Below are 71428 nucleotides of genomic sequence, written 5' to 3' on the forward strand. Positions count from 1 at the left end.
CTGAGAATAGGGCAGTGAAAAGACAGATATGCTCCCTGGCATCACAAAGCTTATAAGAAAAGCATTTTAAAATTACATATTTAATTGTAATTGTGGTTAGTGCTACAAAGGAAAATTTTTGAGTACTATGAAAATTAACATGTATTGAATGCCTATTATGGGTTAAATGCTTTACATTTTACCCATAGTAAAGTTTTGAGAATTCTTGCTCTAGAAAGCGTTTTCTAAGCTTTCTAAGCTCACTTCATGAAAGTGAATTTTGGAAGGCATTCAAAAAATCCCTTGACACTCTCCAAATAGAATAAAAGGTTACACTATAATTAACTCAGCATTATTTGGGCAACCAACAGGCTATTAGACATGTTGAAAATAAAATGTCATGATTAGCTTGTCCAAATTGTATAAGTCATGCCCGATTTCCATACATATTGATCCTGCCAGATACACTTTAAGAATCAGCTTTCAGGTAAAGGTCAAAACATTAATTTTTTAAAAAGGGTCATTCATGCTACAGAGTGTCTCATCTAGGAAAATGATTAATCCACTGACTCAGGGTATATAAAGACTCATGACAGATATCACACAAATGAACCATAACATCCTATGAACTTCTACTGGGTAAAAGAAATCTTTAAATTTATCTCAAATGACTAGTATATGATATATAATGTTCTTGGTTCCCTGTTCCCATTCCAGGACTCCTAACCCCCCAAAAAACACATCTGAACAGAAAGGAAGTATCAACAAGATAATGTAAAATAGTTCAATGCATCTATAAAATAGAATAAAAGGCTCAGTGGCTCATGCCTGTAATCCCAACATTTTAAGAGGCCAAGATGGGAGGATCACTTGAGCCCAGGAGATCAAGATCAGCCTGGGTAACAGAGTGAGGCCCCCGTCCCTAAAAAAAATAAAAATAGGAGGGGTGTGTTGGCTCACATCTGTAATCTCAACACTTTGGGAAGCCAAGGCAGGAAGACTGCTTGAGGCCAGAAGTTCACAACCAGCCCAGGCAACATAGCAAGACCTTATCTCTAAATAAATAAATAAATAAGGCCTGGCAGGGTGGCTCACGCCTGTAATCCATAACTTTGGGAGGCTGAGGCAGGCAGATCACTTGAGGTCAGGAGTTTGAGACCAGCCTGGCCAATATGGTGAAACCCTATCTCTACTAAAAACGCAAAAATTAGTCGGGCATGGTGGCAGGCGCTTGTAATTCCCAGCTACTCGGGAGTCTGAGGCACAAGAACCGCTTGAACCCCGGAGGCAGAGATTGCAGTGAGCCAAGATTGTGCCACTACACTCCAGCATGGGCGACAGAGCAAGAAGACTCCGTCTCATAAATAAAAATAAATAAATAACACAGAATAAGTAAATAAAATAGAATAAAAACCCACAACCTCTTTCCCTTCAATGCCACAACCTTAGAGCATGAACCTGGAGTGCAAATTTAAAGAGTGAAAGGCTCTTGCATAGAAGCTTTAGTTCAAGTGATTTCTTCTCATAAAAAGTGATGATCACATAAACAATGGACAAAAAAGAAAATAACCCTTACTTTTTTTTTTTTTTTTTGAAACTGTCTCACTCTGTCCCCCAGGGTGGAGTGCAGTGGCATGATCTCAACTCACTGCAACCTCCGCCTCCCCGGTTCAAGCAATTCTCTTGCCTCAGTCTCCCAAGTAGCTGGGATTACAGACCCCCACCACCACACCCGGCTGATTTTTTTGTATTTTTAGTAGAGATGGGGTTTCACCATCTTGGTAGATTGGTCTCGAACTGCTGACCTCAGGTGATCCACCCACCTTGACCTCCCAAAGTGCTGGGATTACAGGCATGAGCCACCGTGCCCATCCTAAGCTTTACTCTTTTTTTTGAGATGAGGTCTGGCTCTGTCGCCCAGGCTGGAGTGCAGTGGTGCAACTACAGCTCACTGCAACCTTCACCTCCCAAGCTCAAGCAATTCTCTCCCACCTCAAGTTTCCAGAGTAGCTGGGACTATCGGTACACAGCGCCACACCCGGTTATTTTTTGTATTTTTTGTAGAGACAGGGTTTTGCCATTTTACCTAGGCTGGTCTCGAACCTCTGAGCTCAAGCAATCCTCCCAAAGTGCTGGAATTACAGGTGTGAGCCACCACACCTGGCCAATCCTTACTTTTAATTTCTAAATTTCTCTTGCTCTACATTTCAAAGGAAAGACAATATATACACATATATATGGCAAACTCAAAAAGACTACTTTAAATATATCCATCATATAACTAAGTACAAAATACAAAGCCAGGGCCAGGCATAGTGGCTCATGCCTGTAATCCCAACACTTTGAGAGTTCAAGGCGGGAGAACTGCTTGAGGCCAGGGATTCAGGGTTACAGTAAGCTACGATCGTGCCACTGCGATCCAGCCTGTGTATCAGAATGAGACCCTGTCTCAAAGACACACACACACACACACAAACTAAAGTCAAAGTTTCAACCATGATAACACCACTCTAACACCAAAATTCAACACAGTGCATTCTAAAGTATTAGGAAAGGACAACTTTCCAAGTTCCTGTAAATTTTGTGGTAGAGAAAATATGTACAAATTAACCACAATCAAGAGACCCTGGCATCACTTACCCCATTTACAATTTAAAAGATACTGAAACACTGACAAAAAATAAATTCTAAAAATGTGGATAGTAGGCCTTTATTTGGTAATTTTTTTCTTTCTGAGACAGAGTCTCACTCTGTCGCCCAGGCTGGAGTGCAGTGGCACAAACACAGCTTACTGCAGCCTCGATCTCCCGGGCTCATGCACTACAAGTGCATGTCACCATACTGAGCTACTTTTTTTATTTCTGTATGTCTTGTCATGTTGCCCAGGCTGGTCTTGAACTCCTGGGCTCAAGTGATCCTCCCACCTTGTCCTCCCAAAGTGCTGGGATTACAGGTGTAAGCCATAATGCCTGGCCCTTATTTGGCAAGTATTAATTGAGCAACTTAAGATGTGAAGTTACTATTATAGTTTTCGATCTCAGGAATGGCAAGCAGATACATATAAGGAATACCGCACAGAATATTTTCTGAGCTATAACATCTTGATTACTACTACAAAGAATTCTTACTATAACTGACATTTTCACTAACTACGCAAAAGACACTGAACACGAAAAGACATTTACTAGAGGCAAAGTTAGGAACTTCATATACATCATGGTAGGAAGCCAGAATTATTTAATTCAAAAACAGATCTGGATTCAAATCCTGGCCAGGCACAGTGGCTCATGCCTGTAATCTCAATAGTTTAGGAGGTCAAAGCGTGAGGGCAAGAGTTCAAGATCAGCCTGGGGAACACCATGAGACCCCGCCTGCACAAAAAAATTTAGCCGGGCACGATGGCACACGCCTATAGTCCTAGTTATGCAGGAGAACTGCTTCAGCAGTTTGAGGTTACAGGAGTTTGAGGTTACAGTGAGCTATGATCCCGCCACTACACTCATGTCTGGAAGACAAAGCAAGACTCTGTTTTAAAAAAACAAAAAAGCAAAACCACAACAAAAATCCTGTTATCTCCCTAAATTAGTTCCTCTAGAAGCTTCTCTTTGCTCATCTGCAAAATGCTGCTACTACCACTTATTTCAGAGTTCGTATGAGGATTAATAAGGTAGCACAATGTCTACCATAAAGTAGATGCCCCTATTAATTCCCTCTTTACATTTCTTCATAATCCTTATAACGACCTCATGTTGTAAGAATTATCAACTCTAGTTTACAGATGAAGAAGCTGAATCACAAGAAGGTTAAGGAGTAAGCCTACAGTTACATACCTGGTAACTGTCAGTACCCAGATCTGTTGTGCCCTAAAACTTGACATGGACATGTTACCTCACTGGTTATTTTACTCTGTCATATTATGAAGTTCAGAAACTTTGTTTGAATTATCCCCATTATGCTTTAAATTTTAATACAAGAACAATGATTTTCAAAAACCAGAATCACCCATAATTTCCACTCATAATTTTAGAGGACAAAGACCTGTAAATAGCCTACCTATCTAGAAATTCAGTAACAAACAGAGGACACACTCCAGATCTCAAAATGAACTAGCCAAATTACTCATTACAAGCTCTCATTTACACAGAGAATGATTTCTAAATGCATATCAATAAGAATGAGTGGGGACCAAATGAACCAGACATACTACAGAAGTAAAAACATGGAAGTAAAAAAAAAAAGACATTTTCACAACGCTCTTTCTTCCAAGGATTCTACAGAGCTTCTATTACTGCTATATGAGCCGGCCTTAAATACTGTGTGAGGAACTGGCCTGGGCTCAGGCCCTGGACTGTTGCGGAACTCAAATTATTTAATTTCACAGTGCCTCCTCCCACTAAACAATGAGAGGACTTGAGTCATGAACCACAGAACTGAAGGCAACTTGAGCAATTAGTTCCACCCAATGCACCCTGACAGGTCACCCAATTTCTGCTTTAACACCTGCAGTGACATAGAGTTTAATTATCTTCTCTCCTCATACATGTGATATGGATTTAGTATTTTTAAGAATCTTGGCCAGGCACGGTGGCTCACACCTGCAATCCCAACACTTCGGGAGGCCAAGGCAGGAGGATTGCTGTGGCCAGGAATTTGAGACTAGTCTAGGCAACATAGCAAGACTCTCTTCTCTTCTCTACAAAAAAAAGTTTTAAAACTAGCCAAGCAGAGGCTGGGTGCGGTGGCTCACATGTGTAATCCCAGCACTTTGGGAGGCAGAGGTGGGTGGATCACTTGAAGTCAGGAGTTTGAGACCAGCCTGTCCAATATGGTGAAACCCCGTCTCTACCAAAAATACAAAAAAATTAGCCGGGCACGGTGGCGCATGCCTGTAGTCCCAGCTACCTGGGAGGCCGAGGCAGGAGAATGGCTTGAACCCGGGACATGGAGGTTGCAGTGAGTCAAGATTGCACCACTGCACTCCAGCCTGGTCAACAGAGCAAGACTCTGTCTCAAAAAATAATTAAAAAAAAAAAAAAAATTACCCAAGCAGGCCAGGCACAGTGGCTCATGCTGTAATCCCAATACTTTGGGAGGCCGAAGCAGGTGGATCGCCTGAGGTCAGGAGTTCGAGACCAGCCTGGCCAACATAGTGAAACTCCGTCTCTACTAAAAAAAAAAAAAAAAAAAAAAAAAATACAAAAAATTAGCTGGGCGTGGTGGCCGGTGCCTGTAATCCCAGCTACTCGGGAGGCTAAGGCAGGAGAACTGCTTGAACCCAGGATGCGGAGCTTGCAGTGAGCTGAGATCCCGCCACTGCACTCCAGCCTGGGTAACAGAGCAAGACTCCATCTCAAAAAAAAAAAAAAATTAGCCAAGCGTGGTGGTACATGCTGTTGTCCTAGCTACTCAGGAGGTGGAGGCAGGAGGATCACTTAAGACAAGGAGTTTGAGGTTGCAGTGAGCTATGATCCCGCCATATGCTTCACAAGGGCTTAGAGGTAGAACTAGGGCCCACACTAAAAATACCTAGAATGAGATCCTGTGTGGCTGAGTTTGAGGGACAAGGTTAATCTGGAGGGCATTTAAAAGGTACAGGACTGGCCAAGCACGGTGGCTCATGCTTATAATCCCAGCGCTTTGGAAGGCCAAGGCAGGCGGATCACCTGAGGTCAGGAGTTTGAGACCAGCCTGGCCAACATATAGTGAAACCCTGCCTCTACTAAAAAATACAAAAATTAGCTGGGCATGGTGGCACATACCTGTAATCCCAGCTACTTGGGAAGCTGAGGCAGGAGAATCGCTTGAACCTGGGAGGCGGCAGTTGCAGCGAGCCATGATCACACCACTGCGCTCTACCGTAGGCAAGAGAACAAGACTCTGTCTCTCAAAAAATAAAAATAAAAAAATAAAAGGTACAGGCCTGGTGTGGTAGCTGGATGACAGAGTGAGACTCTGTCTCTTTAAAAACAAAACAAAAGAAACAACAAAAAAACACCTGGGCAGTTTTTAAGTCAACAGAATCATTTTTCTGTTGTACAAAATCAGAGATTTCAGACTTCAACTTGGAGAAAGCTGAATCCATTTCTATTTCCTTTCCTTTCCTTTCGAGGTAACAAATCTACTTCCTAAAGTAGTAAAATGGAAGTCATCTTCATTAGGAAGATCACTACTGCCTCTAAAGAATTTATCTAAACTGATGGAGTTTCACAAAATCCGTCCTTTGAATTCCTAAACTCCTATACTCTAGATTTAGAAGTTTCTTATAATTAACTTTCTTAATTTATTTATTTACTTGAGACAGTGTCTCATCTGTTAACCAGGCTGGAGCACAGTGGTGTGATCACAGCTCATTGCAGCCTCAAACTCCTGGGCTCAAGTAATCCTCCTGTCTCAGCCTCTCACATGGCTGGGATTACAGGCATGAGCCACAGCACCAGGCCTGTACCTTTGAAATTCCCTCCAGATTAACCTTGTCCCTCAAACTCAGCCACACAGGTTCTCATTCTAGGTATTTTTATTATGGGCCCTAGCTCTCGTGAAACACATGCTCTTTTAAGTACTGCTTCTAGCTAAACCCATTCTGCAGACAGAGAGCCCAGTAAATTCAAAGATACAAGATGGTAAGAGACACCCTTAATGGCAACTTGTGCACCTCCTTGGGTCTTATTTTAACTGTGGAATTCACCTAAATAAAGCCACTGGTTCACTCTACTTTGTAAAATAAAAATTATCTAGATGTAGGTACTTGACATAGAAAAATTGATGGTGAAGCAGCAATGGTTAACATTTAAATGCCTCTTTCTGCATACTCATATCAGTCTATATTCATTCATCTCTCTGACTCCAAACTAATTCACCCATAGTCAGTTCTATGTTACTGCCCAAAACCAATGATGATCATAATAACCATGATAATGACCTGCATGTAAAGCTGTTCCAAGGACTTCATATATTTTTATTTAATCCTCACAGCAGCAATATGAAGCAGGCCCCATTTTTATCCCCATTTTACAGCTAGTGAGTCACAGAGAAGATAAAGTAGCAAGAGCATCATAGTCAAACAGCCCAAGTTCATACACATGGCCAGCAAGTAGAGCCAGGATTCCGATCTATGCAGTATGACTCCAGTATTTATGTTAACTACTTATGCTGTGTAACTGCTCATCTATCACTAAGTTACTGTTTTCATCAATATATAAAAAAAAGACTCCACCTTCACCATACACATAGATTTCAAATATTTTTCCTTATGTCAAAGCTGGCCTAAATTACTTAAAACATTTCATGTGAACCTAATTCAGTGTCTACCTCCACATATTAGCCTCCATGTGAAAGGCACATAGTAAACATACAATAAATATTTACAAATATCTGATAAAGGAATTAAATCTTTCCCATTCCTTCATTCCTCCAAAGGTAATCTTTCCTACTCTGAGTCCTTCCCTCTCCCCTACTTTAGCACTTCAGTACCTTCTTTCAACATTTTCTACTTTACCCACTGTGGTGGCCAGCCTCCAAGATGGCCCCCAATGACCCTCACCTCCTGCCATTTACATTCTTGTGTAGTCCCTTCCCACAATGTGTGGCCAACAGAATACTGGAGAAATGATGGTATGCGACTTCTGAAGCTAGGTCATAAAAGTCAATGCAGCAGCTCGGTCTTTTGTATTACACGCTCTGAGGCAAGCTGGCTGCCATACCGTGAAGGCATTCATGCAGAGAGGCCCACATGAAGAGGAATTGAGATCTCCCACCAACAGCCTGCACCAACCTGCCAGCAATATGAGTAGCCACCCTGAAAAAGGATTCACCAGCCTCAGTCAAGCCTTCAGATGACTGCTACCTCAGCTGACATATTACTGCAATTTTTTTTTTTTTTTTTTGAGACAGTCTTGCTGTCACCCAGACTGGAGTGCAGTGGCACGATCTCAGCTCACTGCAACCTCCAACTCCCTGGTTCAAGCAATTCTTATGCCTCAGCCTCCTGAGTAGCTGGGATTACAGGCATGGGCTGCCATTCCCAGACAATTTTTTTTTTAGATAGTCTCACTCTGTCGCCCAGGCTGGAGTGCAGTGGTGTGATCTTGGCTCACTGCAACCTTTGCCTCCCAGGTTCAAACGATTCTCATGCCTCAGCCTCCTGAGTAGCTGGGAGTACAGGCGTGCATCACCAAACCTACCTAATTTTTGTATTTTTAGTAGCAACAGGGTTTCACCATGTTGTCCAGGCTGGTCTCAATCTCCTGACCTCAAGGGATCCACCTGCCTCAGCCTCCCAAAATGCTGAGAATACATGTGTGAGCCACTGCGCCCAGCCATTATTGCAATTTTTTGAGAGACCTGAGTTTGAATCAGCCAAGCTGATTCCAAATTCCTGACTCACAGAAACTGTGAAAAATAAGAAATGTTGTCTTAAACACTAACTTTCGAGGTAATCTGTTACACAGGAAGATAGTTAACACACCCGCTCTCCAAAACTCTAATTTCCTTGAGAGCAGAGACTATTTCCTTGATTCTCAAAACTCTATTAAAGTCTTAGACATAAACAGTGCCCATATTTGCTGAATTGTGTCAGTGGGTCATTCTCTTTGTTCAATGTCCCCTTTCTTCCAAAATGTATTCATTTATAAAAAACTACTCCCCAAGCCTGTACCACTTCATCCATAACCCATCAATGTTCTTTTTTCTCTTTCAAAAACCTGAAATATAACCTCCTGACCAAAGCTTTTTCTCAGTAGATAAAAATGTTTCTTATGTTTGTCAATTGCAACTATCAACCCTAGCATTTATGTGACTATATATACACACAAGAACACGGAGTAAATATATATTTGTTCATGTCCATCTTATATTCAAGAAATATTTACTGAGCACCTGCTATGTCCCAATAACTGCCTTTGGAACTGGGAATAAAAACAAATATCCTCACCCCTGGGGAGCTTACAGTAGTATATGTGCTTGCCACAGTGTTTTCTCGAAATATAATACAACAATCTTTGTTAATACGACTTAAAAATTCTAATTTTCCCTTTGTAAATTAAATGGCTATAAATCTACAAATCCTTTTTTAAATACACTTAAATAAGTATTTAAGCTGCACTCTCAAAGAAAGTTTATACCTGTTTAACAAAGTTAGTTAAGTGCTTCATATAGAATCTGTATATATCAATGTACTCCATTTTTACTGAATGTTCCCACAGGCCATACTTTTTAGGAAATATTACCAAATTTGTAAGTATAAAATATATAAATAAAGGTAACCTTTATTTATTATAGTACCTTAGATATAAAGCTTATAAAGATAAGCTTATATAAAGATAAGCTTTATTATATCGCCTTAGTGACTAAATCAAATATGAAACATTTCACAGAAAGTAACTTGCAACAGACGTAATAAAATGATAATAATGATAATATGAGTAGAACTTTCTAACCTCTTTCATATTTACCTCTACAAAAGCATGTTAAAAGGAAGAGTATACCATACGTTTAAGTCAGAGATTCAAGTCCTGGTTCTGTTAACTTCTGTATCCCTAAAAGAGTTATTTAACTAGTTGCAGCCTATTTCTCCATCCTTAAGCAACACAATCAAAGCCTAGCTTTTATGTAGTGGGCATCAAGGAATGTTAGTTTCCTTCTCCCTCCCTGGGGCTTATAACTGGTATATCAGAAGATTTATCAGGATTTTTTTTTTTTTGAGACAGGGTCTCACTGCACATTCAGGATAGAGGGCAGTGTGAACATAGCTTACTGCCACCTCAAACTCCTGGGCTCAAGGGATCCTCCAGCCTCAGCCTCCTGAGTAGCTGGGACTACAGGTGCAAGCCACCATGTCTGCTAATTCTTTAATTTTTTTGTGGAGACAAGCTATCATTATGTTGCCCAAGCAGGTCTCAACTCGAACTCCTGGCCTCAAGTGATCCTCCTGCCTTGGCCTCCCAAAGTGCTAGGATTACAGGCATAAGCCACTGTGCCCAGCCTATCAGGAAACCTTTCCAAGCTGTTATTTCTCTTTGGAATTTCCTCTCCTTCATCTGAGTTAACATTCAGCTCAAATGCCATTTTCTTTGAAGCCTTCCCATACATCCACAGGAAAAGCTCCCTTGACTCTCCCAGTGAAGTCTGGATTTAGAGTGTATTTCAGCGCGTTACAATCGTCTGTCATTTTTTGCCTCTCCCACTAGACTGTGAGCTCCCCATGAGCAGGGACCATATCTCACTTATCTTGACAGCCCCAGCCCTTAGAAAAACACCTGGCACATTACAAACATGGAACAAAAAGTCTGCTGAATGAATAAATGAAGTCATCCCTTAAGTAGTACTTGTAATTACTACCGGGTGACCCAAACTTTATGGTTTTGCCCTTTACAGGCTGAGATTCTATTTCATACTCTTTTTAATCACTCCCTAATAGTATCTCGCAGAGTACTAAGAACATGGAAAGTCTCCAATAAATACTTTTGGGTGATGGGATACATATTACTCTTCCACCTCTCTTGATTTGACTCTAAATAACTTATTCAGGTGGATGTGATTTTTGGAAACCTTCTTAAAAAGGGACTCTCCTTAACAGTTATTGGCCAAAAACTGAAACAAACACTAGAGCTAGACTACAGATATTTTTTTCTTTGCAGGTGTTTTTAAAGAACTCAGTAATGGATTGCTTCTTTCTAAATCATTTCAATAAGAAACAGTAACATAAAGCCCTTTGGTTCGCTATGAAAAATGCAAACGACATTAGGCAAAACTTAGTTTAATAACTTCCAGCCAAAGGTCCCCCACCTGCAGTCACAGGGCTGCGGGCCAGCTGGCTGTACCACCTCACCCCCGGGAGATGACTGCTTTTCAACAGTAAAACTGCGTAAGTGACATTTGGAGTTCTGGGGGTCTTCTGAAGTAAAACATGTAAGTTTAACTTCTTATTGACAATAAGTCTTATGTTACAGGCTTCGGCTTGATGTAGAAAGGACCCTGAAAAGATCTCAAAAACTTGCAACTCGGGGACATTCCAGACGTCTTATGAGTTTAAAACTATGTAAAAACATATGAAGCATGGGGTAATTCCATTATTATATTTAAGTGATGTATTCCACATTCCTGTATATACACACACTTCATGCCAAATAGAGGCTGGCAAGCAGTTAACCATTCAACTGCCCTTTCGTTACGCTGCATAACAGGGAGACAACAGAGAGAAATCTTGACAAAACCAAGCGGGCTAGTGCTTAAAGGCACACGGGCAAACCAGTCATTCTCAACATCCCAAAAGCAAACATTTCTTGGGCCCTTACTATGGGCCAAGCATTGTGTCAAACGTTTCACGTGAATTATTTCATTCGACACTTACAACAAACAGCCGTATGCGACTGGTGCTATTATCTTCATTTTTCAGACGAGGAAACCAAGGCACAAGATTACACAGCTAGCAAGTGGCAGGTTTGGGAGTCGACTCAAAAGGTCCAGCCCTAGGCACTATGGAGTATCAAAGGTACCCGAAGCGGGGAGAGTGGACTGCAATCAGCGTCCTGACAGACGCTTTCTTAGAAGGTAAAGTTCTTGGCCATCAAGTTTCAGATCTGCAGAGCCCTGTACACCTGGCAGCATTCAGGTTGCTATACTGGCACCAACAAGTCCAGCTGAGCCTCCTTGCCTGGGAATCCCGAGGACTGCAGTTGGATCCTGAAGGTCTGCACAAGACCCCAGAGAAAGCGGCCGACACCCCGTCCCTGCAATCAAAACACATCCCGGGAGAAGCGAGGGCGAGGACCTCCGTGCTTCCCCGCCCCGCGCAGCACGGCCCTGCCAGGCGGTGCACAGGTGCACGACCGCGCCCGCCCGCCCGGCCCGGGTCCCAGCCCCGGCACAGTGACCGCCGCTCTGCGACTCCGGCCCCGAGGGCAGGGGCAGAAGGTCGGCGAGAAGAGGGCCGGGGACGCGAGGGCCGCCTCGCCCGACCCCCCGAGGACGCGCGCAGCGGGGTCGGGGGGGAAAAAGGATGCTCCGGGCGGGGCGGGGCCGCGGTGGGGGAGGGGTCCCCAACCCGGACTCTCACTCACCGCCTCGCGCGGCTCCCGGCCGGGTTCCGCGGCTCGCCCCACTCCGGCTCTAGCCGCCCGCGTCTCCTCTCGAGGCTCACTGTCCAGCCCGGGCGCACGGAGCTGAGAAGTCGCCGCCAACGGAGGGCGTGTGGCCAGCGGCAACCGAGAGGGTGGGAAGGATGGGACCGTCGCTCTCGCCGCCGCGGCCACCACAGACACTGCCGCCGCCGGCTCCTCTCAGCCGCGGAAGCTGCGGGCCCGCCCACCACGCCCGCCTCCCGTCCTGAAGACTATCCGCTGGAGAAGTGACGGCGGCGCTAGCCAATCAGAGGCCCGATAGGGGTCGTGATCGGCGGACTAAGGGGCGGGCGGAGAAGGAAGCGGCATGAAGAAGGCGAAGACGGCGGCGTGACTTCCTGTGACTGACGGCACGGCGCAGCCAATGGGCAACGGGGAGATGACCTCATCTCTGAGGAAAGTCTGGAACTGGCTGAGCGGCGGCGAGGAGGTCGGCGACGAGCCGGGGGCGGAGCGCTGGGCCTTAAAGAGGCCGCAGCCCTCTGGTCACCCTGTGAAGGGAAGGGCGGTGGACCCTGCCGGACCTTGCCAAGTTGCCAAGGGGTCAATGCCCAGGAGCAAGTAATTACTGCATTAATCCCAGACCCCATCCCGATTCTTCTCGGGGACTGAAGGGTCTCCGCCTGGGGCTCCGAAGTCGATCATTTCACATTCACGCTTCCCAAAACGAGACACAATAAATTCCTCTCTGGCCTGGAGCCCTGAATTCCCGTTACAGTCCCGCCCCGCCGAGGCCTGTCGCCTTGTTTCTCTGAGTCAGTTTCCCCAACGGTGAAAGGGAGGACACTGACACCTGCCTGCCCCTCCCTACCTGCCGAGGCCGTGGAGATCAGCAGCAGCGAAAGCGCTCTGGGCTTAGAAGAGGAAAAGGGCTACGTGAGCCCAAGAGCTTGCATCGTAAGGCTCCAGGAAGAGCATCTGCAAAAGAGAGGATTCTACGGGATGACCCCCGACAACTCCTGGAATTCTAAAATCCTATACCCTTGCCCGCACCCATTCGTGTAGTGAAGGGGCGCACGTTAGGGAGAGGCCACACGCTCCGCAAGTGAACCTGGGCACCTCTCTGAACCTATTCTGGGCTGAGGGCAGGGAGCGGGTGCCTGCCCGATTTAAAAACATGTATATGTATATGTATATGTATATGTATATGTATATGTATATGTATATGTATATGTATATGTATATGTATGAGTGAAGTCCATGACTGCAACAGGGAGAAAGGAGAAAGGCAAAAGGGGAGAGAGAAACAAGGTAAGCCAGGCCCACTGTGATGACAGCCGCGGTCATGCAGGCCCTTCGTATCCCCCTTCCTCCCCAGCAATGGGAGAGAGCCCAGAAAAGGAGAAATAACCCCAACTCGATGGGGTGGAAAAGGGGGAATCGCTTTCCGGAAGGCGTCCGGGATGGGGTCACCAGAGTCAGAGGAAGTAGGTAGAAGAAGGGGTCAGGGGCATTCTTTTAGGTTTGGGGCGGACCCGCGTGAAGATGCAAACACTGAAAAGGGGCCGCTCATTTTACATTCCAGGGTAAATTCTCACTATGACCCCCTTTTCCCCCTCAAAGGCTTCTGGGACTGCCCATGGGTGAACTCTCAGAGGGAGGGTGGGAAAGGGTGCTGCTCCATCCAATAGCGGCAAAAGTCAAAGTGGCCTTGGGTATTCCCAATTACTCACTACAAATCAGCTTCCAGTTCAGTACCAATGCCGGTCGCAGAATCTTGGAGTTAGACGGGATCCTCGTGGGCTCTTAGTTACACACACCTTCCCCAAGGCAAAAATTCTTGTACAAAATACCTGATAAAATTATTTATTCGATAAATATTTTTTGAGTAAGAACACGAGGGGGTAAGCTAGATGAGATACAGTCACTACCCTGGGTGTGCTTACACCAAACTGGAGGATGCTAAGGCACGTACTGCGGTGACTGCAATGCCAGGCCAGTATCCCAGGTGAGTAAAACAGGATGCAGGCCGGGTGCGGTGGCTCACGCCTATAATCCCAGCACTTTGGGAGATGGAGGCGGGCGGATCACGAGGTCAGGAGATCAAGACCATCTTGGCCAACACGGTGAAACCCCGTCTCTACTAAAAATACACAAAATTAGCCGGGCGTGGTGGCGGGCGCCTGTAGTCCCAGCTACTCGGGAGGCTGAGGCAAGAGCATGGCGGAACCCGGGAGGCGGAGCTTGCAGTGAGCCGCGATCCCACCACTGCACTCCAGCCTGGGCGACGGAGTGAGACTCCATCTCAAAAAAAAACAAACAAAAAAACAGGATGCAGTCCGGGCGCGATGGCTCACGCCTGTAATCCCAGCACTTTGGGAGGCCAAGGCGGGCAGATCACGAGGTCAGGAGATCGAGACCATTCTGGCTAACATGGTGAAACCCCGTCTCTACTATAAATACCAAAAATTAGCCAGGTGTGGTGGCGGGCGCCTGTAGTCCCAGCTACTCGGGAGGCTGAGGTGGGAAAATGGCGTGAACCCGGGAGGTGGAGCTTGCAGTGAGCTGAGATCGTGCCACTGCACTCCAGCCTGGGCGACAGAGCGAGACTCCATCTCAAAAAAAAAAGGGTTTATATATTTCTTATAGGTGGTCTGCCTCCCTCTAATCTCTGACCCCACTCCAGCCTGGGTGAAAGAGTAAGACTCAGACTCTAAAAAAAAAAGTAATAAAATTATCTCTGACCCTAAATCCTAATATTATCCTCTAAAGCTTCACAGAACATGTCTAATCCCACTTCACCCCCTTTCCCACACCCTCGACCCATCTCCACAAAACAGTAGGGATTAAGTCCGTTTTTCTTGCCATCAGGCCTCAGTGATGGTTTCCATATGCCTCATTATCCTAATGACTTCACGTGGACATCCTTCAGGATCTATTGGCGACATGTGTTATTTGTATCCTTCCCTGTAAACATTTTCTTTTGGTAAGGGAAGCCCACTTTCCTCTGGGGAACTGTCAGAGGCATTCGAACCAGAAGGACTCCATCTTAAATAGGGGCTGGGTAAAATAAGGCTGAGACCTACTGAGTTGCATTCCCAGGAGATTAGGCATTCTAAGTCACAGGATGAGATAGGTCACCACAAGATACAAGGACCTTGCTAATAAAATATGTTATGGTAAAGAAGCCGGACAAAACCCACCAAAGCCAAGATGGTAAGAAAAGTGACCTCTGGTCATCCTCACTGCTCATTATACACTAATTATAATGCATTAGCATGCTAAAAGACACTCCCACCAGCACCGTGACAGTTTACAGATACCATGGAAATGTCCAGAGGTTACCCTCTCTGGTCTAAAAAGGGGAGGAACCCTCAGTTCCAGTTCCAGGGATTGCCCACCCCTTTCCCAGAAAATTCATGAATAATCCATCCCTTGCTTAGCATATAATCAAGAAGTGACAATAAGTATAAGCAGCTGAGTGGCCCATGCCACTTCTCTGCCTATGGAGTGGCCATTCTTTTGTCTTTTTTTTTTATTTTCCTTTTTTTGACACAGAGTCTTGCCCTGTCACCCAGGCTGGAGTGCAGTGGCACAATCTCAGTTCACTGCAACCTCTGCCTCCCAGGTTCAAGCGATTCTCCTCCCTCAGCCTCCAGAGTAGCTGAGACTACAGGTGCATGCCACCACACCTGGCTAATTTTTGTATTTTTGATAGAGAGGGGATTTCACCATATTGGCCAGGCTGGTCTAGAACTCCTGGCCTCAAGTGATCTGCACCCCCACTCGGCCTCCGAAAGTGCTGGGATTATGGGCCTGAGCCACTGCACCCGGCCTCTTGTTTCGTTACTTCTCTAATAAACTTGCTCTCACTTAACTCTATGAATTTGCTTCAAATTCTTCCTTGCACGAGATCCAAGACCCCTCTCTTAAGGTCTAGATCGGGACGCCTTGCTGGTAAGAGAATCACTCCTCCCCACTGTCTATCCCTGTAGCTGCCTTGGGAATATGACTCACTACTCACCTTGGGGTTGGGGGGGGATCACATGGCTCAGTCCTAACCAATGAAAGCACTCCAACCCCTGCCTGCCATCATACGTTGTGACTGATTTAGGGAAAGACATGTGATCAAGACAGTCCAGTTAGCATGAGTCCTGGCATCTTGTTAGAACTACTGGGATGGGGCCAAGAGCCGTGGCACATGCCTGTAATCCCAGCACTTTGGGAGGCAGGGGAATCACCTGAGGTCAGGGGTTCAAGACCAGCCTGACCAACATGGTGAAACCCCGTCTCTACTAAATACAGCTGGCTGTAGTGGCACGCACCTGTAATCCCAGCTACTTGGGAGGCTGAGGCAGGAGAATTGCTTGAACCTGGGAGGCTGAGGCAGGAGAAGCACTTGAACCTGGGACATAGAGGCTACAGTGAGCCAAGATCATGCCGTTGCACTCCAGCCTGGGAAACAAAAGCAAAACTCCATCTGAAAAAAAAACTATTGGGATGGAGTTTTCTCTACAGGAGGGTTGCTGAACTGTCTGGTTGTACACCTGGCATTAACAGTGAGGACCACAGGGAGAATAAAGCCAACACAAAACCAAACAATCAGAGCTGAAATACGCATAAAGGCCATGATGGATGATAGCTCTGTTTGAGAACCTGGATCTAGTTCTTTTCTGGCTATTTGATTTCATAGGTGTCTTGGGTCAGGGCCCTTAGAAACAGAGCTTGTAAGAGAGATCCAATGAACAGGATTTAGTGAGGGAAGAAAAACCTGTAAGGGAGGAAGATGAGCAAGACAGAGAAAGGAAGAGACTCGAGTCAGGCTCAGCCTGATCTTTCCTTGGCCTGATGCACACGGGAGAGCTCTGGGCAGAAACAACAGCACAGTCACTCACCTTGAGGCATAGACAGCTTTTTGTGGCCTAGTCTATGTCAGTGATTGTGGGCCCTAAGGAAGTTAAGGTCCCCAAGGCCAGTCCCTTCAAATGAGGGCAATTCTCTGAAATTTTGGGCAGGTGGGAACCCTTAGCAGCCAACACTCACAGCAGCTGGGGGATGGGTGCACTTACCTGCTTAGGAGGCATCATTTGAGTCTTCCACTGTGGGCTAACACATTCCTATTGTTGCAGCAAAAATGTAACTATGTAAAGTGCTTAGGTATGACCTGACTGCCAAACAATACCATGAGCCTATGGCCTTCCTTGGTCTGACTCCCTACGTCTACTATTAAACTATGCTTTTTGCATGTGTATATGGAGACAGGGTCTTACTCTGTCACTCAGGCTAGAGTGCAGTGGCGTGATCATAGCTCACTGCAGCCTCCAACACCTGGGCTCAAGCGATCCTCCCGCCTCAGCCTCCCAAGGAGCTTGGAAGTACAGATGCTCACCACCTTGCTCAACTAATTTTTAAAACTTTTTTTGTAGAGACAGGGTCTGGTTATGTTGCCCAGGCTGGTCCCAAACTCTTGGCTCCAAGCGATCCTTCCACCTCAGCCTCCCAAACACTGGGATTACAGGTGTGAGCCACCATGCCAGGTTCATTTTATTTTTTATTACTTTTTTTCATTTTTATTTATTTATTTATGACAGTTTTGTTCTATTGCCCAGGCTGGAGTGCAGTGGTGCAATCTTGGCTCACTGCAACGTCTGCCTCCCGGGTCCAAGTGATTCTCCTGCCTCATCCTCCTGAGTAGCTGGGACTACAGGCATGCACCACCACACCTGGCTAATTTTTTTGTATTTTTCGTAGATAACAGGGTTTCACCATGTTGGCCAGGCTGGTCTTGAACTCCTGACCTCCAGTGATCTGTCCGCCTTGGCCTCCCAAAGTGTTGGGATTACAGGTGTGAGCCACCGTGCCTGGCCTCATTTTACATTTGCATTGGCAGATCTAGTGGCTGCACTGACCCTTCGGCTCAACCTGACTTTATAACCAATCCTTTCCACCCCCTTCCCTCTAGAGCTTTTCCCAAAAACTGATACTAAGCCAAATTCACTCTTGTGTTTCTATAATTAATTTTTTTTTTTTTTTTGAGATGGAGTCTCGCTCTTGTCGCTCAGGCTGGAGTGCAGTGGCAGGATCTCGGCTCACTGCAACCACTGCCTCCCAGATTCAAGCAATTGCCCTGCCTCTATAATTAATTCTTTAACACAAATGTAAAACTTTAAGCCTAACTCTGCTAATCATGAGCAGCCAGTTGTCCTTCTGTCCATTTCCATCCTTCTTTGCACCTTGCTGAAAACATGTGCTGATTTCATTCTGTCACCTATCCACTGGCCACCACTTCTGATTCTGTTGTTGCGCTGAAAGGGGCAAACCCAATGACAAGAACCTTCAGCGAACCACTAAAGACTGATTTTCCTCCTTCTAACCTGTTAATTCATACTCTGAGAAAAGTTACTCCTCCATCCTTTCCCTCTCTATCTCTCTTCGTGGAGAATCTCTCCAAAAGTATTTTCCAGGACTTGACCAACTCCATCTTCAGCACATCCTGTGCTTTCCTATTTCTTCTTAAGTCTTTGTTCTGATTAGTCTTTTTGTCTAGAATGTCCTCTTTTATCTTCATCTATTCAAATCCCAGCTGACATCCCACTTCCTCCAGGAAGCCTTCCCATATTCCTCCAACGTAGGTGGATCTTTTCTTTCTCTGACAATCTGTAGCTCCTATTGTAACAAGCACAATGCTAAGCATTCCAAGTGCATTATCTTGTTTCAGATGAGGAAACTGAAGCTTAGAGAGGTTAAGTAACTTGCTCAATATCACACAGCTTAAAACTAGCAAAGCTAGGATACGGATATTAAAATTAAGATCCTGGGGCCGGACGCAGTGGCTCACGCCTGTAATGCCAGCACTTTGGGAGGCTGAGGCAGGTGGATCACTTGAGGCCAGGAGTTTGAGACCAGCCTGGCCAACACGGTGAAATCCCACCTCTCTTAAAAATACAAAAATTAGCCAGGTGTGGTGGTGCATGCTTGTAATCCCAGCTACTCGGGAGGCTGAGGCAGGAGAATCACTTGAACCTGGGAGATGGAGCCTGTTAGTGAGCTAAGATCGCACCACTGCACTCCAACCTGGGTGATGGAATGAGACTCTGTCTCAGTAAGTAAATAAATAAATAAATAAGATCCTGGGTGTAATTCAATAAACATTTGTTGGCTACATACAAGGAACTAGAGGAAATATAAAAAAGTGAAATAGATCAGCTTTGCCACAATCAAAAACAGGGTCCATGAAATGATGCTAACACGAACAATGCTGAAAGGACAGTAGAATGAGGTCTGGTCTAGGAAGGGAGTGTTCCTGTCTGGTGGAGAACCCACTGAGGCCACACATGAAAGAGCTTATGTTTGACAGGCAGTAATGAGGTGGGGCACTCCAACTTAGGAAACACTGTGAGTAATAATGCGGAGGAAGGAAAACAGAGGACATGTTTGAGCAAGGGAGTCATCTGGTGTGTTTGAGAGATAAGGTTTGAAAGTTTGCTGAGGCCCTGTTGTAAAAAGAACACCATGGTAAAGGAGGTATTACGTTCTGGAAAACAGAATCCAGACTGTCTTAAGATTCACCTGTAGTTTGTCAGTTGGAATGGAAGGAGAGTGAAATGGGGCTGGAAAGATAAACCACTACTATTATCCAGCCAGGAGGAAATAAAGACTCATAAGAGGGGAACAATGGGCATGGATTTTTTTCCCCTTTACCCTGTAAACACTTTACATATCTCTGTCCCCTAGACATTATAGCATCCTTGAGAAAGGGCAATAATTTTCTTAAAAAATATGCCCATAACCTTTAAACTGCTAACAATTTCTTCAAATGTAGTAAGCACTCAGCAAATATCTTTGGAAGTGAATTAAATGTAAGTGAGGTGTTAAAATGCTAGGGCTCTGTGGCCAAGCAAGGTGGCCCATACCTGTAATGCCAGCATTTTGGGAGGCCAAAGTGGGAGGATGGCTTGAACCCAGGAGTTCGAGACCAGCCTGAGCAACATAGCAAGACCCCATCTCTATTATATTAAAGTTTTTTTAAAATACTGGGGCTCAATCGGGTGCAGTGGCTCACACTTGTAATCTCACCTCTTGGGGAGGCCGAGGTGGCATATCACTTGAGGCCAGGAGTTGGAGCCCAGCTTGGCCAACATGATGAAACCCTGTTTCTACTAAAAACACAAAAATTAGCCGAGCATGGTGGTGAGTGTCTGTAATTCCAGCTACTCAGGTGGATGAGGCAGGAGACTCACTTGAACCTTGGAGGCAGAGGTTGCAGTGAGCTGAGATAGTGCCACTGCACTATCTAAAAAAAAAAAAAAAACAAAAACTAGGGCTCTGTTTACATAGTTTTATTGGGTCATCCCTGGGATTGCAAACACCTACTGTATCACTTGATCACAAAACTGAGCTAGTTTTTATTCAGCACCTTCTGTGTACATCATCATCTCATTGAATTCTTCCATGAACACTTCATAGAAGGTACTAGCCTTATGTCCATTTCACAGATGATGAAAACTGAGGGTCAAGCAGGTAGAGGGACCAACAGTCCAGTTTGCAGGAACTGAAGAGTCAAGATGCAGGACTTTTACTGACCAGGGGAAACTAGGACTCCCTACCCAGAGACCTTGCTTTGCATCACACATGCCAAGGTTTAAACGCAAGTTTGATTAACTCAAACCCCCATGGGATTTTATTCCGGCTTTCTGATCATTGCAGCCAATATAAATGTCTTCTTTGGGTACTTTTAGGATACAATCCAAACATAACCTCGAATCTGGCTCATGTAGTCGGGGCCTACTTGAGACTGAAGTACTTGACAGGCAGAGAATCTCAAAATGGATGGGTTTTCTTCAGCAAGAAAAGGAATCCAGGCTGGGGAATATCATTCCTGGAGGACGTCCTTAAGAACGGTTCGATTATCAGTTGTTCTTTGGCGCCCCTTGGTGGTTGAAATCTGTAACCCCGTTTTTGCCCCCTGGAGCACAGAAGAGGCCGCGCTGGTAAACAACCGAGAGATGGAACTGAACTGAAAGTTCTTATTGCTTGTGGAACAAAAAGATTTTGTTTTAAAAACAAAAACTTGGCCGGGCGCGGTGGCTCACGCCTGTAATCCCAGAACTTTGGGAGGCCGAGGCGGGCGGATCACGAGGTCAGGAGATCGAGACCATCCTGGCTAACATGCTGAAACCCCGTCTCTACCAAAAATACAAAAAATTAGCTGGGCGTGGTGGCAAGCGCCTGTAGTTCCAGCTACTCCGGAGGCTGGGGCAGGAGAATGGCGTGAACCCCGGACGCGGAGCATGCAGTGAGCCGAGATCATGCCACTGCACTCAAGCACTCCAGCCTGGGCGACAGAGCGAGACTGTCTCAAAAAAAATAACAACAACAACAAAAAAAACTTGCAAAATTTTTTTTTTTTCTTAAATGAAAGCTTGCCATGATGTTATAGCCTAGGGTGAGGAGAATCAGACACAAAATTTAAGTGGATGCCAAAAACTTAGCAATTAAGAAAAATAATACAATATTTCAAAAAATCAAAATTAGGCCAGGCGCGGTGGCTCAAGCCTGTAATTCCAGCCTGGCCAACATAGCAAAACTCTGTCTCTACTGAAAATACAAAAATTAGCTGGGTGTGGTGGCGGGCGCCTGTAATCCTAGCTACTCTGGAGACTGAGGCACGAGAATCACTTGAACCCGGGAGGCGGAGGTTGCAGTGAGCCGATACCACGCCACTTGCACTCCAACCTGGGCAATAGAGCGAAACTTGGTCTCAAAAAAAAAAAAAAAAAAAAAAAAAAACAAATGTAAGCTTGGAGCTGCCGGTGGCCATCTAGCTGTCAGAAGGCAAGAACAGATTTGAAAATAAGGCCCAGGCCAGGCGCGGTGGCTCACACCTGTAATCCCAGCACTTTGAGAGGCCGAGGCCGGCGGATAACCTGAGGTCAGGAGTTCCAGACCAGACTGGCCAACATGGTGAAACCCCATCTCTACTAAAAATACAAAAATTAGCCAGGCATGGTGGCAGACACCTGTAATCCCAGCTACTTGGGAGGCTGAGGCTGGAGAATTGCTTGAACCCGGGAGGCAGAGGTTGCAGTGGGCCGAGATCGTGCCAAGAGTGAAACTCCCTCTCAAAAAAAAAAAAGAAAAGAAGGCCAAGTCTACAGCCATATCACCCTGAACACACCGGATCTCATCTGAAAATGAAACCAAATAATAAGGAACAATGAAGGGTATAGAAGAGAGAGGGGCAGAGTCCCCATGATATGATTCAAACCCCTGGATGGAGCAGTGCCTGAAGTCCTCAGCATATGGGGCAAATCACAAAGTTGGGTGGGGAGGTGATAAAGACTCCAGCAATTAGGTGGAACTCTGCACTTTGAGTTGGTGGAACAAGTTATACTGATTTCTCTCCTTACCAAAATGCTACCTGATTAGAACAGCGTTCTGAAGTCATTCGTTTTTTTTGGAGATGGAGTCACCCAGGCTGGAGTGCAGTGGTGCGATCTCTGCTCACCACAACCTCCGCCTCTCGAGTTCAAGCGATTCTCCTGCCTCAGCCTCCTGAGTAGCTGGGATTACAGGCATGCACCACCATGCTTGGCTAATTTTTGGATTTTTAGTAGAGACGGGGTTTCACCATGTTGATCCACCCGCCTTGGCCTTCCAAAGTGCTGGGATTACAGGTGTGAGCCACCGCGCCTGGCTGTGAAGTCATTTTTTTACATGCCTGTTTGTGCTGCCTTCCTACCTACTCATTCTGAAGTGATTATTTTTTCTTGCCTGGATGGGCAAGGAGACTCAATATCCCACTGCACCTGAGTTTTGGAAAACTAGAGTGTGGAAAAAGCAGCTGCAGCTGCAGCAAAAACACTGATGAGAGTCAAACTGAATGATTATATTACACTAATGGTACCAGCTCCCGACAGGTGAATAAAATGTGCCTCATGATAGCAGTCATACAATACCTTACAAGAAACTCACAGAGAAGAGGGGCAGAGCAACTCAGTGGAAAAGCAGGTGTGGTTTCAAAGCCTGGATCTGCCCCGAGCCATGTGACCTTAGGAAATAGACTGTGTCCCTGAGTTTCAATCTTGTCACCTGTAAATTAGGAGTAACCATACAGATCGCAAGTCAACACCTGCCCTTGCACTGCTGCGGGGCTCAGCGGTCTCTGACATGTAGTGAAAAAGTGGAAGTTCTAGCTGGGCGCGGTGGCTCATGCCTGTAATGCCAGCACTCTGGGAGGCCAAGGTGGGCAGATCACGAGGTGAGGAGTTCGAGACCAGCCTGGCCAACATGGTGAAACTTCATCTCTACTAAAAATACAAAAATTAGCCAGGCATGGTGGCATGTGCCTGTAATCCTAGCTACTCTGGAGGCTGAGGCAGGAGAATCGCTTGAACCCCGGGAGGCGGAGGTTGCAGTGAGCCGAGATCGTGCCATTGCACTCTAGCCTGGGCGACAGAGCAAGACTCTGTCTCAAAAAAAAAAAAAAAAAGGAAAGAAAAGTAGAAGTTCCTTTCCCCTCTATCCTGGGTCTTCACTGTCTACGTGCATCCCCTCACTCCCAGTTGCTTGGGGCCACGCTGTGCTTCGGTGTGGGTCAGTACCTGGACCCCTGGCCTGTCCCCTCAAGGTGTGCTTCTTCCTTCCCACAACACCAGGCCAGAGGTTCTTGCTTTCCTTTCTCATCTTGGGTCTCTATTTTCCCACACCGCAGTGTGTCCTAAACTTCACGCAGTGTTGGGGTGAATACAGAGAATGACAACAGAGAACTTATAGCTGTGGCCTAAACCTCATTGTAATGAGATGGAGAAAATTGGGTTCACTGGAACTCCTTTCAGAGGAAGCATTGTTTATTTCTTCAGGAAAAAAAAAATTCTTTGGCCCAGTGCAGTGGCTCATACCTGTAATCCTAGCATTTTGGGAGCCCAAGGTGGGAGGATCACTTGAGCCCAGGAGTTTGAGACCAGCCTGGGAAACATAGCAAGACACGATCTCTACAAAAAATTTAAAAGTTAGCCGAGCACAGTGGCACACACCTGTGGTCCTAGGTACTTGGGTAGCTGAGGCGGGAGGATCACCTGAGCCTGAGAAGCAGAGGCTGCAGTGAGCTGAGACTGCTCCATTGCACTCCAGCCTGGATGACAGAGTGAGACCATGTCTCAAAAAAAAAAAAAAAAAAAAATCCTTGATAAACCCACTTTGGGGAGAAGTTGAGCCCCCCTCCCCCCCCCAATTATTTAATAATAAATTAAACAAATAAATAAAATACCTAGAGGAGGAAAAACTACAACCCAAGGCACGACCTACTGGCACTACTCAAACAGTAAACATAAAGATTTGTGGGGAGCGGGGGATCTCTCTTTAGGCCCAAGCTAGTGAACTGAAACAGTGTGACAGCAAATATCATTGAAGGCCAGGCCATTGTAACCACTTGATTCTACCTCCGCTCAGCCAGTCTAGGCCAGAGTGCTTAGAAGCAGAGCAGGGATGTACAGATGTCCCCAGTTCTCCACTCCTCTTGACCAGTAGGAACCCAGTATGGATGAGATGTAATGATTAGGTCCATAATGTTCAAACTCAGCTTGTGACTTTGAGCAAGTGACTTTTTTTTTTTTTTTTTTTTTTTTGGAGGCAGAGTCTCACTTCTCACTTTGTTGCCCAGGCTGGAGTGCAGTGGTGTGCCATCTCTGATCGCTGGAACCTCTCTGCTTCCAGGGTTCAAGCGATTCTCATGCTTCAGCCTCCTGAGTAGCTGGGATTACAGGTGTGTGCCACCATGCCTGGCTAATTTTTGTATTTTTAGAAACAGGATTTCACCATGTTGGCCAGGCTGGTCTCAAACTCCTGACCTCAGGTGATCCACCCGCCTCAGCCTCCCAAAGTGCTGGGATTACAGGCGTGAGCCACTGCGCCCGGCGCCGGTGACTTTAACAGCACTTTTGCAAAATGCAAGTGATAATGCATTCTGATGGTTATAGATTAAGGTTAAGTAATTTAGCTGAGCTCAAACAGGCAGTAAATGGTAGAGCTGTGATTGGAACACAGACCATCCAGTGCCATAGTCCAGCCTCTTAGCTACAATGCCCTGCTTAGTTGTGGCTGGTCAGCTCTCTGTGGGTCCAGCAAGGGCTGTCACCCAGGCTGGAGTGCAGTGGCGCAATCTCGGCTCACTGCAAGCTCCGCTTCCCAGGTTCACACCATTCTCCTGCCCCAGCCTCCCAAGTAGCTGGGACTACAGGTGCCCGCCACCACGCCGGGCCAATTTTTTGTATTTTTAGTAGAGATGGGGTTTCACTGTGTTAGCCAGGATGGTCTCAATCTCCTGACCTCGTGATCCGCCCGCCTCGGCCTCCCAAAGTGCTGGGATTACAAGCGTGAGCCACCGCGCCCGGCCGACAGTGCAGTGTCTTAACGGTAGCTCTACACAAAGTCACGAATTAGTCACAGTAACTTGTTACTTTGTATTCCTCTCACCTGTTCTGTGAGATTCCACAATTTCTCCTGCCTTCAGTTGCATTGCTTGGTGTATGATACATAGTCAATCTTTTTATCCATATCTCAGGAACAAAATGTAACACAAATTCTACTTGTGGGTATCTTCCTGTATTTGGTTTTACAAAGCACTTGCATGTTGCCTTGTCAGGAAAGAGCAGTTGTTTCTCCAAAGAGAAAAGTTGTTTCACTAATACTAACCTCATTCCCTATAGCTCAGTATCCTTGCCTTTCTCTCTACATAATCACTTTTTATCCAAATGCTGAGTCACTATATAATTTTTTGAAGACATTTTAAATAGCACTTAATTCAGTACACGCAGCACCAACACTGCACCTAACTCAGCTGAAGTTAAGACAATATGAACAGCTATGTTTAATTTATCAAATTTGCAAGCAATGATGATTCCATTAAAATGAAAAAAAAATCATGTTTTAGGATTAGTTAAATGTGGTAGCAAATGCTGGTACTGATTAGAATTCTTACAACTGCAAGTGACAGGAAACAGACTAACTTAAGCAAAAGGACTGCATTAAGCCAGGAAATTCCAAAAGTCCCTGTATTATTCCAGCTTCAGGTATGGCTGGATTCAGGACTCCAGAATATAACCAGGACTCAGTTTCCTGCCATTTCTCTTTCTTTTCCGCAGGGTTTGTGTCAGTGGCAGGTTTCACATGCTGGCAAGCTGGAGCCGGCAGCTCCAGCTCCAGCTCTAGCAACCCTGGAGTTTTGAGTCCAGTGAAAAAAAGGATGAAAGGATTTGTCCCAGACATTTTAGCCTGAGTCTCAATGCCTCTCATTGGCTCCAACAGATCACATGCCCAGCCCTGAGCCAATCAACGTGGCCACATCCGGGTCAGTTACTACTGCCCCGCCCCATGCTGAGGAGCCCGGCTGGAAACCCGGGGGCTGTTGGGTCTTCCCCCGGGAAATGGGGAGAGAGGTTGCGGGGCAGCTGGCACCACATGCGTGCCTTACGGATGGGCTGTGGGGACTTAGGAGGGCTTAGCACCCAGAGCATTAGCCCAGGGCCTGGTCCCGGGTGGCTTCTCCTGGCCGCTGGCTGCTTGGCAGGGCTGGAGGGGAGGAGACCCACAGTTCTGGGCTTGAGTCACCTCCCTCCTGGCCGTGCTTAGGCGGCACTGACTCAGCGCCTGCGTGAGCTGGATGCTGCCTGGAAAGCTAATCAGCCTCTGAGGCGAGTCATGCCTCCTGTGACGTGGGCTTGTGCCGTGAGTGGGCGGGAATGAATGAAGAAGCGTGGGCTCACCATGGTTCCTAGAGTGTTGATGAAGTGACGGGAGGGGGAGGCGGAAGTCAAGAGCAGCCCTTGGAAAAGGCTGCCAGCCTAGGCTGTGGTGCTGTCTGCGGGCCCGTGCAGCCTGGTCCCTGGGTGGGCTCTCTGCAGGCCCCTGCAGCCTGGTCCCGGGGTGGGCTCTCCGCAGGCCCGTGCAGCCTGGTCCCGGGGTGGGCTCTCTGCACGCGGGCCCGTGCAGCCTGTTCCCGGGATGGGCACACAGCTGCCACCTCCCCACACCCCAGCACCGGGGAGCACCCCAGGGCTCTGCTGTGGCCTGCCCTGCGGCTAGCAGGCCCTCCTGCAGTTCGTCCCTGTGTTTCAAACCTAAGTTCCATGAGGCAGGACGGGGTTGCTGGGGTCGGGCGGGAGGGCCGGGGATTGGAAGGTTGGCCAGCTCCACCTCCTGCCCTTCCCACCGCACCCCAAACTTAGCCTTGACAAACGGATCTCTGCACTTCTAGGGGAGAGGGGAGGAGAAGAAATGGTGGTAGAGAAAGAAAGGCAAGGGGAGCTGTGCAGAACCACCCGGAAGCTGGAGATTTCAACACGGAGAACCTGCTCTGTGCCAGGCCCCCAGCTGGGAGGTGTGGGCAACCTTCCTGCCTTCCAGGTGCTCAGAGTCTAGTCTGGAGACAATAAGAAAAATGGTTAATCACCATGGAATGTGCTAGCGCCTTAGCCCGAAGCAGGGGTCTGGTTGTTGAGGTTTGTTGAAGGAAAATGCCTGTAAGGGCTGGGTGCGGTGGCTCACGCCTGTAACCCCAGCACTTTGGGAGACCAAGGTGGGCGGATCACCTGAGGTCAGGAGTTCGAGATCAGCTTGGTCAAATGGTGAAACCCTGTCTCTTCTAAAAATGCAAAAATTAGCCAGGCGTGGTGGTAGGTGCCTGTAATCCCAGCTACTCGGGAGGCTGAGGGAGGAGAAGCATTTGAACCCGGGAGGCAGAGGTTGCGATGAGCCGAGATCGTGCCACTGCACTCCAGCCTGGGTGACAAGAGCAAAACTCCCTCTCAAAAAAAGAAAAGAGGGGGAGGGGAGGGGAGAAGGGGAAAGAGAGAAAGGGGAAGGGAAAAGGGAGCAGGTATCGAAGGAGAAATTGCTGAGTCGGGTCTCAGGTCTAGCCTTGGCCTGGGTTACAGGAGTGGGCTCCAAGCAGAGTGGCCCCCTTAGAAGCAAAGGGAATGGCCTTGTCTGCCTCCTTTCAGGATTTGGATGGGACTGATAGGAGGTGAGGTGGGGGGTGCTTGTCAGCCAAGGGCCCCTCCACATAAGGGGACAGGTGGGGGGCAGCTGCGAATCTGTAGACCCAAGACTTGCAGCAGCTGGAGGACCAGTGAGCAGCCTGGTAAAGCGACCTGGGGAGGCACCAGCAGCATCTGCTGCAGTATGGCCGCGCTAGCTGTTTGGTGGAGGACAGGGTAGGGAGCAGAGGGCAGGGAGCTTCCAGAAGGTCATTCTGCTGCATTGTGAAGAACAGCTGAGGAGGCGGCCAAGAGAAGAAAGGCCCAAGGGGGGCCGGGCGCAGTGGCTCACGCCTGTAATCCCAGCACTTTGGGAGGCCGAGGCGGGTGGATCATGAGATCAGGAGTTTGAGACCAGCCTGGACAACATGGTGAAACCCCGTCTCTCCTAAAAATATAAAAATTAGCCGGGGCATGGTGATGCGTGCCTGTAGTCCCAGCTACTCGGGAGGCTGAGGCAGGAGAATCGCTTGAACCCAGGAGGTGGAGGTTGCAGTGAGCCGAGATTGCACCACTGCACTCCAGCCTGCACAACAGCGTGAGCCTCTGTCTCAAAAAAAAAAAAAAAAAGACCCGAGGGGTCAACATGTGCAGAAGTTATAGGAGCACACAGCCCTTTCTGGAAACCCTAAGATGTTTAAGGGTAACACGGGGTATGGGGGGAAGCAGGTGGTGGTGAGAGAAGAGGCCTGACCCTGAATGGTCCTGTGTGCTCAACAAAAACAGGAGTTCTAAAAGAACCGGATTTTCCTTTCACCCCACCTCAGTTTTTTCTGCAAACATTTGTGCGTGAAATCAGGACCCAGATGCTGCAGAACTGAAGTGGGAAGGGACTGACCACCAGTGGGCAAAAGACTGAAGAGGGTAGGCCAGAGAGGGGCTGTTTCTAAAGGCTAAAAATACAAGGGTTGAGACCAACTGAAGTGTGGCAATTTCCTTGACGTTGGCATTTTGGTTTTGTTTTCCTTTTTTTAAGATAAGAGTTATATAGTAACTCAGAGCTCAGTAACATCAGCATTTGGAAGTAGGACAGGAAGAAAGTCTCATCACAAGGGAGCCCCATGGAGAGGAATGAGCACAGAATTTGGAGTCAGAAGAGTGGAAGGCCTGGGCTTGGGGCCTGGCTGCACCGTGCCAGCTGGATGGTTCTGGGAAAGCTGCCCAACTCTCTGCTCCGCAGTCCCCACATCTGTCACTAGGGATCATATCTGCCTCACAGGATCAGCTGAGATAAGACACGTGTGTAAAAGGCTGTACAAATGTTAGTTACTATAAGGTTATCTCAAAAAAATAAAACCCACAGCAGAGTATCCCAAGGCAGGCTCATTTTACTCCAATTACCATTTGGCACCGAGCAGATCAGGGGACTTACTGGATGACACAGCAAGTCAGTGGCAGAGCCAAGGAGTGCACTCATCCAAGTTACTGATTCCGATGTTGTCAGCAAAACCCACTGAAACCCATCTTCACACTGCAGTTCAGAAGGTGTCCCCAGGAAGTGCCTCTCTGCAAATCATATTCAAGGTGGTTCCCAATGGCCTGCCAAATGGTCAGCAAGGTGTAACTGGATGTTGCTTCCAGGAAGCAGAGTTTTATAGTTTTAGTTCTTACAGTTAGGTCTGTGATCCATTTTGAGTTATTTTTATTTATTTATTTATTTTTTTTAGATGGAGTTTTGCTCTTGTTGCCTAGGCTGGAGTGCAATGGCGCCAACTCAGCTCACTGCAACTTCTGCCTCCCGGGTTCAAGTGATTCTCCTGTCTCAGCCTCCCGAGTAGCCTGGGATTACAGGCGCACGCCACCACGCCTGGCTAATTTTGCATTTTTAGCAGAGATGGAGTTTCACCATGTTGGCCAGACTGGTCTCAAACTCCTGACTGCACATGATCCGCCCACCTTGGCCTCCTAAAGTGCTGGGATTACAAGTGTGAGCCACCATGCCTGGCCAAGTTAATGTTTGTATATCGTGTGAGATAGGCATCCAACTGCATTTTTTTTTTATTTTTGAGACGGAGTTTCACTCTTGTTGCCCAGGTTGGAAAGCAATGGCACAATCTTGGCTCACTGCAATCTCCACCTCCCGGTTTCAAGCAATTCTTGTGCCTCAGCCTCCCGAGTAGCTGGGATTACAGGCATGTACCACCACGCCCAGCTAATTTTGTAATTTTAGTAGAGACGGGCTTTCACCATGTTGGTCAGGCTGGTCTCGAACTCCAGACCTCATGTGATCCACCTGCCTCGGCCTCCCAAAGTGCTGGGATTACAAGTGTGAGCCACAGCGCCAAGTTGCATTTTTTTTTTTAATTGCATGTGGATATCTGGCTCTTCCATATTATTCATTTCCCCAATGAATTGTCTCGGCATCTTTGTAAAAAAAAAAAAAAAAAAAAATCACACAGCTCCTTTTTAAAGAAAGTAGACCAGGCTGGGTACGGTGGCTCACACCTGTAATCCCAGCACTTTGGAAGGCCGAGGCGGGTGGATCACTTGAGGTTAGGAGTTTGAGACCAGCCTGGCCAACATGGTGAAACCCTGTCTCTACTACATAAAAAAATAGCCGGGCGTGGTGTCGGGTGCCTGCAATCCCCGCTACTTGGGAGGCTGAGGCAGGAGAATTGAACCCAGGAGGCGGAGGTTGCAGTGAGCAGAGATCATGCGATTGCACTCTAGCCTGGGCAATGACAGTGAAACTCTGTCTCATAAATAAATTAAAAATCAGTAAATAAATAAAGTAGACCATAAGCAGCTTGTGCAGCTCTTACAATTTCTGGCAAGTGAAACCAAGCCTCGGACACAGGCACTTCAGACCAGTGCCTATAGCCTGAGGTGACCACTGGTGCTTAATGTGGATTCCTAATACTTGATGGAGGCAAAAAAAAAAAAAAAAAATCCGATTCTGTCTCGACATCACAGGAGCGTGGTGCCCACAGGGAAAGCAGATGACCTAGCTTGATCTGGTTCTCCCCACCTGCTACAGAAACCCTTAGCACCTCACTGGATCTGCAAGGCCTTTAGAATCAAGTAGCAGAGCCTTCTCTTCCTCAGGGCTCCACTCAAAGCTGGTAGTTTGTTTTTATTTTATTTTATTTTTTTTGAGACAGAGTCTCACTCTGTTGCCCAGGCTGGAGTGCAGTGGCGTGATCTTGGCTCACTGCATCATGCTCTGCCTCCTGGGTTCACACCATTCTCCTGCCTCAGCCTCCCGAGTAGCTGGGACTACAGGCGCCTGCCACCATGTCCGGCTAATTTTTTGTATTTTTAGTAGAGACAGGGTTTCCCTGTGTTAGACAGGATGGTCTCGATCTCCTGACCTCATGATCCGCCCGCCTCGGCCTCCCAAAGTGCTGGGATTATAGGCGTGAGCCACCACGCCTGGCCAAAGCTGGTAGCTTTTAGGCCATCTAGTAATGGGTTGGAACAGCAAATAGTATATAATGACTCCCAAATCCAAAGAGACTCATGAAATATCACTTCTCTCTCTCTTTTTAATTGTAAGGAATGGGATCTTGCTATATGCCCAGGCTGGAGTGTAGTGTGATTCACAGGCGTGATCATAGCACACTGAGGCCTCAAATCCCTGGGCTGGTGCCCAGGTGTGTGGCACTGCACCTCGCTAATCACACCTCTTTTGTGGTAGTGGGTGTAACGTAAGGTAAACTGTTCTTTACTTTTTTGTTTTTTTGGAGACAGAGTCTTGCTGTGTCATCCAAGCTGGAGTGCAGTGGCATGATCATGGCTCACTGCAGCCTCGACCTCCCAGGCTCAAACGGTCCTCCTTACCTCAGCCCTCTGAGTAACCAGGACCACAGGCATGCACCACCATGCCTGGCTAATTTTTTATTTTTTGTAGAGACGAGGTCTTACTATGTTGCCCACGCTGGTCTTGAACTGCCAGGCTCAAGTGATCCTCTCGACTCGGCCTTCCAAAGATTTGGAATTACAGGCGTGAGCCACCACACCCCGCCTGTTCTTTACTTTGTAGGATAAATCAGGATGTGTTCAGAACACGACCCCAAAACCTTTACTGAGAAATTGGGCCTTTGTGTTTTCATGACATTTCTGTCACATTTAGGATACCTATACTTTTCTGCTCCCCAGGCCCTAGGAGCATAATGTTGTCAGTAGAGTGGAATAGCATTGTGTTTTGTGTAATGAGAATGTGCTAAAGTCTGAGGTTTGGAGAACTGGCGGAAGAGTTCATGGAGTCCCGAGGCAAGATGGTAAAGGTGTATTTGATGACTCTGATGCGTGAAAGCAGGGTGTCTGACCTCTTCTTCTTGAAATAGAGAAATAGCATTTGTCAGCTCAGTAACTGCATACCAGGTGTGGGAGACTGTGTTTATTTTCTCCAGCAATGAGAACATATCTGAAACAGCAGCTGCAGTTGGCGTTATCACATAATTAAGTTTATGGTAATTCACTGTCATTCTCTCAGAGATCCATCTGCCATCTTCACTGGCCAAACTGAAGAATGGGGAAATTGATAAAATCACCACCCCAGAATCTTTCAAGGCCGTGATGATATTATTAATCTCTTCAGTTGACCAGGAGTTTCAGCGTTGCTTTTGGTTTATGTGTTAGGCTGTTTTTGTGTTGCTATTAAGGAATAACTGAGACTGGGTAATTTATAAAGAAAAGAGGTTTAATTGGCTCATGGTTCTGCAGGCTGTATAGGAAGTACGTTGCCTATATATGCTTGGTTTCTGCTGAGGCCTCAGAAAGCTTGCAATCATGGCAGAAGGTAAAGGGGGAGCAGGCACGTCACATGGCAAGAGTGGGAGCAAGAGAGAGGGAGGAGGTCTCAGACTTTTTTTTTTTTTTTTTTTTTTGGAGACAGAGTCACAGTCTGTCGCCCAGGCTGGAGTGCAGTGGCGCGATCTCGACTCACTGCAACCTCCGCCTCTTGGGTTCAAGTGATTCTCCTGCCTTAGCCTCCCGAGTAGCTGGGACTACAGGTATGTGCCATCACACCCGGCTGATTTTTTGTTTTTACTTATTTATTTATGAGACGGAGTCTTGCATGGTCACCCAGGCTGGAGTGCAGTGGCATGATCTTGGCTCACTGCAAGCTCTACCTCCCAGGTTCAAGTGATTCTCCTGCCTCAGCCTCCCGAGTAGCTGGGACTACAGGCGCCTGCCACCATGCCTGGCTAATTTTTTGTGCTTTTTCGTAGAGACAGGGTTTCACCATGTTAGCCAAGATGGTCTCGATCTCCTGACCTTGTGATCTGCCCGTCTCGGCCTCCCAAAGTGCTGGGATTACAGGTGTGAGCCACTGCGCCCAGCCTAATTTTTTGTATTTTAATAGAGATGGGGTTTCACCATGTTGCCCAGGTGGTCTCGAACTCCTAAGCTTAGGCAGTCCGCCCACCTCGTCTTCCCAAAATGCTAGGATTACAAGTGTGAGCCACTGCACGTAGCCAAGGTCCCAGACTTTTAACCAACCAGCTCTCATGTGAAGTAACTGAGTGAGAAGTCACTCATCATCAAGGGGGTGGTGCTAAACCATTCATAAAGGATCTGCCGCCATGATCCAATCACCTCCCACCAGGCCCCACCTCCAAGATTGGGAATCACATTTCAGAATGAAATGGCTACACCTGTAGTCCCAGCTACTAGGGGCGGGGAGCTGGGGTGGGACTGAGGCAGGAGAATTGCTTGAACCTGGGAGGCAGACGTTGGAGTGAGCCGAGATGGTGCCACTGCACTCCATCCTGGGCAACAGAGCAAGACCCCATCTGAAAAAACATAAAAAACAAAAAACATTTTAGTGGCTCCCAGTTGCTTTCAAAATAAATAACCCCTTAACAGAGTGTAGTAAACATTGTGTTTTTTTTGGTTGCTCAGAAGTTGATCCCCCAGAAAACCAAGACTGAGAAATTCTCTGGGAAGGGAAATACCAGTACCTCTGAACAGCCCCTGGTGAGAGCTGCTGGTGGGAATGGCAGCAGCTGAAGTGGGCTTCCTCATTTCAATGGGGATGTGTAGAGCCTGCGGTGATAGAAACTAAGTTGCAGCACTTACTTAATTTCTGGAGGAGAGCGAATGTGGTTATTGTAATAGGCAGGGCCAGTGGAGTTACCCGGATGGTCTGATCTGCAGAGATTGATTTGGCTAATTGACCATGGAGTCTGTAGAACCAAAATATATAAACAGCACATCCACTAAGTTGCTACTTGATGTGTGTATGTGAAAAACTTCAGGCTTGGTCAACAGAGGTCTGACTTTAGCCACCGTGATCGAGAGCACAGTCTCTCACCCAATTTCCAAGCCTGAATCAGCCCCTGTTCCAGAAGTCCTGGAAGAAGTAAAAGCTGGATACCTGCAAGAAAGGACCCTGCAGTTCCACAAGTACGAGCTGGGAATCTGCCTCTAGCTTTCCCCAGGGGTATCTGACACCATCTACCAGGGAACTATACACAATGAAAAGATTAATACCAGACCTTTGATTTTTGTTTCCTCTTTTTTGAGAGGGAGTCTCGCTCTGTTGCCCAGGATGGAGTGCAGTGGCCTGATCTCGGCTTACTGCAACCTCTGCCTTCCAGGTTCAAGCAATTATCCTGCCTCAGCCTCCCGAGCAGCTGGGATTACAGGCGCCCAGCACCACGCCCAGCTAATTGTTGTATTTTTAGTAGAGACGGGGTTTCACCATGTTGGCCAAGCTGGTCTCAAACTCCTGACCTCAGGGGACCCTCCCACCTCAGCCACCCAAAGTGCTAGGATTATAGACGTGAGCCAGCACGCCCGGCCTAGTATGGTAATTCTATATTTAGTTTTTGGAGGAACCTTGCCTCAGCTTTTAAACTGGGATCACACTCTTCTTGGGGTGGTTCCCAGTCACTGACTAGGCAGAGCTGTGGTACAAGGCCCAGCCATTTCTGCCTAATGTTGGACTGCTTTCCTCTGAAGCTTCCTGCTGGGCTGGCACTTTGCTTGGAAGGAGAAACGGCCAGATGTGCGATTATACACTGATTCATGGGCTGTAGTCCGTGGATTGGCGAGTGGTGAGGGACTTGGAAGAAACATGATTGGAAAATTGGTGGCAAAGAAATCTGGGAAAGATGTATGTGGATAGACTGCTCGGAGTGGGCCGAAAATGTGAAGATATTTGTGTCCCATGTGAATGCTCACTAAAGGGTGCCCTCAGCAGAGGAGAATTTTAATAATCAAGTGCATAGGATGAACCATTCTGTGGATACCAGTCAGCCCCTTTCCCTAACAACCCCTGTCATTCTCCAGTGGGCTCACGAACAAAGTGCCCATGGTGGCAGGGATGGAGGTTAAGCATGCTCAGCAACATGGGCTTCCACTCACCAAGGTCAACCTGGCTATGGCCACCACTCAGTGCCCAATCTGCCAGCAGCCAAGACCTACACAGAACTCCCACTAGGGCACCATTCCCCAGCGTGGTCAGCCAGCTACGCGGTGACAGGTTGATTACGCTGGGCGACTTCCATCATAGAAAGGGTAGCGTTTTGTCCTTATTGGAACACACACTTACTCTGAATAAGGACTTGCCTGCCCTGTACACAATGCTGCTGCCAAAACTAGCATGTGTGGGCTTGTGGAATGTCTTATCCACCATTATGGTATTCTACACAGCGTTGCTTCTGACCAAGGAACCCACTTGACAGTCAAATAAGTAAGGTAGTGGGCTCATGCTCATGGAATTCGCTGGTCCTACCATGTGCCCCACCATCCTGAAGCAGGTGGCTTAATAGAATGGTGGAATGGCCTTTTGAAGTTGCCGTTGCAGTACTGGGTAGGTGGCAATACTTTGCAGGATTTATTAATTATTAATTTATTTATTAATTTAAGATTTTTTTTCAACGATCAAAAAGTTGAAATGAGGCCGGGTGCAGCGGCTCATACCTGTAATCCTAGCACTTTGGGAGGCTGAGGCGGGTGGATCACCTGAGGTCAGGAGTTCAAGACTAGCCTGGCTAACATGATAAAACCCCATCTCTACTAAGAATACCAAAATTAGGCTGGGCACAGTGGTTCATGCCTATAATCTCATGATTTTGGGAGGCTGAAGCAGGGGGATCACAAGGTCAAGAGATCAAGACCATGCTGGCCAACATGGTGAAACCCCATCTGTATTAAAAATACTAAAATTAGCTGGGTGTGGTGGTGCACACCTGTAGTCCCAGCTACTCGGGAGGCTAAGACAGGAGAATCGCTTGAACCCAGGAGGCGGAGGTTGCAATGAACCGAGATCACGCCACTGCAGTCCAGCCTGGGCAAAAGAGCAAAACTCTATCTCAAAAAAAAAAAAAAAAAAAAAAAGTTGGCCGGGCGCCGTGGCTCACGCCTGTAATCCCAGCACATTGGGAGACTGAGGCAGGCAGATCACCTAAGGTCAGGAGACCAGCCTGGCCAATATGGTGAAAGCCCGTCTCTACTAAAAATACAAAAATTAGTGGGCATGGTGGCAGGCGCCTGTAATCCAGCTACTCCGGAGGCTGAGGCAGGAGAATCACTTGAACCGGGAAGGCAGAGGCTGCAGTGAGCCAAGATCACGCCACTGCACTCCAGCTTGTGTGACAGGGCGAGACTCTGTCTCAAAAAAAAAAAAAAAGTTGAAATGTATGGAGGGTTTTTTGGTTTGCTTTTGTTTTTGAGACCGAACCTTACTCTGTTGCCCAGCCTGCAGTGCAGTGGCACGATCATGACTTGTTGCAGCCCTGAACTCCTGGGCTCAGGGGATTCTCCTGCCTTAGCCTCCTAAGTAGCTGAGACTACAGGCACATACCACCATGCCTGGCTAATTTTTTAATTATTCGTTTGTAGAGACGGGGGTCTTACTATATTGCTCAGGCTGGTCTTGAACTCCTGGGCTCCAGTCAGCTTCCCGCCTCAGCCTCCCAAAGTGCTGGGATTACAGGCATGAGCCACCAAGCCCAGCCTAAGAATTCTGAATTTTACATCATACTATTCAAGTTATGGAATAATCACAGTAAATATCACTCAAGAACTTTACCTCCTCTTCTGGGGGACCGGATTAGTGTGTTTTCAGTTGTGCACAGGGTAATTGTTTCATTTAGGCAGAATTATGACCTTGTCACTGTCTTTACGTGGGGCGATTAAGTATGGTTTAAGGAGATGTTTATGAATGCCAAGCTGACAAGGAATGGACTTGCCATGGGTAGTATTAGGTGTCAACTTGACTGGATTGAGGGATGCCTAGTTGGCTGGTGAAACATTGTTGCTGGGTGTGCCTGTGACGGTGTTTTCAGAGGAGTTTTTTTTTGTTTTTGTTTTTGTTTTTGTTTTTTTTGAGACAGAGTCTCCCTGTGTCTCCAGGTTGGAGTGCAATGGCATGATCTTGGCTCACTGCAACCTTTGCCTCCTGGATTCAAGTGATTCTCATGTCTCAGCCTCCCAAGTAGCTGGGATTACAGGTGCCTGCTACCATGCCTGGCTAGTTTTTTTTTTTTTTTTTTTTGAGACAGGGTCTCGCTCTGTCGCCCAGGCTGGAGTGCAGTGGCACAATCTCAGCTCACTGCAAGCTCCGCCTCCTGGGTTCATGCCATTCTCCTGCTTCAGCCTCCCGAGCTGGGACTACAGGCGCCCGCCACCACGCCTGGCTAATTTTTTTGTATTTTCAGTAGAGACGGGGTTTCACCATGTTAACCAGGATGGTCTCGATCTCCTGACCTTGTGATCCGCCTGCCTCGGCCTCCCAAAGTACTGGGATTACAGGCGTGAGCCACCGCGCCCGGCACCTGGCTAGTTTTTGTATTTTTAGTAAAGATGGGGTTTCACCATGTTGGTCAGGCTGGTCTCGAACTCCTGACCTCAGGTGATCCACCCCCGCCCCGCCCCCCGCAGCCTCACAAAGTGCTGGATTACAGGTGTGAGCCAAGGCATCCAGCCCAGAGGAGATTGATGTGTGCTTCAGTGGACCGAGAGAGGAAGCCCCGCCCTCAGTGTGGGTGGGCACCATCCCATCTGCTGCCCACCCCCGACCCCATTCCACCACTAGGACAAAGCAGGCAGAAGAATGGGGATACTCAGCTCATGCTCTCCCTCCCTCACTCCTTCCTGAAGCTAGCTGCCTCTATCTCCTCCTGCCCTTGGAAAACAAGACTCCAGGTTCTTCAGCTTTTGGAATCTGGAACTTGCACCAGCAGCCTCATGGGGGCTCTCAGGCCTTTGGTCTCAGACTAGAGGCTGCACTGTTGGCTTGGCTGGTTCTGAGTCTTTTAAATTTGGACTGAGCCTCACTGCTGGCTTCTCTGGTTCTCCAGCTTGCAGACAGCCCCTTGTGGGACTTTGTCTCTGTAACTGCGTGACCCAGTTCCCTCTAATAAATCCCCTTTCATATATATTTTATTGCCTCTGTCCCTCTGGAGAAACCCTGACTAATACAGACACTTATGTTAACTCCATAACTTGGCTATTGTGAGTAATGCTGCAATAAACATGGGATACAGATATCTTCTTGAGATACTGATTTCATTTTCTTTGGATATAGACTCAGAAGTGGAATCGCTGAATAATATGGTAATTCTATTTTTGGATTTTGGAGAAGCCTTGTCTCAGCTTCTGAGCTGGGATCACACGCTTCTTGGGGTGGTTCCCAGCCACCCCAAGGCAGGGCTGTGGTGCCAGGGCCCGGCCACTTCTGCCTAACATTGGACTGCCTTGCTCTGGGGCTTCCCACTGGGCTGGCAGAGCCCTTGTCAGGTCAGCATCACAATCTCTGGACCCCTTCCCAATGTGCTTCCCTTCTTCCTTAGCCAGCGCTTACCCCACAGACGCATTTGGTACTCCTCTCTCCACCCCAGCATCTGCTCCCAGAAAACCCAACCTGTGGCACTTCACTTCATCTGTTAAATGAGGTGAGAAAGAAAAGCAATTTTTCAGCCAGGCATGGTGGCTCACACCTGTAATCCCAGCACTTTGGGAGGCTGAGGTAGGTGGATCATTTGAGGTCAGGAGTTCAAGACCAGTCTACCAATATGGTGAAACCCCATCTCTACTAAAAATACAAACAGTTAGCCGGGTGTTGGCCGGGCGCAGTGGCTCATGCCTGTAATCCCAACACTTTGGGAGGCTGAGGCGGGTGGATCACCTGAGGTCAGGAGTTCGAGACCAGCCTGGCCAACATGGTGAAACCCTGTCTCTACTAAAAACACAAAAATTAGCCAGGAGTGGTGGTGCACGCCTGTAATCTCAGCTACTCGGGAGGCTGAGGCAGGAGAATCACTGAACCCAGAAGGCAGAGGTTGCAGTGAGCCGAGATCACACCACTGCACTCCAGTCTGGGCAACAGAGCCAAATAAATAAATAAAAACCACACGATTAGCCAGGCACGGTGGTGGGTACTTGTAGTCCCAGCTTATATGGGAGGCTGGGGCAGGAGAATTACTTGAACCCGGGAAGCAGAAGTTGCAGTGAGGTGAGATCATGCCACTGCATTCCAGCCTGGGCAACAGAGTGAGACCCTGTTTCCAAAAAAAAGGAAAAGCAACTTTTCATCCTGTTTTTTTTAAAAACTTGAGCCTCTCCTTGGTTCTCTGGAGCACTTCCCAGTGTTTTCCGGGCTGTGAGCCCTCTTTAAATTATCAGGCCCAGAAAGGCATGGAAATGTGACAGCAGTCACGTCTCACTCCCCCTCCAGCTAAGTAATCAGCTCTGGAAGCCACTTGCTGTGTGGGCTCTAGACTGACTGATGCCAAGTAGCCATAAAATACCATACGCTGGACACTGTAGCTCACTCGCTATAGCTCAACAGTGTACAGCTAGTCACTAATCAGTGTTATTTCTTTAAACCAGTGAGCATCCTTGAAACTCAACTTTTGTAATCGCCCCCTCTCCTGATTAATCCTCTTTAAAAACTCAAGCCTCTCTTTTGAGCACTTCTCAGTGTTTTCCAGGCTGTAATCCTCAACCGTGGCCCAAATCACTCTCTATATTAATTTTGTCTCAGTTTCCTTATCTGGATTGACAGAGGATAACAAAATACCTAGTTGTTGACCAGGCACAGTGACTCATGCCTGTAATCCCAGCACTTTGGGAAGTGGAGGTGGGTAGATCACTTGAGACTAGGAGTTCAAGACCAGCCTGACCAACATGGTGAAACCCTGTCTCTACTAAAAATACGAAAATTAGCCGGGTGTGTTGGTACACACTAGTAATCCCAGCTACTCAGAAGGCTGAGGCAGGAGAATTGCATGAACACAGGAGGCAGAGGTTACAGTGAGCCAAGATGGCGCCACTGCACTCCAGCCTGGGCAATAAGAGCGAAACTCCGTCTCAAAAAAAAAAAAAAAAAAAAAGAAAAGAAAAGAAGGTATGTAGCACCTTCCCCTTTGCTTGCTTCCTCTTGCTCCTGCTGTGTAAGATGACCCTGCTTCCTCTCCACCCCAACATGATTGTAAGTTTCCTGAGACCTCCACAGCCACGCTTCCTGCCCAGCCTGCAGAAACCTGAGCCAATTAAACTTCTTTGCTTTATTAATTACCCAGTCTCAAGGAGTTCTTTATAGCAGTGTGAGAACCAACTAATACACCAGTGTCATGTCCAGGCAAAACAAAGTTCAAAGGGGGCAAAAGAGACAATCTCGTCTTGTATCATCTTTGCAAGAACAAGGAATCTTTACCAAATGCCTCTCACCACAACACTCCTCCCCTTTACTGTCACTGGTAAGAATGAGTCACGTGCTGCTTTAGCCTCCGGTTCCCAGAAAACAGAGCCTGAGACAAAGGGGTGTGTCGGTATTTTACTGGGAAGAGCGATCCTGGGAATCAGGAAGGAGGGTAGAGGAGCAAAGCAGAGAAGCAGATAGCAACAAAGCAATGATTTCCAGTTGGCCAGGGCTAAAAGTGATTGGTTGCTGTAACCTATGGGACTGCTGGGAAGCTACATGAAATATGCCTCAGGATGGTATGTCCTGGGGGATCTTGGGGAAAGCATCTATCCATGGCTTCCACCCCACATTGGTCAAAGGTTCCCCTAAGGAGCATTAACTCTCCCTGCACTTCTGGGTTGTTCATGCGAGGGCACTCCGTGGATTCCCAGATTCTAAGTTGTGGCAGCAACAGAGAAGACCCAAGACAGAGGGTGAAAGGCACACGGCACCGTGAGGTCACAGCTGTGTCTGCACCTGTACCTGGACTTGGTTGGGGACTGTGCCAGAGCAGGTCAATGGATGAACTATGAGCTAGGTGTGGTGAAAAGGACCTGAAGAGATGCACACGGGTGTCCAGTAGACATGCTCACCCCTGAAACAGTCACTGGCAAGAGGAGTGAGATTGCTGTTGATTCACTGGTTTAAAGTAATCATTTGTAGTAGAATGGGTGTTGAACATGCAACCTGAACTCTTCAAAGAGGACGTCCTTAACTCCCTCTCTAAAAGACCCCTTCACCCCCAGTCACTCTCATCACCCCATCCATTTCCTCCGTGACACTAACAACAGTCAGTAATCAGCCTGTGTAGCTGGCATTGTGGATTGACTTGCTCAGTGCTCACTCCTCCCGACTTCACTCCTACCAATTCAAAGGCCAGAGAGCTCAGACCCACCCCTCTCTGCTTCCCTTGCTGCTCAGTCTTGGTTTAAGTTCCTCTGGCCAGGCTCAGTCACTTTGGTAGTGCAGATAATGACAGGGATGGCCTAACTCCAGAGCCATGATTTTGTAAGTACCTAAATCCCTTTGTGATTAAGTTACATGGATTTGTCTGGATTTGAACCCTGAAAAGGACACCTCGTTCACTTATTAGCTTGCTTGTCATTATTTGTCTCTCCCCACTTTAGTTTAAGCTCCCTTATGCCAGGCATTTGCTCGTTTTTCCTCACTGTATCCACAGAGCCTAGCACAGTGCCTGGTATGTAGCACATGCTGTGTAATGACTTGTCTGATGGATGAAAGGATGAGTGAATGGAGATAGGAAGGCTATGGCATGTGGAAGAGGAGGAGATACTGGACAGTAATCCTCATTTTCTGAAACTGTAAACTTTGGAATGCCCAAGAGCTCAGTCCTCCCAACACCTTTATTCACACTCACTCCCTAGGTAAGCTCATCCAGTCTCATCAGTTTAAATTTATATCTCTGTGAGCTTTTGAGATTGCTAAATAAAATAAAAAATAAAATGGCCGAGTGCGGTGGCTCACGCCTGTAATCCCAGCGCTTTGGGAGGCCAAGGTGGGCGGATCATGAGGTCAGGAGATCGAGACCATCCTGGCTAACACGGTGAAACCCTGTCTCTACTAAAAATACAAAAAATTAGCCGGGCGTGGTGGTGGGTGCCTGTGGTCCCAGCTACTCAGGAGGCTGAGGCAGGAGAATGGCCTGAACCTGGGAGGCGGAGCTTGCAGTGAGCCGAGATGGTGCCACTGCACTCCAATCTGGGCGACAGAGGGAGACTCCATCTCTAAATAAAAAATAAATAAATAAATAAATAAATAAAATTAAACTTTTTTTATCTTCAGGCACGACTTCTCCCTTGAACTTCTCTTTTTTTTTTTTTTTGAGACAGCGTCTCGCTCTGTCACCCAGGCTGGAGTGCAATGGCACGATCTTGGCTTAAGGCAACCTCCGTCTCCCAGGTTCAAATGATTCTCCTGACTCAGCCTCTTGAGTGGCTGGGATTACAGGCATGCGCCACCACACCTGGCTAAAACTGATTCTTATATCCAACTGTTAACCACCACTTCCATTAGGAAGTGAATAGGCATCTCAAATGTAGCATGTCTAAAATAGAACTTTTTTTTTTTTTTTTTTTGAGATGGAGTCGCTCTGTCGCACAGGCTGGAGTGCAGTGGTGCGATCTCGGCTCACTGCAAGCTCCGCCTCCCGGGTCCACACCATTCTCCTGCCTTAGCCTCCTGAGTAGCTGGGACTACAGGCGCCCGTCACTGCCTGGCTGATTTTTTGTATTTTTTTTAGTAGAGACGGGGTTTCACCGTGTTAGCCAGGATGGTCTCGATCTCCTGACCTCGTGATCCACCCGCCTTGGCCTCCCAAAGTGGTGGGATTACAGGCATGAGCCACCGCATCTGGCCTAAAAGGGAACTTTTTTGTTGTTGTTGAGACAGAATCTTGCTCTGTTGCCAGGCTGGAGTGCAGTGGCACCCTTTTGGCTCACTGCAAGCTCTGCCTCCTAGAGGTGGTTCTCATGCCTCAGCTACCCGAGAGAGAGGGAGGAGGTCCCAGGTTTTTTTTTTTTTAGCGACAGAGTCTCACTCTGTCGCCCAGGCTGTAGTGCAGTGGTGCGATCTCGGCTCACTGCAACCTCCGCCTCCCGCATTCTAGCAATTCTTCTGCCTCAGCCTCCCAAGTAGCTGGAACTACAGGCGCATGCTGCCACGCCTGGCAAATTTTTTGTGTTTTAGTAGACACAGGTTTCACCGTGTTGCCTAGGCTGGTCTCGAACTCCTGAGCTCAGGCAATCGACCCGCCTCGGCCTCCCAAAATGCTAGGATTACAGGTGTGAGCCACCATGCCCGGCTGGGAGACATTCTTAAACTTCCTGGGAGGGCCTGGACAAATTGAGCCCCCATTGCCCACAGCAGCAAACTTGGCAATGTACCTTTATCTTGGCTTTTCCTTTTTCCCTGACTCACTCTCTGTTCCCTGACACCTGCTCCTTAAAATCACATCTAAAATAAACTACTGCACACAAGTCCTTGTTTCAAGCTCTGCTTTTAGAAAAAACCAAATTAAGAAAATTGGTACCAGGAGTGACAGTAGAAAGAAGAGGACCTCCCCCACAACTCCATCCAATTGAGTTTCTGGAATATATCAATTACCAGTCAGAAGCCAACAAGGATTCCATTGCTGGTGGTAAATAGGGGGCTTAACAACCCTGGCGTGGTGTGCAGTAGCATCATATTGACACTCTTACCTGTGGTTGGTTGAAATGAAGTGTAAGTGGAAGAGGAAACATTGAACTATGCAGTAGCTGTAGATGTGAACAGTGTGGGAGCTGTGGTAATTATAAGGACTATGGAGTTAGCTGGTTTTTGTTAACTGCTTTGGAAGCCTTGAAGAAAAAAATGGCAGACTCTGCGTGCAGTGGCTCACACCTGTAATCCCAGCACTTTGGGAGGCCAAGGTGGGCAGATCCTGGCAGAACCAGGAGTTCAAGACCAGTCTAGCCAACATGGTGAAACCCCGTCTCTACTAAAAATACAAAAATTAGCTGGGTGTCTGGCAGGGGCCTGTAATCCCAGCTACTCAGGAGGCTGAGGCACAAAAATCACTTGAGCCTGGGAGGTGGAGGTTGCAGTGACCTGAGATCGGGCCATTGCACTCCAGCCTGGGTGACAGAGGGAGACTCTGTTTCAAAAAAAAAAGAAGAGATAAGAAAAAAAAAAATGGCAGTCAGATAGCCAGCTATCAATTCAGGACATACAACAAAAGCCAGAAAGCCTCCAAAGCAACAATTAGAGACCCTCATCTTCTGCAGCAATAAGGCAGACATTGCTGAGAGTAAGACCCAGATTCTAATTGTAAGAGTTGCAGAGTTGCAAGAAAGATGGAATATGGGCAGCCCTAACACATCACCAATGCCAAAGTCAAGTCCCTGATAGGAAAGGATTGGAACCCTGATGCCTAGGAGGGGACATCTGGGTGTACTTGAGAACACTGAACCCCCATATTTCTCTGAACCCCCTGAACATTCCAGGCCAGCAAAAGTAACCCTCTCTCCCTTGCTAGAGGAGAACAGCCTGCCCTTGTCTGGAAGTCATGCTAGGATTCAACTGACTTGCAAGAGGATATTTTTCCTCAGATATGCTCCTCCTTTCCTCTCATTGTTACTTCTGACTCTTAACATTCGGAAGTACAGGGGACTTTTTTTTTTTTTGGCAAAGTATAGGGGACTTCATTAATGGTACATGACAAGGTGTGTCTCCGTAGGCCCCACCCTCTTCAGGGGTCTGACATGGAAACTGTGTCGAGGGGAGATACTCAGTATGGTGGGGGCTGAGTGCAGCAGGGCTCCCCAGCAGCTGAGGGCCCTTCTCTTCCTCTTGTGCTCTCACTGGGATTGGTGGCCTGGGGCTCTTACTCCTTGGAGGCCGTGTGGACCATGAGGTTCACCACCCTGTCACACCAGGAAATGAGCTTGACAAAGTCATTGTTGAGGGCAATGCTAGCCCCAGCATTGAAGGTGGAAGAATGGGTGTCACTGTCAAAGTCAGAGGAGACGACCTTGTGCTCAGTACAGCCCAGGATGCCCTTGAGGATCTCCCTCAATGCCTGCTTCACCATCATCTTGATGTCACTGTATTTGGCAGGTTTCTCCAGATGGCAGATCAGGTCCATGACCAACATGTTGGTGGTGGGGACATGGAAGGCCATGCCAGTGAGCTTCCCATTCAGCTCGGGGATGACTTTGCCCACAGGCTTGGCAGGAATGATGTTCTAGAGACCCCTGCAGCCATCACACTACAATTTCCCAGAGGTACCATCAGTAGTCTTCTGGGTGGCAGTGAAGGCAAGAACTGTGGTCATGAGTCCTTCCACGGTGCCAAAGTTGTCGTGGATGACCTTGGCCGGGGGGTTAAGCAACCGGTAGTGCAGGAGGCACTGCTGATAATCTTGAGGCTGTTTCCATACTTCTCATGCTTCATGCCCATCACAAACATGGGGGCATCTGAAGGGGCAGAGATGGTGACTCTTTTGGCTCCCCCATCTAAGTCCCAGCCTTAGTCCCAGCTCCCCCATCTAAGTCCCATCTAAGTCCCAGCTCCCTCCCCCATCTAAGTCCCAGCTCCCCCAAGTAAGTCCCAGCCTTCTCCATGGTAGTGAAGACACTGGTGGGCTCCATAACATAATCAGCACCAGCATCACCCCCTTTGATTTTGGTGGGATCTCATTCCTGGAAGATGGTGATGGGATTCCCATTGGTGACAAGCTTCCCGTTTTCAGCCTGATGGTGCTGTGGTCAATGAAGGGGTCATTGATGGCAACAATATCCATTTTGCTAGAGTTAAAAGCAGCCCTGGTGACCAGGCACCCAATATGTCCAAATCTGTTTACTCCAGCCTTCGCTTTTCCCTTGGTGCCTCAGGGACGCAATTGGCGCTGCATGAGAAGATGCAGCTGTCAGTCGAACAGGAGGAGCAGAGAGCCTGTCATTGCTTCAGACTCAATAACTGGGGCAGGTCTCAGTGTTATAGCTTGGGATGGGAAATACAGCTTCTGCTTTTGGAGAAAATAGTTCACCCATGAGGACCAGGACCAGCTAATAAGGACTGGGAGAAATAAAGGGACTATGTGTGGGAGTGGCTTTTTTTTTTTTGGAGAGAGGGCCTTGCTTTGTCACCTATGCTGAAGTGCCATGGTGCAAACACTTCTCTCTACAGCCTCAATCTTCTGGGCTCAAGCAATCCTCCTGCCTCAGACTCCCAAGTAGCTGGGACTATAGTCGCATGTCACCATGCCTGGCTAATTTTTAATTTTTTGTAGAGAGGGCCTCGCTGTGTTGCCCAGGCTGGTCTTGAACTCCGAGGCTCAAGCGATTCTCTCACCTCCACCTCCCACAGTGCTGAGTTACAGGTGAGAGCCACCCCATCTGGCCAGAAGTGGATCTTGAGGGTGCTAGACCATGATGCAAATATAAGGTTGAAAGGAGATAGTTTTGGCCAGGCGTGGTGGCTTATGCTTGTAGTCCCAGCACCTCAAGAGGCCGAGGCAGTAGGATCCCTTGAGCTCAGGAGTTCAAGATCAGCTTGGGCAACATAGCGACACCTTGTCTCTACAAAAAATTTTAAAAAACAAAATTAGTTGGGCATTGTGGCTTGTGCCTATAGTACCACCTACTCAGGAGGCTGAGGTAGGAGGATCACTTGAACCAGGGAGTCAGAAGTTGCAGTGAGCTGAAATCTCGCCACTGCACCCCAGCCTGGGTGACAGAGTGAGCCCCTGTCTCAAATAAAATGAGTAGGCCAGGTGTGGTGGCTCACGCCTGTAATCCCAGTATTTTGGGAGGCTGAGGCGGGTGGATCACTGGAGGCCAGGAGTTTAAGACCAGCCTGGGCAACATAGTGAGACTCCATCTCTACTAAAATTAGCCGGGCATGATGGCACATGCTTGTAATCCCAGCTACTCTGGAGGCTGAAGCCAGAGAATCACTTGAACCAGGAGGCGGAGGTTGCAGTGAGCTGAGATCATACCACTGCACTCCAGCATGGGCGACAGAGTCAGACTTTGTCTCAAATGAAAAAATACATACATAAATAAATTAAAAAAGAAAGGAGATAGTTTATTGACAGGGGAGCACTCTCCTGTAATGCAGAATGTAGCTGGAGCCAGTCCTAACATGCTTCTGGGATAGCTCCATGAAATGGTTTACAATAATAAGGTGGGGATGCTGGGATGGCCATTGCAGAGATTTGGGATTTTTTGTGCATAATAAAATGCACATAAAATTTGCCTCTTCACTTTATATATTGTGGTACAATATACGTAACATAAAATTTACCATTTTAACCACTTTTAAGTGTCCAATTTAGTGGCATTAAGTACTTTCACAATGTTGTGCAGCCATTATCACTGTCCATTTCTAGAACTTTTTTTTTTTTTAAGACAGATTTTCGCTATTGTTGCTCAGGCTGGAGGGCAATGGCACAATCTCGGCTCACTGCAACCCTCACCTCCCGGGTTCAAGCAATTCTCCTGCCTCAGCCTCCTGAGTAGCTGGGACTACAGGCACGTGCCCCCATGCCCGGCTAATTTTTGTATGTTTAGTAGAGGCGGGGTTTCACCATGCCACCCAGGCTGGTTTCAAACTCCTGACCTCAGGTGATCCACCTGCCTCAGCCTCCCAAAGTGCTGGGATTAGAGGCATGAGTCACCACACCTGGCCAGCTACACACTTTTAAACAACAAAATCTCATGAGCACTAACTCATTATCACAAAAACAGGAAGGGGGATATCTGCTCCCATGATCCAATCACCTCCCACCAAACATGCTTCCTCACTTCCTTAAGGACTTTTCTGGAAGTGCTTCTCAGTGAGGCCTTCCTCTACTGCAAAGAGCTTCCCCGGCCACAAAGAGCTTCTTGTTTTTGAGACAGAGTCTCATTCTGTCACCCAGGCTGGAGTGCAGTGGTGTGATCTCAGCTCACTGCACTCTCCGCCTCCTGGGTTCAAGCGATTCTCATGCTTCAGCCTCCCAAGTAGCTGGGATTACAAGCGCTTGCCACCACACCTGGCTAATTTTTGTACATTTAGTAGAGACAGGGTTTCACCATGTTGGCCAGGCTGGTCTCAAACTCCTGACCTCAGTCAATCCACCCGCCTCAGCCTCCCAAATTGTTGGGATTACAGGCGTGAACCACTGCGCCCAACCCAGACTGATCCTTTCAAAACATGTCTGATCATGTCTTTTCTCAGCTGAAAACCCCCTGGTGACTCCCATTTCCCCTAAAGGAAAAGCCAAAGTGCTTATACTGGCTGGCAAAGCCTGGCAGAATCTGCCCTTCCTGCTCCTTCCTCTCTGATGTCAACTCCTGCTAATCTCTACTACAGCCATAGTGCTCTCCAGAGTCACCCTGCACACTCCTGCCACAGGGCCTCTGCACTGACAATTTCCATGGCAGGGAATGCTAGTCCTCCAGAATATTTCTAAGCATGCTTCCTCACTTCCTTCAGGACTTTTCTCAGAGAGGCCTTCCTTGATCAATCCTCTATAAAATGGTAACCTCCACCTCTCCTGGTATTCCCGGGCCCTCTCACCCTGTTTTAAGTTTTTTACAGCAATTGCCAATATCGTAAGTTATCTTTATGTGGAGTATATATTTTTTCTTTTTTCTGAGACAGGGTCTTTCTGTGTCACCCAGGCTACAGTGCAGTGGCCCAATCTCAGCTCACTTCAATCTCTGCCTCCTGGATTCAAGCGATTCTCCTGCTTCAGCTGCTTAAGTAGCTGGAATTACAGGCACCAGCCAACACGCCCGGCTAATTTTTGTATTTTTGTAGAGACGGGGTTTCACCATGTTGTCCAGGCTGGTCTTGAACTCCTGAGCTCAAGCAATCCACCCACCTTGGCTTCGCAAAGTGCTGGGATCACAGGCATGAGCCACTGCACCTGGCCTGACACTGTTCTTCAGAGTCACCCTGCCGCACGGCCTTTGCATTGGCGATTTCCACAGCCAGGAATGCTGGTCCTCCAGAATATTTCTAAGCATGGTTCCTCACTTCCTTCAGGACTTTTCTGGAAGCGCTTCTCAGTGAGGTCTTCCTCAATGATCAATCCTATATAAAATAGCAACCTCCACCTCTGCTGATATTCAGGGGCCAGCTCACCCTGCTTTAAGTTTTTCATAGTAATCGCCAATATCATGAATTGTCTTTTGAGGGGTTTTCTGTCTTCCCCCAACTTGAATGCAATCTTCATGAAGACAGGGACTTTATCCCCCACCCCACCCCCCTTTCTTTTTCTTTTTTTTTTTTTTTTTACTGCAAAACCTAGAACAGTGCTTGGCAGGTAGTAAATACTCAATAAATGTTTGTTGGATGAACCCAATAAGTAAACAAGACAGAGGACACATGTAGGGATCTGTCTGTGAACCTCGAGCCCCTGGCTCCTGAGTCCGGTGGTGGGTGCAGTGGCAGCTCCTGTGTGTGAGGGCCCCAGAGGCTGGCAGCAGGATGCCTCCATGGAAAATTCCCTTAACGCCTTTGCCTCTGCGGCTGTTCCTCTGGGATGATCTCTTTGAGGGATCATGCTCAGATATTTTTCTCAAAGAGTCCCAGGCCAAACCTCAGGGACCTCAGAGCGTTTAGAAAAATAATACTTCTGTGAGCTTGGTCCAGGCAGACCCCATGCAGACAGGAGTTTGTCCCCTTCTGGTCCCCAAGGTCCTGGCTATTGCCAGCATGGAGTGACCTATATCACCTCTGAGTGCCAGGCAAGGGTTCAGCAGCCAACGACTCAGCTTCTGCAGGACGCTGGCAGCGTAGCCTGCGAGATGGTTGGAAGCTGTCAGGGCACAGGGAAGGGGCCAAGGGTGCCCTGAGTGTGCGTGGGGGGCAGCCCTGCTGCAGTCCAAGCCTTTGATTCCCAAGCTCTGTGCACAGTTCCCCCTGGACCCTGCCATGAGGCCCAGCCACCCATACCTGGGATAGGGGCTAAGCCAAGCTGCTCTCTCCTCCAAAGGGAGGCAGCCTGTGTGCTTTGTCCATTTGCCTTTGCAGAGACCTCGATCCTCACACAAGGCAAGCAGCAGCCCCTGTAAGCGCACGAGACAATCTCAAGTGTCAGTGGAAAGGAGATCCCTTTCCTGATGGAGCTGCCTGTGTCCAGTCCCTCCCAGCTTCCCCAGGGCCCTGGGGATCTGCAGGCATTCAGAAGTGGAAGCCAGCCACAGCCTGGGACTGAAGAGGTTAATGTGCATCTGCCTCCGAATGTTAATGTGTCTAGGTGATGTCAGTGGGAGCTGCGAAGAAGGGAGTGGGGAGGGCAGTTGGGCTTGGAGGCGGCAGCGGCTGCCAGGCTACCGAGGAAGACCCCCTTCCCGACTGCGGGGCTTGCGCTCCGGGACAAGGTGGCAGGCACTGGAGGCTGCCGCAGCCTGCGTGGGTGGAGGGGAGCTCAGCTCGGTTGCGGGAGCAGGAGACCGGCACTGGCTGGATGGACCTGGAAGCCTCGCTGCTGCCCACTGGTCCCAACGCCAGCAACACCTCTGATGGCCCCGATAACCTCATCTCGGCAGGTGAGTTGACTAGGAGTCCTCCCTCCTCTGGGCTGTGGGTGGAAAATGGGAAGGTTTCACCCCTGAGCCAAACTGCTTGGGAAACTTTATCACAGTTCCTGGGGACAAGATCTGTGGTCTGCTTTGCTCAGAGGGGCAGGGGAAAAGGGGGCAAAGGTCCGCAGGGGCAGACGGACAGGAGCAGAGCAGCGGGTGAAGGCATATTCAGAATGGCAAGGAAGGGGGGCCAGCTGCGAGGCAGCAGGGGAAGGCTCGCTGCTGGGTTCCAAAGATGCTTGGCAGAAAAAAATTCCAGGCTGGAAAAGCAAGTGAGAGAAGCTGGAGGGTGGTATGTGGGAGACAGCTGGGGGCTCACTCCTGCACTGTTAGCCTCAGCTTTTTACTCGCACTTGGGTGATGAGGTCTGAGACATCCTTACTGCCACCTGGGAGAGGCCCTGGGAAGGGAAGACTTCATGGAGCCATGAGGGGATTAACTTTTCTGGTGAATTGAGCTTCCTGACATTTCCAGAGCTGCGGTGCCCTGGGATTCCAGCTTTGAAGGAGAAGGGAAGGAAGGAAAAGAGGAAAGGCTTATGTGGATAATTTTTTCAGGCTGCTGAGCTGCAACAGACAGTTTCTGTCTCTGCTTCACTCAGGAAGCCCAGGCTCAGAAGATACCAATCAAGGAAATCCCCGCTAGGAAGGCTGGGGTAGGGAGAGCTGCTGGCTTGACCGGGGCACAGCCGGCAAAAGCCTCTACAAGACAGTCGCCCACAGAGATGCCCAAGAATCAGTACACAGTTTCCAACCAGAGATCTCCAAAATGAAACACTCAGGGCTACACACAGGAAAAGCACACACACACACACAGACACAGACACTTACTTTTGTGTCCTTCTGGCTATTTTGACGAGGTTTCCTGGTGAAGCCCAGGACGCACAGAGTAATCTCTGCAGACAGCTGTGGTTCTTGCCTCTGGTGCCTGCAGGAAGCAGGCATGTTGTGTCCTTCCAAGACAGATGGCTCAGGGCACTCTGGTAGGATTCACCAGGAAACTCATGGAGAAGGGAAAAGGGACAAGATTAGCAATAGTGAAGGGAGGGAGAATGGTAGGAGAGGATTCCAGATGAACGGTGGGTCGCTGGAGGCTGAGCATGCCAGCAGGATGTCAGTTCTCAGAGCAAAGCCCATGTCAAACAGCCAACGCTTGCTCCTTCTGTCCCCAGGATCACCTCCTCGCACGGGGAGCATCTCCTACATCAACATCATCATGCCTTCGGTGTTCGGCACCATCTGCCTCCTGGGCATCATCGGGAACTCCACGGTCATCTTCGCGGTCGTTAAGAAATCCAAGCTGCACTGGTGCAACAACGTCCCCGACATCTTCATCATCAACCTCTCGGTAGTGGATCTCCTCTTTCTCCTGGGCATGCCCTTCATGATCCACCAGCTCATGGGCAATGGGGTGTGGCACTTTGGGGAGACCATGTGCACCCTCATCACGGCCATGGATGCCAATAGTCAGTTCACCAGCACCTACATCCTGACCGCCATGGCCATTGACCGCTACCTGGCCACTGTCCACCCCATCTCTTCCACGAAGTTCCGGAAGCCCTCTGTGGCCACCCTGGTGATCTGCCTCCTGTGGGCCCTCTCCTTCATCAGCATCACCCCCGTGTGGCTGTATGCCAGACTCATCCCCTTCCCAGGAGGTGCAGTGGGCTGCGGCATCCGCCTGCCCAACCCAGACACTGACCTCTACTGGTTCACCCTGTACCAGTTTTTCCTGGCCTTTGCCCTGCCCTTTGTGGTCATCACTGCCGCATATGTGAGGATCCTGCAGCGCATGACGTCCTCAGTGGCCCCCGCCTCCCAGCGCAGCATCCGGCTGCGGACAAAGAGGGTGACCCGCACAGCCATCGCCATCTGCCTGGTCTTCTTTGTGTGCTGGGCACCCTACTATGTGCTACAGCTGACCCAGTTGTCCATCAGCCGCCCGACCCTCACCTTTGTCTACCTGTACAATGCGGCCATCAGCTTGGGCTATGCCAACAGCTGCCTCAACCCCTTTGTGTACATCGTGCTCTGCGAGACGTTCCGCAAACGCTTGGTCCTGTCGGTGAAGCCGGCAGCCCAGGGGCAGCTTCGCGCTGTCAGCAACGCTCAGACGGCTGATGAGGAGAGGACAGAAAGCAAAGGCACCTGACACTTTCCCTGCCACGCTGGACACCTCCAAGTCAGGACACCACAGCATGCCACCAGGAGAGATGCTGAGAAAAACCCAAGACCTCTCGGGAAATGCAGGAAGGCCGGGTGGTGAGGGGTTGTTGCAATGAAATAAATACATTCCATGGGGCTCACACATTGCTGGGGAGGCCTGAAGTCAGGTTTGGGGTTTTCAGATATCAGAAATCCCCCTGGGGGAGCAGGATGAGACCTTTGGATAGAACAGAAGCTGAGCAAGAGAAGATGTTGGTTTGGATAATCGGTTGCACTATATCTGTGAGCTCTCAAATGTCTTCTTCCCAAGGCAAGAGGTGGAAGGCTGCTGACTGGGTTTGTTTAAAGTCAGGCAGGGCTGGAGTGAGCAGCCAGGGCCATGTTGCACAAGGCCTGAGAGATGAGAAAGGGCCCGATCGCTCTTTCCCACCTCTCACTGGTGGGATGGAAGGTGGCCTTTCTCCCAAGCTGGTGGATAATGAAAAATGAAGCATCCCATCCCTTGACGTTCCAGCATCCTGTCAATTTCCCTTTTTCTCTAGAGGATGCATGTTTATTTGAGGGGATGTAGCACAGAGCCCACAGGAGTAAAAGCCCAGTTTGCTAGGAGGTCCGCTTACTGAGAACGACAAGGAGACCTGGGGTGGGTGTGGTTGGGGGTCTTAAAACTAATAAAAGCCGGGGGTGGGGGGCTTTTGCAGCTCTGGTGACATTCTCTCCACGGGGCACATTTGCTCAGTCACTAATCCAGCTTGAGTGTCCGTGTGTTCTGCATGTGCAGAGGTCATTCTAGTGCCCGGTGTGTTGGCATCATCTTTTTCCTCTAGCCCTTCCTCTCCAAAATAAAATCAAATAAAGGAAAATCTCCACCCACATTACTCTGGATGTTCTTGTGGACTTCGGGGTGGGTGTGGGGTGGGGGGGAAGGTGGGCAGCAGAAAAGAGAAAGAGGGGTCACTTGGTTGTGGAATTTAGATCTTGGTTCACGCTGCATTTTTAGGAAGCATGAAGCCGGGATCTGTTTTTCTGAACCCACAGGGAGGATTCAGTGGCATAAATGGAATTACTGAGGATTCATTAGATTTTGCAGTTCTGCTGCTGGGCTTGTTTTTGGGACTCAGCTTCCTGTCTTCTGCACAAAATCCCCTGGACTTTGTTGTCATCAGTGCTGGCTCCTCAGGCCCCAAGTCCCAACCCCCTACTCCCCCACCTCAACCCCCACCCCCACTGAGTCACCAGCCGCAGAGCCAGCTCTTAGGGCAGCTGAAGCCTCTCTGCTTTCTACAGCTGAGATCTGGTGTGGGCACCTTGAACAGAAGATTACAGCCGGGGCCGCTGGGAGGCAGCCACGACTGCTGCTTGACTGCTGCTTCTTGGCGTCTTCACTGAGAGGGGACTGGGAGCCGTCAGTGCAGTGCTCAGCAGACCTTACTGAGAGAGCGGGAGAAAGCTGCAAGCATCCTTAAAGCAGGGGCACCAGCACAGCCTGTTCCTCCTCAGAGTTGCAGCAGGGAGCCTCTTTAGAAAACTTCTGGGCAGCTTCCTTGGGTCCTGGGGACTTTTTTTTTTTTTTTTTTTTTGAGACAGAGTCTTGCTCTGTTGCCCAGGCTGGAGTGCAGTGGGGTGATCTCAGCTCACTGCAAGCTCCGCCTCCCAGGTTCACACCAGTCTCCTGCCTCAGCCTGCCGAGTAGCTAGGACTGCAGGCGCCCACCACCATGCCTGGCTAATTTTTTGTATTTTTAGTAGAGACGGGGTTTCACCGTGTTAGCCAGGATGGTCTCAATCTCCTGACCTCGTGATCTGCCTGCCTCAGCCTCCCAAGGTGCTGAGATTACAGGCGTGAGCCACTGTGCCCGGTTTTTGTTTTGTTTTGTTTTTGTTTTTGTTTTTTTTTGACACAGGGCCTTGCCCTGTTGCCCAGGCTGAAGTGCAGGTGACACGATCACAGCTCACTGCAGCCTCGACCTCCCAGATTCAAGCGATCCTCCCACCTCAGCCTCCCAAGTAGCTGGGACCACAGGCACACACCATCATGCCTGGCTAATTTTTTATATTTTGTAGAGACAGGATCTTGCCATGTTGCCTAGGCTGGCCAAACTCCTGGGCCCAAGCAATCCTTCCACCTTGGCCTCCTGGAATGCTGGGATTACAGGCTTGAGCCGCCGCATCCGGCCCCTGGGGAGCTCTTTATCACAATCATTAGTATTTCCTCGCCTGTGTTCCCTTCCGCCCAGCACCTGGGGAATAAAGAAGCTGATGGTTATTTTCCTTACTCACTAACAGTAGGGCCTCCAGCTGCCACCGGTAACTTGAAATCTATTTTAGAGCACACTCAATAAAAGAAGATTCTGGCCAGGTGCGATGGCTCACACCTGTAATCCCAGCACTTTGGGAGGCCGAGGCAAGTGGATCACCTGAGGTCAGCAGTTCGAGACCAGCCTGGCCGACATGGTGAAACCCTGTCTCTACTAAATATACAAAAATTAGCCAGGCATGGTGGCATGCGCCTGTAGTCCCAGCTACTTGGGAGGCTGAGACAGGAGAATCACTTGAACCCAGGAGGCAGAGGTTGCCGTGAGCCGAGATTGCACCATTGCCCTCGAGCCTGGGCAACAAGAGCGAAAACTCCATTTAAAAAAAAAAAAAAAAAGGAAGAAGAAAGGATTCTTAGGGAAGCCTTGAGCCAAATCCGAAAAGACCCAACTCCTAGCCACAAACGTGATAAAAGGAGGTCTTCCTGTATCGGGTTTGTCTACTGGAAGTCTTCCCTGGGTGTCCATCAGACCCAGCCCCTGCCTGCTCCTCACTCCCTCTCACCTTCCAGCACTCCAAGGAGGAATCCCAGAGAGGAAATAAGTGAGACAGCCTCTCCCAGGGAATGCAAATCACCAGGTCAACAGCTCACACTGGGTGGGTGGGTGGGCACACGCCCAGCAAAAGCCCCAGCAACTCCTGGGGAAGGGGGCATCCTGTCCTTCAGCTCTTAACCCCACACTGAAACAACTGAAATGGAAGCTGAGTGGGTGGAGTCGTGAAAGTGGGTGGGTAGCAACGTAAACCTTCTAGAGGGGAGAGGAGGAGGGGAGAGATGAGTTAGGGAGAACAAGTGGTCGAGGGGAGAAGTGGGGCAGGGAGGCTTAAAGGGTGGGGGATTTCGATGGGAGCTGCCACCAACACATCTCTCCCCAGCCTGATCCCGCAGTAACCGGGACACACTTGCGATGTGGATGAAGCTAAGCAAAGGCAGAGGTCAGCGCTGGGTTGCTGGCGAGGCATTTTCCTGACATCACTGGTGGGGATGGTGGACCAAGTGCAGGGCTGGGGTCTGAGGCATGAGGGGTACTTTCTTTTCCTCTTCCTTAAGCCTGGGGATGTGGCCAGAACCTTGGGGAGCTGTGGGGGCCACTGTGAGCTGCAGACAGAGTCCAAGAAGCGGGTGAAGACCCTGCGGTCCATCTCTTTGCTCCTTTCCCTCTTCCCACATTTAACAATTAGTTTCTCCCACGGGGGCCCCATCAAGTCATCTCCTCAAACCCGGCCAGTGCTTCATCCACTGCTGCCTTATCTTTTCCCCAGAAAATACTTCCTCTCCAACTGTGAGGATTATGCTCCAAAACTACCCCCCAGCACCCGGTAGACTTTCACAGCTGGGAGACTTTGACTTCAAAGTTTAGGTTGCAAGTGAGTCCACAGAACCACTTCCGCACATTGCTGTTCACAAGAGAAGCAAGAAGAGCACCAAACACGGCAACTGGCCTTGGGTTTGTATTTGCTTGTTCCTTTCTGAATCATCAGTTTTCATTTAATTAATTAACTTATTTTTATTTATCTATTTATTTTGAGACAAGGTCTGGCTCTGTTGCCCAGGCTGGAGTACAGCGGTGCGATCTCAGCTCACTGTAGCCTCGACCTCCTAGACTCAAGCAATCCTACCTCCACTTCAGCCTTCCAAGTAGCTGGGACTACAGGTTCATGTCACCATACCCAGCTATTTTTTGTTTTGTTTTGGTGGAGACGGGGTTCCACCGTGTTGCCCAGGCTGGTCTTGAACTCCTGAGCTCAAGCGATCTGCCCACCTCAGACTTCCAAAGGGCTGGGATTACAGGTGTGTCCCACTGTACCTGGCCTAATTTATTTATTATTATTATTATTTTTTGAGACAGAGTCTCGCTCTGACGCCCAGGCTGGAGTGCAGTGGTGCGATCTCGGCTCACTGCAATCTCCGCCTCCAGGGTTCAAGCAATTCTCCTGCCTCAGTCTTCTGAGTAGCTGGGATTACAGGCATGCGCCACTACGCCTGGCTAATTTTTGTATTTTTAGTAGAGACGGGGTTTCACCATGTTGACCAGGCTAGTCTTGAACTCCTGACCTCAGGTGATCTGCCCACGTTGGCCTTCCAAAGTGTGGGATTACAGGCAAGAGCCACCACGCCCGGCCTCTTTTTTACTGTGGTAAAATACACCTAACATAAAATTTACTATTTTAACAATTTCAAGTGTACAATTCGGTGGCATGAAATACATTCACGTTAATGTGCAGCTCTCACCACCATCTATCTCCAGAACTTTTCCATCTTCCCAAACTGAAACTCCATACCAATTAAACACCAACCGGCCATTCTTCTGTCCCCATAACTCCCGGGCAACCACCGGGCTACTCTCTGTCTCTGTGGATTTGATTGCTCTAGGAGCCTCATATAAGTAGAATCACACAGAATTTGCTCTTTCGTGACTGGCTTATTTCACTTAGCGTAATGTCCTCAAGGTTCATCCACGTTGTCATATGTGTCAGAATCTTCCTCCTTTTAAAGGATGAATGAATATTCCACCACATTTTGTTTATCCATTTATCTGTTGTTTCTACCTTTTGGCTATTGTGAACCTGACTGCACAACTATCTGTTGGAGTCAGTGCTTTCCATTCTTTTCAGCATATACCCATAAGAATTGCCAGATCAGGCCGGGCACGGTGGCTCACGCCTGTAATCCCAGCACCTTGGGAGGCTGAGGCAGGCAGATCACGAGGTCAGGAGATCGACATCATCCTGGCTAACACGGTGAAACCCCGTCTCTACTAAAAATACAAAAAATTAGCCAGGCGTGGTGGCGGGTGCATGTAGTCCCAGCTACTCGGGACGGTGAGACAGGAGAATGGCGTGAACCTGGGAGGTGGAGCTTGCAGTGAGCCGAGATTGCGCCACTGCACTCCAGCCTGGGCGACAGAGTGAGACTCCACTTCAAAAAAAAAAAAAAAAAAATTAGCTAGTTATGGTGGTGGGTGTCTGTAGTCCCAGCTACTCGGGAAGCTGAGGCAGGAGAATCACTTGAATCCAGGAGGCGGAGGTTGCAATGAGCCGAGATTGCACCATTGCACTCCAGCCTGGGTGACAGAGTGAGACTCCATCTCAAAAACAAAACAAAACAAACAAAAAAAAGCCAGATCAGGGGCCGGGCACAGTGGTTTATGCCTGTAATCCCAGCACTTTGGGAGGCCGAGGCGGGAGGATCACCTAAGCTCAGGGGTTCGAGATCAGCCTGGCCAACATGGTGAAACCTCATCTCTACTAAAAATACAAAAATTAGCCAGGCATGGTGGCACATGCCTGTAATCCCAGCTACTTGGGAGGCTGAGGCAGGAGAGTCACTTGAATCTGGGAGGTGGAGGTTACAGTAAACAGAGATCATGCCACTGCATACTAGCCTGAGCCACAGAGTGAGACTCTGTCTCCAAAAAAAAAAAAAAAGAAGAAAAGAAAAAAAGAATTGCCATATCATATGGTAGTTCTATTTTTAATTTTTTGAGAAGCTGCCATAGTGGCTGTACCGTGTTACATTCCCATCAGCAGTGTACAAGTGTTCCCATTTCTCCACATCCTCATCAACACTTACTTTCTTTTTCTTTTTAAAATAAACGACATTCTAATGCACCTGAAGTGGTTTCATTGTGATTTTGATTTGCATTTCCCTAATGATTAGCAATGTTGAGCATCTCGTCATGTGCTTCCTATTTGTATTTCTTCTTTGGAGAAATGTCTATTCAAGTCTTTTGCCCATTTTAAAAATTGGGTTGTTCTTTTGTTATTGTTAGCAACTGTATTTTACTCAATTCAAACTAGTAATAATTGGTTCTGCATGACTTGTTACTAAGAAAAATAAAAATAAATGTCAAAAAATTAAGCTCTTTCTCCTCTGCAGTTCAATAAATTACTTTTTTCTTTTTCTAAATTGAGCACTGGGATGGAGAACCACTTGTTCCTCAAACCTCTTCTTCCTCCCATACCTATGATCTGTAAAAGTCAAACTGACCCAGTAGCTGGAGCTGAGGAGATCAGAAAAAAGCAAGGCAGCAAAACAGTGATGGACAACTGTTCCCAGACCAAACTGAGAGTCGGGCTGCTTATTCTTGCGGCCCAGTAACGACATGTGGATGAGCTGGGAAAGAAGGAAGTTTTTATTTCTGTAACCAGTTTTAGGGAGAAGGCCTGGAAAATATTGCCAGACCAACTCTTAAATTACAAAGCTTTCCAGAGCTTATGTACCTTCTAAGCTATGCGTCTATGTGTAAGTGTGCATTCTTCTAAAAACATATATAGTGATTAACTCTTTTTTTTTTTTTTTGAGATGGAGTTTCGCTCTTGTCTCCCAGGCTGGAGTGCAGTGGCGCGATCTCAGCTCACTGCAACCTCCACCTCCCAGGTTCAAGCAGTTCTCCTGCCTCAGCCTCCTGAGTAGCTGGGATTACAGGTGCGTGCCACCATACCCGGCTAATTTTTTTCTTTTTTGTATTTTTAGTAGAGACGGGTGCTTTACCATGTTGGTCAGGCTGGTCTTGAACTCCTGACCTCGTGATCCGCCCACCTACAGCCTCCCAAAGTGCTGGGATTACAGGCGTGAGCCACCGTGCCCGGCCCTGATTAATTTATTTTAATCTATAACTAAGGTCTAAGTCCTGAAGACCTTCCTCTGGAGCCTCAGTAAATTTACTTAATCTAAATGGGTCCAAGTGCGAGGTGATTACCCTTATCTTGTCTCCTGCTAAATCATGGAGGTTTGGGGAGTTCCTTCAGACCCCTAGTAAACTTGTTTGTGGAGGCCTGGGGTGTTTCTTCAGACCCACAATAAAATTTGTTTAATCCTAAATGGGTCCTATTAAGAATTCCTTCATTATTTTGTCATGCTTTAAGGCCCAGGAAAGGCCTAGGCAAAACTCTTGGTGAACTTTTGTTACATTCCAGCCTTTGTATAAGCACACTGGCTCTTTCAGCAATTTTTTTTTTTTTTCTGAGACAGAGTCTCGCTCTGTCACCCACAGTTGGAGTGCAATAGTGAGATCTTGGCTCACTGCAATCGCCGCCTTCCAGGTTCAAGAGATTCTCCTGCCTCAGCCTATGGAGTAGCTGAGATTACAGGTGCATGCCACCACACCCAGCTAATTTTTATATTTTTAGTAGAGATGGGGTTTCACTATGTTGGCCAGGCTGGGCTCGAACTCCTGACCTCAGGTGATCCACCTGCCTTGGCCTCCCAAAGTGCTGGGATTACAAGTGTGAGCCACTGTGCTCGGCCAGCTTTTAATATTTAACTTAACCACTCAGTCAGTACTGAAACAGTTGTTATGGAGACCTGCGTGAGTGAGATCTGGCCTGCCACACAACCTCACCCGGGTACACCAACCTCAGATCTAATCCTGAGGACAGCCGAGGGAGGAACTTTCCAGATGGTCAGAGATGGGATGGATAAGCCACTCACTTAATTCTCTGCAAAGCAGTCTCCTCCATTTGTGATGAATGGTGGCGATCTTAGACTACACAGAAGGCAACACCTAAAAGAAAAGAGTCACTGATGCCTCTTGAATCCGTCAAAGCAGATCAGGCTTCCATCCCCTGGCTGGCTGCCTCTCTTCAAAGCTTCCTCCTCTCAGGGCTCTCCCCATCAGAGATCCTGTATCCCTTCTCTCCCCAGAAGGGCAGGGAAATCCCTAGACTTGCACCTTGATATCACGTAGCTCGGGAGGGGGGGTGTGTGTAAAATCAGGATGATTAAATGAGATGTTGCAAGTGCAACCCAAGTGCTCCCAGGGACATCTTAACCGGAAATAACATTCATATAAACCCACTTAAGTCTCCATCCTGCGAGGCGGTGGGCCAGCCAATGCCTTCCCAAATATCTCTGTGTGGTCACCTGCTGCCTTGGGCTCAGGTCACTGCTTGTCTGGTCACTACCTCTCCAAGCTGCTGTACCTCTCTGCAGGTGCTTCCCCCCAAGGCAGCCAGTGCTAGTGCAAGCCCAAGGCTGGGGCTCGGGGGTTGTCAAAGCAGGGAAGGTGGGGGGTGGGTGAGAGTCCAGAATCGGATAGCACTGGAGTTGGCTGGCAGTCCTCACAATCCCTGCAGTCTGCCTGTTGCATTCTGTCATTGTGGGGAGACGCCTTCCTGCCCTCCCGGGCCTGGCCTGCTGTCCCAGGTCCGAGCCATAGACACTGGGCGAGACCCCTTTTCCCATTTCCCATTTCCTCTCTCCTTCCAGTTCCAGGATCTCCAAATCTCCCCTCTTCTGGCTAAGCTGGAGAAAATCCACAATTCAGTGTAAAAGGCAAAATAGTTCATGCCAAGGAAGACGCCCCTTCACTGTATTACGCACCGCAGCGTATTCCTCTGTGCCTCAGTTTCTCTTACTGGGGGAAGGGGGAGAAGAGACGCTTTATCTTTGCACACCACCCTCAAAAAAACCTGTTCAATGCTTGTCACACGAAAGTATTAGTAATTTTTCTGGCTGAGCACGGTGGCTCACTCCTGTAATCCCGGCACTTTGGGAGGCTGAGATGGGTAGATTGCATAAGTTCAGGAATTCAAGACCAGTCTGGGCAATATGGGAAAACCCCGTCTCTACGAAAAATACAAAAATTAGTTGGGCATGGTGAGAGCATGCCTGTAGACCCAGCTACTTGGGAGGCTGAGGTGGGAGGAGGATCACTTGAGCCCAGGAGATAAAGCCTGCAGTGAGCTGAGATTGCACCACTGCATTCCAGCCTAGGCAACAGAGTAAGAGCCTGTATCAAAAAAAAAAAAAAAAGAAAGAAAGAAAAAAGAAAAAGAAAAAGTATTAGTAATCTTCTAACAGAAGTTCTGTCCAGGATCTTTAGAGTATAGAGTAGAATCCAACATTTGGCTGCTGAGAAGTTCATCCAACCCACAGATGTGGTCTTTTGTTTTTCTCTTGCATGGTATAAAAAAGATTGTGAATTAGTTGCCAGCTTTTGAATCCATAGCTTTACTTAAAAATCTGGGTGACCAGCTTCTCTTGAAATATCAGAAGATCTGGCTACAGGGTTTACCTTCCCATGTGCCAACAGTCTGCTGGATGCAAGAAGCTACACTCTTAGGCAGTCACGCGCTCCCCAGTTTGCCACAGTATCCATTCCTCCCTATCGTCCCCTTGACTCAGCCAGCTTTATTTAAGTCACTTGCCTGTACCATACAGACATTTAATTTCATATCCCTGGGTCCAGCTCATCAAATAGAGCTTTGTGAACCACATCAATGATTTTGGATTTTATACCAAAGCCAAGAGAAATCATCAAAAGGCTTTTCACATAGGAATGATATTGTTATTGTTACTGGATAGAAGGTCTTGACTGTGAGTTGTCCAGATTCTTGGCACATTGAACAAAGAATTAAACAAAACACACAAAGCAATGAAAGAACGAAGCAGCAAAAGAAGAAAGAAGCAACGAAAGCACAGATTTATTGACGTGAAAGTACAGAGCGTGAGCCGGCTCAAGCAAGTGGCTCAAAAGTCCCGATTACAATGTTCTTTAGGGTTTTTATTAAGCTAAAAGAATTTGGTTGCTGGGCGAGGTGTCTCACGCCTGTAATCCCGGCAATTTGGGAGGCCAAGGCGGGCAGATTACCTGAGGTTGGGAGTTCAAGACCAGCCTGGCCAACATGGTGAAACCCAGTCTCTACTAAAAATACAAAATTAGCTGGGCGTGGTGGCGCATGCCTGTAATCCCAGCTACTCGGGAGGCTGAGGCAGGAGAATTACTTGAACCAAGGAGGCGGAGGTTGTGGTGAGCCAATATCTCGCCATTGCACTCCAGCCTGGGCAACAAGAGCGAAACTCCGTCTCAAACAAAAAAAAAAAAAGAAAAAAAAGAATTTGGTAACACCCCTAAGTGCCCTTTAGAGGCCTCCAATTGCTTACACCCTATGAAGGATTGGCCCACTACCAATCAGAGGCTGAAGTGGAAACTTCTGTCTTGTTATCATAGGAGTGAGGGTGTGGCCTGTGTGCAGCCCAGTCTTGCCTAGAACTGGCTGCACCTGGTGTTCTTTTGCTTCTGCCTTAACCCATGGTTACCCTAATTCCCTATTATCCTGCCTCAGTATGATTAGATTTTCATCCTTAGATCATCACTATAGATTCTGTATAGAGAATGGGATAAAAGCCTGTGGAAAATGAAAGCAAGGAGACCCAGTGACCCTGGAGACCAGGCAACCCTGTACAGCAGCAATGGTAATGGCTTGGATTAGGGTGGTGGCAGTGGAGGTGGCGAGAGGTGGACACATGAGATGTGTTTGTAAAGCAGAAGCCACAGACATTGGGAAGAGCTGGATGTGGAGGGTGAAGTGGAATGTGTTGATGGCATGTGTGATGGAGGATGGAGGCGCCATTGATTGAAATAGGGAAACTGAAGGGGAATCAGATTTGTGGGAGGAGATTTATTTATTTATTTATTTTTTTGAGACCGAGTCTTGCTCTACTGGCAGGCTGGAGTGCAGTGGCACGGTGTCGGCTCACTGCAACCTCCACCTCCCGGGTTCAAGTGATTCTCCTGTCTCAGCCTCCCAAGTAGCGGGGACTACAGGCGCCTGCTGCATGCCCGGCTAATTTTTTGTATTTTTAGTAGAGACGGGGTTTCACCGTGGTAGCCAGGATGGTCTCGATCTCCTGACCTCGTGATCTGCCTGCCTTGGCCTCCCAAAGTGCTGGGATTATAGGGGTGAGCCACCACGCCTGGCCCAACTGCCTCTTTTAGGGGAAGCAAATGCTCCCTAGTTTGCTATAGTCGCCACCACTCCCTATGGTAACACTTGGCCTGAATCACTCCCTCATCCTTGTCTGACATTTATACTTGCGATTTTGGCCTGGAGCAATAAATACTATTTGTAGCTTGATTTTTAAAGGGTGATTTTTTTTTCTCCCTACTAAACATGGACAGCACTTAATACTATGCCTAAAGCACTTAATAAATGTTAGTTTTTTATGTTCTCTGTTTTTTTTTTGAGATGGAGTCTCGCTCTGTCACCCAGGCTGGAGTGCAATGGCTCGATCTCAGCTCACTGCAACCTGCACCTCCTGGGTTCAAGTGATTCTTCTGCCTCAGCCTCCTGAGTAGCTGTGATTACAGTCACCTGCCACCACGCCCAGCTAATTTTTATATTTTTAGTAGAGACAGGGTTTTGCCATGTTGGCCAAGCTGGTCTCAAATTTCTGACCTCAAGTGATCCTCCAACTTCGGCCTCCCAAAGTGCTGGAATTACAGGTGTGAGCCACCAAGCCTGGCCTAAATGTTAGTTTTTAATTCTCTCTCTCTTTCCAGGCCTGTCCTCCATTAACTCCCATGGGATGCTCTGGAATCTTTTCCTTCTTCTTTGGTTGATTGTAAATAACTTAAAAGCCCTGTCCCTACCCTGCGGTTTTTTCCACCTGACTTGGCCTCCACTCCACTGGCCTCCTTAAGTCCTCCCCACCCTTCCACTCCAGCTTGGTTCTCTGCCTCTCCATGAAGCCCTCCCAGCCTCATCTATCCTCAAATGAATCCATCATTCTCTGGATTCCCTACAAACCTTCCTAGCTCTGCCACTTATTAGTAGATGAATCTTGCCCTATCATGTAATTTGGATTTTTGTTTGTTTGTTAGTTTTTTGTTTTTTGTTTTTTGTTTTTTACTTTTCATGCACTATTGCCTTGTCTCTCCTAACTCCATTGTGAGCTTGTGGTTAGGGAGGTATATTTCTTCATATCTCAGCAGCTTGCACACATTGCTTTGAACACAGCAGGTACTCACTACATAGTGGTTGATTGATACCTTGTTCACACCTCCCTATAAGTGGATACCTATTGTCTTGCCTGCCAAGCGCATCTTCCTTCTCTGGAAGCTGTTCCCTGTCTCTCCACCCCACTCTCCCCCAACTCATTATAACGATGGAAGACTTACTTCTCTACAGCCCCCGCCCTGCCATGCACGTCTCTCTCAGCTCCAGAGAGGAAGCTACAGTGTCTCACCAAGCTCTTGGAGGACAGCAGCAGTTACAGCCAACATTTATTGAACATGTGCCAGAGACTGTTCCAGATGGTGCATAAACTCTTAATTCAAGCTCATTAAACCCTGACAAGATCCCTACAAGGCAGGCAATATTTTTATCCCCATTTTACACAGGAGGAGACCAAGGCAGAGGCCTCCCAGCTGCTGCGTCTCCCATGCAGTACACAGGCTTATCACACTCCAATCTCTGTCTTCTTCTGTCACCATCAAATCCCCACTTTATTCTCCTGCCAGCCACATCCACAGCACAGTCCAGACTGTTTCCCAGCTCCGTGCCTTGGCTTGTGCAGTTCCCCTCACCTGGGAACACTATATCCCACCTTTTTTTTTGTCTGAGTGCCTCCTTAATCGTTAAGACTTAGGTCGGGCATTGTCTCTTCCAGGAAGCCCTCCTTGCACAACCTCTTGGCTCTCAGGTGGGGGGAATCGGTACCATCTCTCCATCACACTTTATTTATTTATTTTTCTTTTCTTTTTTTTTTTTTTTTTTTTTTTTGAGACGGAGTCTCACCCTGTCATCCAGGCTGGAGAGCAATGGGGCGATCTCAGCTCACTGCAACCTCCGCCTCCTGGGTTCACACGATTTTCTTGCCTCAGCCTCCAGAGTAGCTGAGATTACAGGCGCCTGCCACCATGCCCAGCTAATTTTTGTATTTTTAGTAGAGACGGGGTTTCACCATGTTAGCCAGGATGGTCTCCTGACCTTGTGATCCGCCCGCCTCGGCCTCCCGAAGTGCTTGGATTACAGGCGTGAGCCACCGCGCCTGGCCTATTTGTTTATTTATTATTTATTTATTTTTCAGACATAGTCTTGTTCTGTCACCCAGGCTGGAGTGCAGTGGCATGATCTCAACTCACTGCAACTTCCTCCTTCCGGGAGGAGGCCTCAGCCTCCCTAGTAAGTGGGATTACAGGCGTGCACCACTACACCCGGCTAATTTTCTTTCATTTTTAGTAGAGACGGGGTTTCACCATGTTCACCAGGCTGATCTCAAACTGACCTTGAGTGATCTGCCCGCCTCGGCCTCCCAAAGTGCTGGGATTACAGGCGTGAGCCACCACGCCTGGTCCCCCTTTTTTTTTGAGATGGAGTCCCGCTCTGTTGCCCAGAGCGAGACTGAAGTATGCAGTGGCGTGATCTCGGCTCACTGCAACCTCGGCCTCCCAAAGTGCTGGGATTACAGGCATGAGCCACCTGTAATCCCGACCCATCACACTTTAATAATAATGCCCTGGGCTTCCCTCTGGAGTCGTGCTCACCGCATTGCAATTGGACACTTTGTTGACTTATTTGTGCCTCCATAGACTCCAGGCTCCATGAAGACGTGGGCTTCAGGGCTCAGCCCCCAGCCTGATGCAAAGGAACCTCAGAGTTTTTCCCAAATCCAGCGTCCCCGCTGATGCTGCCAGTGGAGAAACCATGCCTCTTATGCCAGCCTCAAAGAACCTCAGGGAAGCCAGTGCCCTGGAGAGCTTCCATCCAACAAACTGAATACCCATGAGGCACACAGTTACTGGGAGAAAAGTGGCAGCATTGGACAGACAATGGCAAGAGTTGTCAGGGATGTGCAGAAATTGGAACCCTCAGACACAGCTCATGGGAATGTCAAATAGCGCAGCCACTGTAGAAAACAGTTTAGCAGTTTCAAAATGTTAAATATAGAGCTACTATAGAATGCAGTACTTCCAATCCTAGATATATACCCAAGAGAACTGAAAATATATCCACACAACTTGTACACAAAGGTTTATAGAAGCATTATTCTTAATAACCAAAAGATGGAGATGGCCGGGCGCAGTGGCTCAGGCTTGTAATCCCAGCAATTTGGGAGGCCTAGGCAGGCAGATCATGAGGTCAGGAGTTTGAGACCAGCCTGGCCAACATGGTGAAACCCTGTCTCTACCAAAAATACAAGAATTAGCTGGGTGTGGTGGCACGTGCCTGTAATCCCAGCCACTCAGGAGGCTGAGGCAGGAGAATCGCTTGAACCCGGGAGGCAGAGGTTGCAGTGAGCCAAGATCGTGTCACTGCATTCCAGCCTGGCAACAGAGCAAGACTCTGTCTCAAAAAAAAAAAAAAAGAAAAGAAAAGGTGGAGGCATCTACAAGTCCCTCAACTAATTAATAGAGAAATAAAATGCAGTAAATCTATGCAATGGAATTATTCAGCCACAAAATAGAATAAAGTACTGATACATGCCACAACATGCATGAGCCTTGAAAACAGGCTAAATGAAAGCCAGTCACAGAAGATCTCATATTGTGTAATTCCATGTACACAAAATAGCCAGAATAGGCTGAGCATGGTGGCTCAAGCCTGTAATCCCAGCAGTTTGGGAGGCTGAGGCGGGAGGATCACTTCTGGCCAGGAGTTTGAGACCAGCTTGGGCAACATAGCAAAACCCCATCTCTACAAAAAAATTTAAAAATTAGCCAGGTGTGGTGGTGCACACTTGTAGTCCCAACTCCTTGGGAGGCTGAGACACAAAGGATCGCTGGAGTCTAGGAGTTTGAGGCTGCAGTGAGCTGTGATCATACCACTGCAGTCCAGCCTGGGTGACAGAGCAAGACCCAGTATCTCTCTCTCTCAAAAAAAATAAATAAATAAAAAGTCCAGAATAAGCAAATCCATAGAGACATCAAGTAGGTTAGTGGTTGCCAGAAGCTGAGGGGAGGGAGAGATGGGGAGCAACTGCTAACAGGTACAGGATTTCTTTCAGGGGTGATAAAAATGTTGTGGAATGAGATAGTGGTGATGGTTGTACATCTTTGTGAATACACCAAAAATCACTGAATCATACACTTTAAAAGGTATGTGAATTTTATCTCCATTTTAAAAAGTGTCAGAGCATGCAGAGCTGAGGAAGGCAGAGACTGTGAGGGAGGCGATGGGGCGAACAGAGCAGTAATGACCATAATAACCAGGATGGCTAACAATCAGCAAGTGCTGGCTATATATCAGCACCAGGCTAAGTAGTTTACACAAATTATCCTACTTAATCCCCACAACAACTCTCTGAGGCAGGATCTAATAGTACCCTCATTTTATAGATGGGGAAATTGAGACCCTAGAGAGGGTAAGTGACCTATCAAAGGTGCACCTGCAAAGTGGCTGAACCAAAGGTGGTCTATGCCCAACGCTGTGCCACAGCGCAACGCTGCCTTGTGCAAATGACCACACACAGGACAGAATGTAAAAGGCAGAGTCAAGGTTACAAGGTGCTGGGAGAGGCAGAAGAAGTCTTCATATTCCACTGGGGATCCAGGACATTGGAAAAGGATTTTGAAGGGTAGATAGGACTTGGATAAGCAGAGATAGAGAAGAGCAAGTTTTAGACAAGTGGCAATAACTTGAGTAAGTAGGTAAAAGTGGGAAGGTTGGGTGTATTTATACCAGGTGCCATGGCTCATGCTTGTAATCTCAGCGCTTTGGGAGGCCGAGGCGGGCAGATCGCTTAAGCCCAAGAGTTTGAGACCAGCCTGGGCAACAAAGCAAGATCCAGTTTCTACAAAAGAAAAAAAATAAAATTTAACCAGGTGTGGTAGCATATGCCTGTAGTCCCAGCTACTTGGGAGGCTGAGGCAGGAGGATCGCTTGAGCCTGGGAGGTGGAGGCTACAGCAAGCTGTGATTGTGACATTGCACTCCAGCCTGGGTGACAGAGTGAGACCTTGTCTCAAAAACAAACGAATAAACAAACAAAAAAAACCCACACACATTTTTTTGGTGACATTATGGGCGGCCACCTAACACACATGCCTCCTTCCTCTTGACTACCAGAACCCCCAGGCGATGGACCATGAGTAGTCTAAGCCCTATCAGGACAATCCGGCTTCCAGGGTTCCCTGCCTTCATTGCAACTGAGAGTGATCCACAGGACCTAAGCAGAGAACTACCGTGGGAACTTCTGGAAAAAGGTTTTCTTTTCTCTCTCTCTTTTTTTTTTTTTTGAGACAGAGTTTCGCTCTTGTCGCCCAGGCTGGAGTGCAATGGTGTGATCTCGGCTCACTGCAACCTCCACCTCCCAGGTTCAAGCGATTCTCCTGCCTCAGCCTCCCCAGTAGCTGGGATTACAGACGCCTGCCACCACGCGCAGCTAATTTTTTGTATTTTTAGTAGAGACGGGGTTTCACCGTATTGGCCGGCTGGTCTTGAACTCCTGATCTCAGGTGATCCACCCGCCTTGCCCTCCCAAAGTGCTGGGATTACAGGCATGAGCCACCGTGCCCGTCCCAGAAAAAGGTTTTCTTTCCTCATAAAAGAAAACAGATAAGGTTGGTACTAGCCGAGCTCTTCCTCCTTTCTCCCTGTCTTGAATGCAGACGTAGCATCTGAAGCTGCGCATATTGTCTTGGGACCTTAAAGAATACAAACCGAAATACTAAGGTCGATGAGGCAAGAAGGCAAAGAACAGAGGTACTGGCCAGGTGCGGTGGCTCACACCTGTAATCCCAGCACTTTGGGAGGCCGAGGCGGATGGATCACCTGAGGTCAAGAGTTTAAGACCAGCCTGGCCAACATGGGGAAACCCTGTCTCTACCAAAAAATACAAAAATTAGCCGGACGTGGTGGTGGGTGCCTGTAATCCCAGCTACTCAGGAGACTGAGGCAAGGAAAATTGCTTGAACCGGGAGATGGAGGTTGCAGTGAGCCAAGATCATGCTACTGCACTCCAGCCTGGGCAACACAGCAAGACTCCGTCTCAAAAAAAAAAAAAAAAAAAAAAAAAAGAACAGGGGTACCCAAGGCATCACTGATTTGTGGAGCAGTGGAACAAACACCATCTTCTAGGCTTCCTGTTATGCAAGAAAAATAAATCATAAATCTGTATTTGTTTAAGCAACTTTTCTGTTAATTGCAAGCCAAAGGCAACCCCTAACTTACACAGAAGTGGTAAATATACTACTTTGGCTGGGGTGCAATAAACTTGTCTCTTATTCTTCCTCTAATTATTCCATTAGATAAACTCTTAGCAGTGGAATTAAATCTAATCAAATGGTATAGTGGACATTCAGTTTTGTCTTCCTAGACTCCATAACCCATTCCTGGCAATATCCTGAACTTCCAACCTTGTGGTTTAGAAAGTACTGACTTCATCCCAGCTCCAGGGATGGGCCCTCACTGGCTTTAACCAGTCACCTCAGCCTCCCAAGTAGCTGGGACTACAAGCATACACCACCACCCCTGTCTAATTTATTTTAAAAGCTGTTTGAACTCTGTTTTCTGTTACTTGAAATGAGGATGCCCTAAGTGTTAAGAAACTTATACACATTTTAGGATCAGGTCGGTGTATTGGTGCTGTGGACTGAATTGTGTCCTCTAAAAATTCCTAGGTTGAAGCTGAAGGAGTGAAGTATGTGCCACCCCAAAATATGCCAAATTGGTATGTTGATTATTTCATTGAAAACATTGGAGGGGTCAGGCGTGAGTGCCTGTAATCCCAGCGCTTTGGGAGACAAAGGCGGGAGGATCACTTGAGATCAGGAGTTCGAGGCCAGCCTGGGCAACAAAGAGGAAACCCTTTCTCTATATTAACAACAACAACAACAAAAGACACCTGTAATCCCAGCACTTTGGGAGGCCGAGGCAGGTGGATCACCTGAGCTCAGGAGTTGGAGACCAGCCTGGCCAACATGGTGAAACCCCGTCTCTACTAAAAAATACAAAAATTAGCTGGGCGTGGTGGCATGCACCTGTAATCCCAGCTATTCCAGAGGCTGAGGCAGGAGAACCACTTGAACCCTGCAGGCGGAGGTTGCAGTGAGCCGAGATCATGCCACTGCACTCCAGCCTGGACAACAGAGTGAGACTCTGTCTCAAAAAAAAAAAAGGAAAGAAAAAGAAAATGTTGGAGAAAATGTGGTTTCACAAAGGGTGAGCTGACCTGTCTCTTCCTGCATGCAGCAAGCCATAAAGATTCCTCGGGGTGGGGGGTACACTCCCCTCATCAGGGGGTGAAAATATCCCTTATCACCAGAGACTGGAAGTTGGGGGCTGCAGTGCAGTGGACCTGAACAACTATACTTCCTGAAGTAACCTTTCTTTTCTTTTCTTTTTTGAGACAGAAACTGTTTCTCTCACCCAGGCTGGAGTGCAATGGCACAATCTCGGCTCACTGCAACCTCCGCCTCCTAGGTTCAAGTGATTCTCCTG

The 71428-nt window shown here is 48.1% G+C and overlaps 1 protein-coding gene and 1 pseudogene across 1 annotated transcript; one reads left to right on the forward strand and one right to left on the reverse strand.

Moving 5' to 3' along the window:
* Positions 1-45087: 45087 nt before the first annotated feature.
* Positions 45088-50131, reverse strand: LOC129023166 (glyceraldehyde-3-phosphate dehydrogenase-like; annotated as a pseudogene).
* Positions 50132-50298: 167 nt separating this feature from the next.
* MCHR1 (melanin concentrating hormone receptor 1) lies at positions 50299-53816 on the forward strand. The gene is made up of 2 exons (XM_054469591.2): positions 50299-50746; positions 51954-53816. The coding sequence occupies exons 1-2, from the start codon at positions 50458-50460 to the stop codon at positions 52931-52933; spliced, it is 1269 nt and encodes a 422-aa protein (XP_054325566.2). The 5' UTR covers positions 50299-50457; the 3' UTR covers positions 52934-53816.
* Positions 53817-71428: the final 17612 nt, after the last annotated feature.

Source organism: Pongo pygmaeus, chromosome 23 (assembly GCF_028885625.2).
Source record: "Pongo pygmaeus isolate AG05252 chromosome 23, NHGRI_mPonPyg2-v2.0_pri, whole genome shotgun sequence".
In the NCBI taxonomy this organism is placed as follows: domain Eukaryota; kingdom Metazoa; phylum Chordata; class Mammalia; order Primates; family Hominidae; genus Pongo; species Pongo pygmaeus.

Bases quoted from the DNA above. Each gene is read 5' to 3' on its own strand.
- MCHR1 (XM_054469591.2), top strand. From the start codon at position 50,458: ATGTCAGTGGGAGCTGCGAAGAAGGGAGTGGGGAGGGCAGTTGGGCTT. The intron at 50,747-51,953 runs GTGAGTTGACTA...TTCTGTCCCCAG, and splicing joins CGATAACCTCATCTCGGCAG to GATCACCTCCTCGCACGGGG.